General features: G+C 41.9%; 1 protein-coding gene across 5 annotated transcripts; it reads left to right on the top strand.

Moving 5' to 3' along the window:
- The first annotated feature begins 16492 nt into the window (after positions 1–16492).
- Positions 16493–59407, top strand: LOC139530697 (centrosomal protein kizuna-like). 5 transcript variants are annotated; one of them, XM_071327324.1, is made up of 16 exons: positions 16493–16695; positions 17441–17503; positions 18980–19142; positions 20621–20698; positions 22489–23098; positions 23302–23629; positions 26881–27000; positions 27662–27826; positions 29099–29249; positions 33229–33391; positions 33908–33970; positions 35270–35350; positions 35620–35689; positions 36219–36258; positions 50672–50718; positions 51082–59407. In XM_071327324.1, exons 1-15 carry the CDS (start codon positions 16631–16633, stop codon positions 50714–50716), a joined length of 2205 nt encoding a protein of 734 aa, XP_071183425.1. In that variant the 5' UTR covers positions 16493–16630; the 3' UTR covers positions 50717–50718; positions 51082–59407. The 5 variants fall into 5 exon arrangements, with proteins under 5 accessions (XP_071183425.1, XP_071183427.1, XP_071183424.1 ...); XM_071327323.1 differs by lacking the exon at positions 36219–36258 and having other exon boundaries at positions 16494–16695; XM_071327327.1 differs by lacking the exons at positions 16493–16695; positions 36219–36258 and adding an exon at positions 16830–16917.
- Positions 59408–72089: the final 12682 nt, after the last annotated feature.

Raw genomic sequence — 72089 nt, 5'->3', positions numbered from 1 at the left:
GAGACTGCTTTAAAACTCAATGGAGGAGTGTGTGTGTGTGTGTGTGTGTGTGTGTGTGTGTGTGTGTGTGTGTGTGTGTGTGTGTGTGTGTGTGTGTGTGTGTGTGTGTGTGTGTGTGTGTGTGTGTGTGTGTGTGTGTGTGTGTGTGTGTGTGTGTGTGTGCGCGTGCGTGTGCGTTTAAACACATGGGATTGTGGTAGGTCCTTCGACTTCCCCTCCCACCATGGCCCTGTGCACTGTTTTCATACGGCACTTGTAGTTTGGAGGTTAGAAGTACTTGACAGTGAGTATGGGAGTAGGAGGAAGCACCTATTGAGAGACATCAGCTTCAATAGGGAGTAGTGAAGCCCACACACTGTCTGTGTCACACACCGGCCATGAGGGCAACCAAAACAGACCCCATGACCACATACACACTAACAACCCACGCACGCACACTCTACATACACATACACGCACGCAATTCATGTACGCTCATGCATGCGCACGCACGCACGCACGCGCACACACACACACACACACACACACACACACACACACACACACACACACACACATAGTCATGGACCCAATATCAGAGAACCATACGGTTATTTTCATATTTATATTTACATGTATATGAGAGCCCCACATCCCAAGAATACATATATTTAAAATCTGGCAAAATCCGGGAAATAACAACCTCCAGAGAGAGCCCGGTATACTTATTTTGAGTGACATTGTCTAAATTGAAGTTTGACACTCTTCACCACTCTAGCCTTTATGCAAATGCAACAACATCTAAATGTGATGGACAGAATTCAATTAACTGAGATGACAGAAAATAATCTAGTGAACTGAATACATCAGCCATGTGAAAGGTAACATAATCATCCTGGTGGGGAAGGGTTCGGGGAGGGGTGGTTCAGTGGGTCTGGAGAGAGAGAGCATGAGGGAGAGAGATAGAGACGGGGGGGGGGGGGGGGGGAGAAAGAGGAGGGCACAGAGGAAGCAGATATAGAGCCCATTTCTAGCGTGTCTTATCTAATGGCACAAGCTCTATTTCTCCAAAGCGGAGTCTCCAGTCCAGTAAACCCCTGATCTCAAATGAGAGGCCTGAAACACTGTTGCTAAGCAATTAGGGGCCTATATTGAGCAGCTGATTCCCAGAATTCAGTGTCCATCATTACAATTTCTGCCTCACCTAATAGACTTCCATACTGTTGAACAGCAGCGCCTAACGACACACAATGAAATAGGCTCAGACCAGACTGCAAATTACAGAGCCTCAGCCTGGGTCTTTCTCCTAAAGCTACAGAGTCTGACTAAAACAACTGTTGCTGCCGTCTATGAGTGTTTAGGCACTATCTCTGGGTTGTCTTGTATGTGGGTGTGTGTCTGAGATGGGAGTGTATATTAGAAATATATTAGAAAATACATAAACATTGTGATAATTTACATAGACATACTTACATATTGTATCATCTGAGTTCTAATACCACAGATTAAACTATATAATTAACGTTTAGAGGTCAATATGAGAAGTCAGTGACATTCTTCAAGACCTGAGAAATAGACCAATGATCATGTTCTGATTTAACTTATATTTAGCTAGGCAAGTCAGTTAAGAACAAATTCTTATTTCCAATGACGGCCTAGGAACAGTGGGTTAACTGCCTTGTTCAGTGGCAGAACAACAGATTTTTACCTTGTCAGCTCGGGGATTCAATCTAGCAACCTTTCGGTTACTGGGCCAACACTCTAACCACTAGACTACCTGCCACTGATTAAATTATTATAATTCCCAAAAATATGTAATATTACTCTGAAAATAATATAATTCAAACCTAAAATTACAGTTCATTCTTCATCATAATCCTGATAGTAGTTGGATGTTAAGAGTGTTTCGAGAACACAATGGGTATGACTGCAGCCTCCCAGACAGAAATGCTGCCTGCCTCTGAGAACGTCAGGGACTCAATATACTAGTGGCCATGTGGGGGCACCCTTACCCAAGTTTTGAAACACTGGTCCACAGCATTAAGTTATTGGTCAGTGGTCACAGTGACATATGACAAGTATTGTTTTTGTCTTGGAGTATCATTGTTATAACAAACAGCACTGAGCTATATTCAATAGACAATCAAATACCATCACTGTCGTTAAACATGCTTGGTGCTTGTAGAACAGTGATGCGAGTGGGTAATATACCAATAGCTGCAACACTGCCTGGTTTGTTTGTAAAAGGTTGTAATTACATGTATAAAGAGGGAATCTTCGTTAATCCAGACACTTAGAGTGCATCCGTCTGTTTGTGTCCCCTCAGTGTTCAGTGTTCAGTGTGGAGGTGATGATTGGTGATGTTGCACACAGTGTGCAGTGCAGTAACTTCCAGTAGCTACTGACACTAGGTGGCTCTGCAGGGATGCCTTGCTCGGAGATGATGATGCTCACCCTTCAAGCGTTTCTATTATTTTCATACAACATATCTTTTCATGCTTTATTCTATCAAAACTAATAGTGAGCAATATTGTGTGACGAGGTTGTCTGTTATTTTATTTTATTTTAAACCACCCCAGTAAATGAAATAACCCATTGTGGTCCATGTGTTTTTATCCTCAGTGTATCAGCAACTTCATAATCACTCCGTCAATGTTCAACCCTCCACCCCCCCCAATTTCCTATATGATCATGTCTAGGCTACATTTTACATTTCTACTTTTATCCGTTACTAATTACATTACAAGCCTGATTTAATCGTGGCCATTTAAATGTGGTGAGTAAGAAAATAGTGTGGCTCAAAAACACAGCATAATGGATGGTTAAGTGACTCCTCGCCAGATCCCTTACATATAATGTAAATTCCATTAGCCTCAAAACTGGCTACTGTATGGCATTCAATTAAATATAGCCTTCAAAAGAAACCCATGTCAAGCAATTTAGAGTGTGGTACATTTGAAGCTTGCGTGAGGTTACTAGTGCTTTTAACCAATGCTCCCACTGCATAGACCATTAATTACCATATTTAGAATGAAGTAGATTTGCCATGCAATAATCATTCTCTAATTCACTAAGAACTATTGCTTTTCAAACACTGGACAGTAATCACTAATTATGTTTAGCTAAGGAAATATATAAATAAATGTATAAATTAGCAAAGGCCCATCAATATGATTGGCTATTAGCTTGGTCAGTGTGCTGTGAGGGATGCGTTAGCTGCAGTAGAATATAAATTCCTCTCAGACATGGACATGCTAACATATGCAGACGTACACGCATGTAGCCTCCACTCACACACATCCCAGAGGGTGTCATTAGTCCGTCAAATTCAAGACCTGAAGGAATCGCTACAGAATAGATTAAAGAAATAGATGTTTTAGTGTCACTTAAATGGGATAGGTGCAGTAAAATGTGTTGTTTTACAGTGTCAGCCATAGTAGTACGGCACCCCTGGAGAAAATTAGGGTTAAGTGCCTTGCTCAAGGGCACATCGACTGATCTTTCATCTTGTCGGCTCGGGTATTCAAACCAGCGACCTTTCGGTTACTGGCCCAACGCTCTGACCGCTAGGCTACCTGATGCCCTGTATAATTTTACTTTTGCTATTGACTTCAGTTTTGGAGAGATTGGTCTGTCAATCCAATTTACTTCGGATCAAGGAATGTAGACCACAACACCTCCAATTTATCATATATCAACCATAACAGATTGCAGTCCTTCCAGTCCTGGTGGCAGACAGTGATGGGACAGTCAGTTTGAGGGGGCCAAGCACCATGAGTGATGGTTTGCACCTCAGGTATAATGAGGAGTTCCTGCTCAGCCGCTGAGAGGGAGAGTGGCAGCACTCCAGCCCTGCCCTCGTCCTAATCCTGGGGATCCAGTCTCTGCTGACTGCAGGCTTATTCAGGGCTTTAGGGAGAAACACAGGGGCCATCCCGGCTCCTCTAGCTCCCCTCAGATCCTATCACTGCTCCTCCCACTGACCCACAGAGACGGCAGGCACCTGCCCATTCAGCAGGTCAAGCACGTCTCTCTCTCTATCTCTCTCTCTTTTGCTCTCTCTCTCTTACTTACTATTTATTTGCCTCTCTCTGTCTCACTATCTCTTTCTCTCTCTTTCTTTCTCTCTCAGACACTCGAAACTGACTTATGAGGATATGGATAGCAGGCGAGTCATTGGAGGAGAGGGGAAATTGGTTAATTTTGTAAGAGGAGAGGATTGGAGAACCAGTTGAAGTGAGAAACAATATCTTCACTGAAAATAAACTGTGACACACGCAGTATACGGTACACATACAGCATGAACACAATGTGTTCTATGCAGTATGTTTCTCTGCAGGCAGCTTGCCTACACCATATTATTCAGCATATTGCAGTGGTAATTTATCAGTCAGGTGGGAATGAACAATATCAAAAACCATATACTCTTCCCAATGCCATATAGGCTACCATTTCATATATGAAATTCTTCCACCTCATTTGAATTTCACACTGCAATATTCTCTGAGTCAAACCATGGAAGTTGTAAAGCAAATTACCCCCAAACTGTTTTCCTTCTGGACATCCACGATTCAGTTCAGTCCTGGGTTATGAGAAGGACATCAGAAACGAGGCCTCCACTGTAGCGAGCCACGTCACGTGACTGTGTACGATGTTTAAACGGCGTAAACAGAACCCGTCTCACAGTGGGGGCCATGCTGATTGCTGACCACGCACACAACAATGTCTCCTCTGAACCCACCCTTTCATGGCCGCCCCGGCTTTGATGCTCACTCTAATTGGTTGAGATGAACCGGAGCTCGAGCTGCTGTGGTGTTGTGGCCCCCAGCTCAGCTCCACTGTACGCTATGCCTGGCCACAGCAACACTGTCTGCTTTTAATTAGCTGGTTCCCTCTGCCTGTCTGTGTCAGAGATGGAGAGGGAAGAGAGGGAGATTGGGAAGACACAGGTGTACAGTAATCTAGGTCTATGTGTCCTACCCTTCTATTAAAGGGTTTGGCAGGTTAAACTGAATAGAGAAGGTAAGTAGAGGATGGACCAGGTGGGGAGGTGCTGTATCTAGGGGCTGGTCTGTAAAATGGTGAGTCGTACAGGGGACCACCTTGGTGTGTTTTCCCAGCACTTCAGAGTGGTGGTGAGAGAGAGGAGGTGGCGGGTTGTGACTGCGACGGGAGTAGAAGTGAAGGGTGTTCCGTAGCAGTTTGTTTTCCCAGCCCTTCACTTCTCAGCGTTTGGTGGTGGTTCCGGGCCCTGCTTCTGTTGCAGAGCCGCCGGGTGTGAGTGGCGCTTTGTTTGACTTCCTCTCAGTGCAGGAGACACCAGCAGGGCCCAGTAATGAGTCTGCAAACAAGACTTACAAGGAAAAGAACCGCGTTGCTCATGACTAATTGCCCTGAGTGACAGAAACAGAGAAACTAAGGTCTGAGAGTATCTGGAGTTTTAGCTATAGGGCTCTACTTGACCAAGTTGAAGGATGGTGCTTGAAACAGTTCTCCAATTGATTGATCTCCTTTACCGGGATGCATTTAAACAAGTTTTTGTAAACAAACAATAGCAGGCCCTAAAATGTAATGTCACCACTGAAAATGAGTGACAAAACAACGTCGGCCCACAATATTTATACAAGCCATATTTCGATGACGTTATAAACTATTTTCTTCCATACAATCGCAAACAAAGCAGAAAGTATCATGTCTCTGCAGCTTGTGTCGACTTCACAAAAGCACAATGATTGATTATGACAAATTACTAGCTTGTATGAGCAGCCGAGAATCCTCTACCTGCTGTAGCCCTGGAGCTGGGAAGCGAAATTGTTCCACCCAAGCACCATAAAAACAGATTGAAACCTCAGAGCTGTGAATTAGCCACACAGGAAGCCCTAAACCCTCTGTTTTATTCATGAGCATGAAGTCTATCTGAGCTAAGAAACCCCCGCGGTCTCTCTCGCCACATCAAGGTTGCTGCGCCGCATCAATTCCACATTCGGGAAGGTTGTGTTTTTGACATGCAACAATAATGGCACATTAAAAAGCAACAGGGATTAACCGACCAAGTCATTTGTGGATGTATAAACAAGTTGTTTATTATACTGTAAGACACAGAGGAAGTGACCATGGCCGCCATGTTGCAACTAGTTATAAATAGAGAAACATCATTCAGCTCATGGAATGCCTCTCAAAATGTCAGCCAAGTAAAATTTGGGGGGTTCGGGGGGGAGAGAGGGGGAGAAAGGAGGGTGGGAGAAGGGGAGAGAGAAAGTTTGCACATCTGCTGAGGAAATGCATTGTTGTTGATAATCCTTTGAAAATTGAAAGAGGGCGATGCAGCGTCTCCTAAGGGGAGGGCGATGCAGTGGACACACACAGCTTACCGCCAGGCTCCAGCGACTGAATGACAGAGAAGTTTGGTGATCACCACGGGGGGTTCTGAAGATTGTAGCCAAGTGGGAACAAGGTGAAGAGGCCACATCTCCAGAAATTGCGGTGGAATATACAGCAGAAAAATGTCCTTTCAAAAGTCCCCCTTCTCATAGCCTCTGTTAATTTCAGCAGAACTGCCATATGCTGCAAAGGCAGTCAGTTGTCGCTTCGGCTCCAGTAATTATGGCTATACTTTGATAATTGCACCAATTAAAAACATTAATTATGATCCTGAAATCTGTGCAATGTTTCATAACAGGTGTAAACAGTAAGTATAGTATCATGCTGGCAGGCATCAACACACACAAACATACACACTGAGATGAAGATGTTTAAAGCCTCACACTTAATAAGCTGAGAAACAAACACAAATTAGTCACTTTGCCAATGAGAGGAGAAATAATTGGTCTACTTCCCATTATGCTAATAAAGAAGCAATAATGACAAAGTTGCCACGCCGATAAGAACTACTCAGTAGGAGGCCATTTCATTATTATTTTTTTACTTCCCCTTCAAAGCAATTAGATGTATCTCACAATGTCAAATAACAACAACATACAGAATTCCGTGCGACACATCTGCATTTATTTGGGTTCTTTGGGTGCGGACTTTTCCTAATTGCCCTCTCTGAATTTAACAACTCGGGGCTGCTGTCATTATGGCTGCATTGAAGTCCTAATGAGTGGAATTGTTATCTAAAAGATGGACCCTATTTCCCCTGCTGTGAAACCATATTAGATCCAGACAGCTCATTTCTATTCCCCCTGTCATCTCTCTAGAAATGACGCGCAGTGCTTGAAACTGTTTATTTCCAAATTCAGACCTCCTCCGCGGCAGCCATCGGCTTCAATTACCAGTTTTCCTGAGCAGAACCATCAGGCAGTCTGACACTGAGGTCCAACCTAATTCCCACCTTCTCCAAAGTCAAGAGCATAATGTGCAGATAAAAAAGGTGGAAAATAGCCTGCCGCTCATTAGCATGCAGGGGCTGCCTGTTCATTTGCTTGCTGCGAATGAAAGTTCTGGCACTCAGCACCTCCTGCAATATGAGAATAGTCCTCTTCAGACCGCGCCGTGTCCTTACTGCAGCGGAAAGGTCATCCGCAGAGGCACACAGCAACCTGGCTAGCTGCTCTCCACTGGCCCTCCTGGGAGAGGGTGACGGGGGTATTGATTCTGGGAGCACCTCATTACCTGCTGAATCAACATATTATTGCCATGTTTCACCCACAGAATTGTTTACAAGTGTATTTACAACGGTGGCCAGGGCGCGACCACACTCATTAGTCCATGACCCGGCGATTATGTGTCATCTGATACGCTGCTATCTGACTTGGCTGTCTGACCAGGGCCACTGACCTGCATTGGCCCAGGCCCATTACCGCGCCCCTCTCTCCCTCTACCCTCTACTCTCTCTCTCTCTCTGCTCCCTATGAATGTATCCATTAGCCCGCCGATGTGTAAATTGTTTTCACCTGCACTGTGGGCAGATGGGGACCAGTGTCTCGGTCGTGATTTCCTATGCATGAGCTTTCTAATCAGTCGGAGAGTAACACGATTCCCCTGCTCCTCACAGGAAAAAGACAAACCACACACACACACATTCACCCACACACACACACTTTCACGCACACTTTCACGCAGACAATCACACACGCTAATACGTTCACACACTCACAATCTGCAATCAATATGCATGCTGTGTTGTAGGGATATTGGTGCAGTGGTAGCGGTGAAAGGGTTCATTATATGAGCTTATATCACTGTGATAGCTTAATACTGAGGAGAGCCAGGGCCTGGGCTCAGGGCTGATCCTTGCCTCCACTATTCCCAATTTCATTCCAACTTAAAGGATAATTTGACCTCTGAGACAAAACCCACATAAGCACAACATCCAGTGGCAGTGTCAATCGAGTGTGACCTTGAAAGTGGATTCGAGCGAGGGCTCCCTCACACAACAAATAAACGCTCACTAATGCTCTGACGTGGATGTGACATGTAACCTGGGCCTCTCTGCTAGAGGGGGCCAAACATCTCTTTCAATGTGAGTAGAGGTTTCCAGATAATGAGCAGTCAACGTCAAGGGATATGATGCTTTATTTCAGTATTGACAAAACCGTATTATCGCCATGGTTATATCACCATCACTGTATTACTAATATCGTATCATTATTTGCTATTGTCATACCTCCCCGGTCGAGAGAACATTTCAGCACCCCCACCCCAAAACATCTTCCCACGGCGATGCCAGAGAGACAGAGTAAGGAAACTGCAGTGAGCCCAGCACCAGCACAGCGTCTGTAACGGGATCACTCCAGATCTCTGACCCACCACATGACAGATGGTTTACCTGTCAGCTACAGACAGAGAGGTGGTAAACATGGAGGTGCATTTCCACATGCTGCAGCTTAAACGAGTTGACATAGACTTCTAACCTCATGTGAGGGCCCAGACAGGCCCTGGATGTCACACACGACCCTGACAACATGGTTCTCATCAACCAGCCAGCCAGCCAGCCTGCCACACACACTGCTGGCCTCATCCACTGCCCTCCACACTGACACTGATACTGCTGTCTGTCACTCAAACACCCGACTTACTGCCTCATGTCTGAGTGCATGACGATACTCTGCTTCCTCTCTCTCAGAGCCGGTGCCAAGGCTCCAGAGAAAGAGAATGGAGAATGAATCCACTCACCAACCTGTGACATCACAAGATCTACATAACCGAGCAACAAACAAACAGGAGAGTACCGTCCTCATCCACAAGGCTTTGTTTTACCAAAACTGTATCCATTGTACTCTCAGACAGCACTCTAGACTTTGCTGATGCTTATTCAAATCACCAACAAATGCAACATCATGGTCAATGTAATACCTCAAGTTGTCCATTGAACAATGAGATAAAAATGTGTATAGTAATCTGTAAATGGCCTACCTTTAATAATGATTTACGCTATTGCATTAATAATGGACACCTTTCACACTCTTTTCAAAGTTAGGTTACATCTCTGGTGACATCTCTTGGTTTTAACAGAGTACTTTCAATTCAGATCAATTTGGCACAATTAAACTGCTTTATATTCACTGGAGCATGCACTGTCCTTCCTAGTTAGCATGCACTGTCCTTCCTAGTTAGCATGCACTGTCCTTCCTAGTTAGCATGCACTGTGTTTCCTAGTTAGCATGCACTGTCCTTCCTAGTTAGCATGCACTGTCCTTCCTAGTTAGCATGCACTGTCCTTCCTAGTTAGCATGCACTGTCCTTCCTAGTTAGCATGCACTGTCCTTCCTAGTTAGCATGCACTGTCCTTCCTAGTTAGCATGCACTGTCCTTCCTAGTTAGCATGCACTGTCCTTCCTAGTTAGCCTGATGAGATGGCCATCCTACAGAATGCTTTGTTTTCAAATTAGCTTCAAACCACACCCATTCAGAGTATGTGTGGGAGGACTAATACTTACTGGAGACGTCTTCTGGATTAGTAGGACAATTATAGTCACTGGCAGCAATGATACAGCATCTTGACGTTCGTTTCTGAAACTCTCTGTGTCCAATTGCCTCTTAATCTTCACCCGTGAAGAAAAGCTTTCAGAGAAACTCTGTCTCATCGATCCCCACTCCATACTTTATTAACTTTGCTGGCCATACAATTAAAAATTGGGAATTTTTGCACCTTTTTATCCACTTGACAGCACTTAACTCATAATTGACTGTCTCACACATGAACATTAACAAACACACATAAATGTACATACCACACACACATCAACATGTTGCTGCTTTGTTTGGATCCACAATGAAATGTTGTATCAAATAGACCGAATTTGACGCCCATGTGACGATTGGCAATAATAAACAAACCTATTTTCTGTTTTATTATTTGTTGAAGGTGGACAGTTTCTCACAGACATAACTCATATCATTAGCTAGCCACATTTCAGCTTTAATATGACTCTGTGAAAATCAAAATATAGCTATGCCAACATCAAGTGCCCAATTGTTGAAACAATGATAAAAGCTTGTCAAATCTCATTTTCTGATGGCATAAGCCAATTATAGAAACAAGTGACCATTGAATTAGCTCATACCTAGAACTTGACAGCTTTCATATTCTGATCTAGAAGAAATTCTGTGGGGGGGGAAAAATCACCTTATTTGCAATTTCAGTGGGACTCATCTGAGCTCCAGTCAAACAATGGCCTACCCTTAGACACATTAGAAATGGGAGGTTTATTCCTATTGAGTACTAAATGCTATTTCTTCCATGGCTATTATTACCAGGAGAATATGTAGCTTTTTCTTGTATTTATTGTACATCACAATGTCTTCAATGTTTTGAATGAATATTAAATGCAGTTGTAGATCCTTTATATGTCGGCCACAATAGCCAACCTGTAAAATATTTGACTTAACTCTCACCGTCAGATTGACTGGGGGTTTGAATTAACCCCAAACACTGATCCAAAATCTAAATGATAGTGAAAAGAGTGAGCAAAAGCCATGAAGACCTAGGATATGGAAGAATAGCCACAAAACAGATACACCCAACATGTGCATTACAGAAAGCACAGCCTTAGCCAACTGTTCCAAGTTTGACACAAGAAAAAATCGGAGTCTTCAGAGAAGATCATTTGGGGGGCGTTTCTGTAAGCTGTTTATCAAATTATTAACCGTCCAGATGTTTCTGTCTGGTTAGCAGCTGAACCCGGGCTCTGCCAAGCAGGGAAACAAAGGTCTGAAGGAATAATTTGAGATGTGCACAGAATATCAATTTAATTTACTGCCGTTAATTCTCATGCAAATCAAGACCTCTGTTAAGGCATATCAATTACCCTACATACTGTATCTATTCTACAAGACGAGGCGCAGGAAGAAAAGGGCCAATAATTCTATATGGGAATACAATTGGAAAAGGACACATTTCTATTTTCCCATGCATATATTATAATTCAAATAATAAAGCCCCATTTTACCATTAAGCATCAACTGATAAAACATAGCATGCTGGCTTTTCCCCAATATGTATATGACTACTGCTGTTGGTGGATTAGCCTATTGTGCTGTTTATATTCCATACATACTCTCCCAGGGAAAACAGACATTTATGGTTTTATGTTGAATCATTTCTCAGTAAAACTGAAATGGGATTGAAGGCAGTGTATGTTTTGATGTATGGTATGGGTCTGGGGCCGTAAAAGTGGAATATGTAGGCTTACTTATCTCTTGAGACTGCCATGTAACTCAAGGTTCAAGAGTCAGATAAGAAAGTTAACCTACGTAAAGTGGAGACTGAATGTGTGTGTCAGTGGAAGGGATAAGTCAAGAAAAAAATAAACATTTGAATGTATTTGCTATGATGGATAACCCATAGGCAGGTTGTTGTTGGTATTCCACAAGTACATGCTAACTGACTGTAATTGTCAAAATTAGGGCTTCTACTACAGATTGTGTTTCAAGGTTGCTCATATGCAGATGACTGTAAATGAACAGAAACATCTAATGCATCCCATCATATGATACAGTGTTGTAACATTCAAATCTAATAGGAGGACTGATCACTTTCACCAACCTCGGCTGGGCCCCAGTAGAAAGAAGAGTGATTGCGAGTCTCACTCACTTCATCACCTCCAAAGTAATGGTTTTCAGCTCTGTGCAGCACAAACAAAGAGCCCCGCAACAATATCAATTATACATGCAGGAGGCAAACAAGGGGATTTATTCCACAACAAATAGCCTCACGGAGAGATGTTGAATAGGGGCGATTAACATATGAAAAGGACAGCAAAACTCCCCAGTTCAACAGCTAAATAGCAATTTGATGTGGCTGGAATTGGGGAAATTGCTTGATTAGGGGCTGCATTTGGAGGGGCTGACAATAACAGCACCTCGGCTGTGGGTGACGCGTCCGTAGCGAGACACAAAACCGATGTGCCGCTATTGTGGCATCAGTCAGAACGTGGCATGACATTAGAGAGCTGTCAACAATGAACTTCTGAAATGCAAAGCATGATCCGTGGGGATACTGGAGAAAAAAGGAAGCCTGCTGCATCAGGACCATGGACAGAGAACAGAGCCAGTTTATCTGTTCAGTAATAATGGTTTACATGTGCATCACTCATGCATTCGTTTAGGCTTCTCTTTAGCTATTTAGCAGCACACAGACCTTTAACAAAAACCTACAACAAGCTGTTGGTAATTTTGGAGGCACGTTCTGTAGGCCGAAGAGCCCACGGCTAAGAAAGCTTTCCCTAGTCATTTTAGTTTCTTTGAGTCTCCCTGATATTGATTGCGATCAGGGATAAGAGATGTATGGGGCTTACCATGCTTGCTGAAGCAGCCGCATCTTCTGACCACTTCTGTCCACGCATCTTCTGTCCACTTTTTTTGTGTCCACTCTGTCCGCATCTTCTGTCTACAGCCGAATCTTCTGTCCACTCAAGGCCTGCTATGTCAAGCCAGGCTACACTGTACATCACTTCGTATTTAAAAGGGAAGATTATCACAGAAAATTACTGAAATGATAGTAAAGAACATGAGTAGAATATTGCATTGTAGAAAATCTTGGCTTGCATAATGTGTCAATCCAAATATCCAATCGTTGCTGACCAATGCAAATCACTACATCAGCAGTACAAAAAAACCGTGTAAAAATGCCTCGATCTCTCCCTCATTTATTATTTTCCACGAGTCACGATGACAGTAGATTAGGTCAGAGATCATCAACGAGAGGCTATGTGTTCTATGGAAAACAATGAACGACGTGGAAGGTGTGTTCCACGACGCGCTAGTGGATTGGAATTTACCTTCCACGGAGTTGCATTATTTTCCAGAGAACACATAGAGTTGATTATTCATTTTATACTATGGCTATAATTTAACACATTTGCCACTACAAATGTGTTCATTTGCCGGTAGAAATATATTCAATATCCACTAAACAAGTAGCTAGCAAGTTTACTATATACAGTAGTTGCCGTGGTAACCAAACAAACAGACTTGCTAGTTTAGCTAACCAAACCATCAGTCCTTGCTTGCTATTATGAAAATCGAATTCAACAATACCAATACTGTTTTTAATTCGTCTTTTGCGTTCAAAAGCAACTCAAACAAAATATGTAAAAATGAACTATAGTAATTAAATTTTACCGTGCAAATATACTACACCGGCTCTGATGCTCGTCGGATGTGGCAGGGCCTACAAACCATTACAGACTACAAAGGGAAGCCGAGAGCTGAGAGCTGCCCAGTGACACGAGCCTACCAGACGAGCTAAACTACTTCTATGCTCGCTTCGAGGCAAATAACACTGAAACATGCATGGGAGCACCAACTGTTACGGAAGACTGTGTGATCACGCTTTCCACAGACGATGTGAGTAAGACCTTTAAACAGGTCAACATTCACAAGGCCGCAGGGCCAAATGAATTACCAGGACGTGTACTGTGATAATGTGCTGACCAACTGGCAAGTGTCTTCACTGACATTTTCAACCTCTCCCTGTCCGAGTCTGTAATACCAACATGTTTTAAGCAGACCACCACAGTCCCTGTGCCCAATAACACTATCGTAACCTGCCTAAACGACTACCAACCCGTAGTACTCACGTCTGTAGCCATGAAGTGCTTTGAAAGGCTGGTCATGGTCACATCAAAACCATCATCCCAGAAACCCTAGACCCACTCCAATTTGCATACCGCCCCAACAGATCCACAGATGATGCGATCTCCATTGCACTTCACACTGCCCTTTCCCACCTGGACAAAAGGAACACCTATGTGAGAATGCTGTTCATTGACTACAGCTCAGCGTTCAATACCATAGTGCCCTCAAAGCTCATCAAAAAGCTAAGGACCCTGGGACAAAACACCTCCCTCTGCAACTGGATCCTGGACTTCCTGACGGGCCGCACCCAGGTGGAAAGAGTAGGTAACAATACATCCGCCACGCTGATCCTCAACACAGGGGCCCCTCAGGGGTGCATGCTCAGTCGCCTCCTGTACTCCCTGTTCACTCACGACTGCACGGCCAAGCACAACTCCAACACCATCATTCAATTTGCTGATGACACAACAGTGGTAGGCCTAATCACCGACAACGATGAGACAGCCTATAGGGAGGAAGTCAGAGACCTGGCCGTGTTGTGGATGACACAAGTAATCAGAAGTTTACATACACTTATGTTTGAGTCATTAAAACTCGTTTTTCAACCACTCCACAAATTTCTTGTTAACAAACTATAGTTTTGGCAAGTCGGTTAGGACATCTACTTTGTGCATGACACAAGTAATGTTTCCAACAATTGTTTACAGACAGATTATTTCACTTATAATTCACTGTATCACAAATCCAGTGGGTCAGAAGTTTACATACACTAAGTTGACTGTGCCTTTAAACAGCTTGGAAAATTCCAGAAAAGGATGTCATGGCTTTAGAAGCTTCTGATAGGCTAATTGACATTATTTGAGTCAATTGGAGGTGTACCTGTGGATGTATTTCAAGGCCTACCTTCAAACCCAGTGCCTCTTTGCTTGACATCATGGGAAAATCAAAAGAAATCAGCCAAGACCTCAGAAAAACAATTGTAGACCTCCACAAGTCTGGTTCATCCTTGGGAGCAATTTCCAAATGCATGAAGGTACCACGTTCATCTGTACAAACAATAGTACGCAAGTATAAACACCATGGGACCATGCAGCCGTCATACCGCTCAGAAAGGAGACGCGTTCTGTCTCCTAGAGATTAACGTACTTTGGTGCGAAAAGTGCAAATCAATCCCAGAACAACAGCAAAGGACCTTGTGAAGATGCTGGAGGAAACAGGTGCAAAAGTATCTATATTCACAGTAAAACAAGTCCTATATCAACATAACATGAAAGGCCGCTCAGCAAGGAAGAAGCCACTGCTCCAAAACCGCCACAAAAAAGCCAGACTATGGTTTGCAACTGCACATGGGGACAAAGATCATACTTTTTGGAGAAATGTCCTCCGGTCTGATGAAACAAAAATAGAACTGTTTGGCCATAATGACCATTGTTATGTTTTGAGGAAAAGGGGGAGGCTTGCAAGTCGAAGAACACCATCCTAACCGTAAAGCACGGGGGTGGCAGCATCAGGAAGGAAAATTATGTGGATATATTGAAACAGCATCTCAAGACTTCAGTCAGGAAGTTAAAGCTTGGTCGCAAATGGGTCTTTCAAATGGACAATGACCCCAAGCATACTTCCAAAGTTGTGGCAAAGTGGCTTAAGGACAACAAAGTCAAGGTATTGGAGTGGCCATCACAAAGCCCTGACCTCAATCATATAGAACATTTGTGGGCATAACTGAAAAAGTGTATGCGATTAAGGTGACCTACAAACCTGACTCAGTTACACCAGCTCTGTCAGGAGGAATGGGCCAAAATTCACCCAACTTATTGTGGGAAGCTTGTGGTAGGCTACTCAAAACGTTTGACCCAAGTTAAACAATTTAAAGGCAATGCTACCAAATACTAATTGAGTGTATGTAAACTTCTGACCCACTGGGAATGTGAAATAAATTCTGTCTACTATTATTCTGACATTTCACATTCTTAAAATAAAGTGGTGATCCTAACTGACCTAAGACAGGGATGTTTTACTAGGATTAAATGTCAGGAATTGTGAAAAACTGAGTTTAAATGTATTTGTCTAAGGTGTATGTAAACTTTAAATGTACATACTACCTCAAATAACCGGTGCCCCCACACATTGACTCTGTATCAGTACCCCCCTGTATATAGTCTCACTATTGTTATTTCACTGCTGCTCTTTAACTACTTGTTACTTTTATCTCTTCTTATCCGTATTTTTTTTGAAACTGCATTGTTGGTTAGGGGCTCGTAAGTAAGCATTTCACTGTGGTCTACACCTGTTGTATTCGGCGCATGTGACTAATACAATTTGATTTGATTATAGGGAAATAATGCCCGTTCTCCCTGTATGTATGCAATAATTATTTTGATTCCAAATGCAGTTTCAAAAAAATGCATGAGTGTACCGTTCATATACAGTCATTGGTACAGTCTGAAAGCTGATCCTAGACCAGCACTAGGCGCAAATCACATCACTTCTCTACTTTCCCGCTCCTGTTGTTTACAAGAGGGGATCTCTGGGAAGTGGTGCTCATGGCAACCAGCATAAACACTTCTCAGTAGCTACGTTTTTGCTGCTTGTACAAAACGGTGCGCAAAGGGCAAGGAACGTTGTTATCATGGCGTTCTGTGAGGACCAATACTATGAAAGAATTGGATCCATTCAACAAAGCATGCACGAAAGGTAAGATTTTAACCCGTTTTCCTTTTGGCGCCAGGCCCCTTTGACACCACGAGTTTGAGTTGTGCACTCTCCCGACACTGCTGCTGCCTTTCACGCCATGTGTCACTGGATAAAGTGGCTAGCTAACTAACCATTAGCAACGGCTAACTAGCTAGCTGTGGGTCTATTTTACCGGTCAGCGGATTGACACGCTAGCAAGCACCTATGTCTTGAAAAAGACGTGTAAGTAACCTCAATGTATTATTTTAACAATAACTATTGCATATTTTCGTTACGCTAGCTAACTTTAGCTAACCAATTTAGTAGGGGGTTTACACCAACAGCAAACTAACGACGTTAGCTAGCTAGATAGGGCTAGCTTAGCGTTAAATAGCTACTGTTACTCATGTCACTGTGTATGCAATACCGGTTTCATACGAACTGGTAAAACATGTCATTCTTACCAGAACTGCAACAACGTTAGACAAGGCGACTAATCAGTAGTTTAATAATTAGCTAGCTACTGTAACGTTACTGTAGCTAGCCAACTATGATAATGTTGACGGTTACTGTACGTTTAGCTCCGTGCACGACCATCTGGACCTTTTTACTCACAGAACACCACTATTGTGGGCGTGCATGGGGCTGCTGAAGCTAGTATGTTATGGAGACACGTCTTTGTTTGTTGCCTGTAACAGTTTTTATTCGTACGATGCAAAGATAGAAAAAACGATGTAGCCAACATCTGTTTCATCTATTCCTGTAGGGAAAAGAGGAGACTTGAGTTGGAGAGGGAGTTGTTTGCTTACTACAGATCTGACAAGAGAGGGTAAGTGGGTCCCAACAATTAACAATGTAGCTCGTTAGCTAGCAGTTTAGCTTTATGTGCATTGTTTATCAAACCCTTAATCATAATAACAGTTCACTCATTAGCTATCCAGTTGTTACTTTTCATCCCAAATTGTTGTATTTCCTTTATGTGGGCACAGCACACGGTTTATTCCAGGGTAACGATGAGCAATAACCTGTGTAGGCATGACATTGTAGTGGTTATGTAAGTACAGACAGTTAGACTACATAGTACCAGTGTTATTAGGCTATACTAGTATGCTAGTTATTTCACTGGTAGTCACTCAGGTATGAATTATACAATGTAACGTTTTTTTTAACTGTACACTGAAGTTCTAAACTGTTCCGATACTAATGAGGAATGCCAGTGAAAACAAAACATAGAGATAGGCCTACTCCATAGTACAGTGTTTCCCCTAGGATATTTTTCAGTAGCAGTGTCAAAGGTAGCTGGGGAATATTTTTGGGGGGTGGAACGACTGTGGGAAGGTCACTTCTGGTGACTTTTTAAAAGGACATTCTACTCCAAAATGAATGAAAATGTAAGTATGTTGACATAATCTGAAATTACATTTTCCCTTTTAAAAGCATTATAACCTGTAGTCCAATTGATGCAGCATCGGGGCGTCAGGTAGCCTAGTGGTTATAGCGTTGGACTAGTAACCGGAAGGTTGCAAGATCGAATCCCAGAGCTGACAAGATAAAAATCTGTCATTCTGCCCCTGAAAAAGGCAGTTAACCCACTGTTCCTAGGCCATCATTGAAAATAAGAACTTGTTCTTAACTGACTTGCCTAGTTAAATAAAGGTAAAATAAATTAAAAAATTGTGGTGCTAGGTGATAAAAGAGGGGAAAAGGAGACTAGAGTGCAAATTTAAATAAATGGGCTGAAGTATGGGGTTGCCCATCTGCATTTACCTAATTGAAAACCCCCAAAATACTCTGAATGCATCAAATGCTACAAATATACTGTACATTGTAACTTGTCACTCTGATCTTAAAGGCATGTCTTGGCAGAAATATTTAAAGTTGGAGTCCTTAGTGGTGAAACTGCCACGTCCGTTTGCGAAATTACAACAACAAAGAAGTTACTGCAAACAATGAACACTGTTTTTTCCCTAAGACATCATTGTATGCTCGATAGAACAGCAGAACAACATACTGAAAATGTTTTTGTCACGCCGGGCGGCGTCTGCATTGTAAGAAAAAACTAAAACAATAGCGGCGGTGGCGGTGGCAGATAGTGGCACTTTTTCCTCTACTGCACATTCCATCTTAAAAATAATAATATTATAATCGGGGGGAGAGTGGCAGGATGCCGCAGCTAAATTAATATAGGGGAAACACTGCCGTAGTAACCATTTCTTTAGAATAATGTGTGGAGGAATAGTACTGCACATCTGGCTTTTATTTGCAAGAGTGTCCTTAAATAAATACATCTCTTTTTTGCCTTAAGTTCTCAGATAAAGTGTGCCACACTCTGTGGGTATCTCAAGGAAATCTGTGAGAGAGAAAAACAGGCGAAAATTCGAAACCTAGAGCTCCTGAGAGATGTGGAGTGCATTGAAATGAGCATGAAGGAGCACTGTCTTGACCGTAACCCTCTGGATAAACACAAGGTAAGACTGGGACACTGCAGTGCCAGTGTCTCATCTGTTCAGTGTGTAGGCACAGCTGCAGAGTTGATATTAGGCATTGTGAATTTAAAAGGTTTATGATTCTCTACAAACTGTACCACATTTTACATGATTGAGATGGAGAGCACACTTTATTAAAGATCATTGTACAGTAAACCTATGGTTGACGCTCATGCTCTATTGTCCCTTATGTACTGAAGAATAGTTCATGTGAGTGTGGGATCATGATTTACAAGGCCATTTCACAACACAAAAATGTTTTGGAATTTCAAAAATATGATGCATGCACTTCAATGACGTTCTTATTGTCAATTGCCTTAGTATCATGCTCTAATTGCCGTACACTGTAGGGATATTTACACTCATTTGCTTGATGTAACAATAGTAAACACTCGAATACTGCAGTTTATCACTGCAGGCAAATGAGCAAGAGAAAACAATGAAGGAGTCAGATTATCGCTTAACTCAACAACAGTGCTCTACAGCTTAATATCAAATTAACAAAATTGGTTAATTATGACTCGCTAAATTAATTGCCCAATATTGAGACAGTGAAGTGCTCCAGAGGTTTATTTTTCCCCCCTCAAGCAGTTGCTTTGTTTATTTTTTATGCTTTATGATTCATAAATGTTTGTAGTTGATTTTTATTAATAATTTTCTGTTGTCACATTGTTTCATTCATCTTCCTGTTACAAGTGTGCTATGACTTAATTGTCAAACAACTGTGAAAATGTACCTTTAACATTCAGGTGTAGATATTTTGTGGACTAAGTCACTATTAGTTTTTTTGTTTAGATATTTCAGCCTATTTCTCCAGTACAATACAGTACGACCACACACATACATACAAATGATGCTGACCGTAATCATAATCATTTGTGACTTCATTGTTGATATCAGTCGCTGTAGAATCAGTGCAAATAGATAACAAGTGTATTTAGTAATTTTGATAAACAGAAGTCGCTTTTTTTGTGTGCAATTGGTATTGTTTTGAAGAAAAGGCCTGGGATGTTGGAGTTAATCCCAGTGCCCTTAACTGCACCATTAGACTGTTTAATTGGAGTTGGGATTAGGGCAGTCAGTCTGGCTACTCAGATGATTAAGCGTGTTGCAGGCACCATGGAGGACACTCACTGGGGAATACCCGAGGTGACTAACTCTCATGTTTGTACACTTTGGATTTCACCAGCTCCTCTTGTCTATGTTTTTAAATGTGTTTGCAGAACATGTTTAACACGGTTTTATCACACTGAAGAAACATCCTATGTATACAATTACCGAGATAATGACATGTTCATTATGTAGATTTCTCTGATAAGGACAATGTCCAACGATGTATCCCTTTTTTTTTAGCCGCATTGAAAAACGGTACAATAGATATAGAATTATTGATCACTTTGAAAAGGGACATTTGCTAAATGAATTGTGCTCTACTTGACTATTTTTCCTGAATTTCTCAGGTTGAATGCTTGAATAGAATTTCCAGATTTATGGCAGCAAGGCAGAAGAAAGAAGAGCCAAATCTTAAAATAGACAAGGTAATAATAATAATTAAGAGTCTCTTGAAATTACAAAAAAAAGTAAATTAGAAGATAGATGTAAGCCTAACCTTTGATTAGAATAAATTAACACATTTTTCAAAGAACATACATGACTTGCAACTAAGCTACCGGTATGTTTCATTCTGGCTGTAGTAGTAGTCTGCTGTTTGTTAATGCAGGGTGCCCTATGTTTTGTACAATTCATTTTATATAAGGGTCATTTATATGATTAAAAAGTTATACAGTCTAAAATAGTCTTTGGGAAATGTGTACCATGTATTATGCAATTCATATATTTTAGAATTCCAGAAGATTTGGCCAAAAATATTTGACTTACACAGTATTCTCTTCTTATGGCAAATCTCTTTTTTTGTAAGGATAATGCAAATCTTAGCTCTATCAAACTGTGTTTTCAGCTTTGGAACAACAAAGAAAAGTAGACATTATGCAGAGCAAATCTGTAGAGCAGTATACATTTTAACTGTGTCTGTAATAATGCAGGTGTCTAATCCTGGCTGGTGCATCTGTACAAGCGATGTAGTTCAAGCCTATAGCTGCTTCTTCCTTCACTTAACGCAGTTAAAGCTCTTTTAGATGAAATGTCTAAGACATCTCATAATAACTTGGAGCATGCTGTCTAGAGCAGTCACTTGTGACTGTGTGCACAACCCCCCCCTCAGCTTGGCGATATTGTAATGAGCAAAATGGTACCGTCACTCCATTATGCATACAAGCCATTGCTGGCAGTGTGCATGTCCCTCAGGCTACAGCATTCATTAAGGGAAGCTTACCGGGCTGAAAGCTGGAGACAGATGATAACGGGATATGATTTTCATATTTAATACATTCCTTGGAAGAGCACGCGCGTGCCGCAGATTGATAGAAGAATCAATTGCTACTTTAGTGAAACACTTTCTACTTTGCCCTGCAGCTACCGATGGAATCACTCAGCCAAGAAATTAACTTTTCCTATTTTTTACCTACTTTGTGGATCTGCTGGGCAGAGCTGCATGGTTTACAGTGAATGTTATTAAGCAGCTAACTGTTTGGTATTTAAGACTCTTATCAGAAAAGAAACAGAAGCCATACTTTTTGTTATTATGTTTGGAGGAAGGTTTTTTAGCTTTCTCTCCGACCCCCTTGGTGCCATAGCAGACATGAATCACAACTTGTACAGAGGATTGCTTATACGATTAGAAGTTAGAAACATTGATCGTGTAACATTCTTCTGAAAGGGTTTGGAAATAAATATGACCTTGACCCAAATAAACAGCGTTTTTAACAGAAAAAGTGATACTTTTAAAACACTCCACTGTTTGATTTTGAAGAAAAAGCCCTTCTAACCTAATTTGCAAGTGTTGCATTTTTAGGAGAATAAACAGAATTATAGAAGCAGAAAATTGTAGGAGCAATATTATACCAACACCAACTTAAGATGTCTTTGCTGCTTGTGGCTGAAGGGTATCCTTGACCATTTCATGCTATTTTGCCAATCTTGTCTATGGTACGTCGTGTTATTATGATTATATATTAATTGAAGTACCATTTTATTTCGAATGTTCATTGCTCAAATTGGAATGTGGACTGTGACAAGAAAAAATGTTGCTCTTGGGGATATTATTTGAGCATAATGATATGAATTAGCAGTCAATTTAACTGGAGTTACACAATACACCTGCAACCCTAGATCTAATCTCCAAAATGCATTGCTTTTGATAAACATTTTGCTATTTGACATTGAGTAACCGTGAATGGGTTACCTTTTTTTATTGTTTCCTGTTTTTCAGGGAGATTTGTTGAATTGCCACCCTCAGGGTGAGTCCCCCTCACCACAGGCCAGGGCTTTACGCCAACCATCTGTAATCTTCATGGGTCGCCAGACCTCCAGAAGTTACGCGACTGAAGATGCCACCACAAGTATACACTTACGACAAGCGGAGCGTCATTCGCCAAATCATCTCTCGCATGCCTCGGAATGCCTGCAAAGTGGCCTTTTGAATGACTCCAAAGTTTCCAGAGAGGTCGTTGCCGACAGCGGAGCATCTTTATCAGTTGACATTTCAGGCTCAAAAGATTCCCCCGACGGCTGTAATTTGTGTGACAAACATGAAAGGACGGCGGCAGTGGTTCCATCTGTTCGTACCTTAACAGCGAGCGCCGGCGTGCCTTTTGGAGGTGATGAACAACTGACTTCACCTCGAGTGACCTTGACGAGGCCTGAGAAGAATAGCCCATCGCCCGACACTATCAGCCATATGTGGGACAGGAATTCACCTGCAGAATACACTCGGGGTAGAGGCTCTGGTCATCAGGAGAGCATAAAAGAAGATGTGGAGAGAGTTCTGCAAAGATCACCTCCTCAAACTGACTTGGGAAAAGAATCTCAAGATGTGCCAGGTTGGTGATCTTATTACTGAAAGATATTACATGCCAGAAGATATCCAGACTCTGTATGTTGTTTCACTGTACTAGCTAGTATTCTATTCCTTAGCAATTTGATTGAAACGTGTTCCTTTTAAGGAACTGCTGAAATGCATATATTTTTACTTATAATGCTACATATTCACACTGATTCAAATAGCCTGTTTGTGTGTTTTCAGAGAAGAGTGAAACCCTTAGTAGATCCAGTTCCAGTATGGAGCTGTCAGTGACCAGCAGTGGTAGTGACCTGTCCATCTCCCTGACTGAGTCTGACCTGGCTGAGCTACCAAAGGTGCCAGAGGGTGTAGTCCATGTAGCCAGCCACACCAGGAGCACAGCCAGCCACACCAGGAGGACAGACAGCCCACCACAGAGGAGTGCTATTCCACCCAGCGAGAGGGAGCTCCGCAGCGCCAGTGTTCACAGTCAATCACTGGACACTCCAGAGCCTAGGAACAGACCAGAATCACGTAGCGAATCCACGTCTCCAGAAATCCCATTGAAAAGGTAGGAGTTCGTTATGTACTTTACATTTCGGTCTCAGTGAAGTGTTGCACTGCACTGGAAAGAGCTGTCTATTCATTTGATGACATTCAATTAAACCCTTATGTCAGCCATCATAACAAACACAGTTCTTTTTAATTTTGTAAACATTTTCCTACATTTTCCTCCCAGACTATCTGTTTAATTCAGTTTTATTGTTGAGTAAATTAAACAGAGGGGCATGCTAAAGCAGCAAAGCTACAGCTCTACATGAGCATGTTCCAGAGTGGCCAAGCTGAACTGGGCTGCAGGATAACTAGGCTGCACTGGAGATTCTGCTCAAGACAGTTGACTTGCGCCACATCTGTAGCCGTCAGAGAGGATGGTGGGAGTCCCGCTCCACACGACCCACCGCACTCACTGCTTCTCAGCAGCAGCCGCTTTAGCCTCAGTGCACCTTATAGGGAGGGTTTATGACCCGTGACAAACATTATTGCCATAATCCAAGATAATGCTGTAACAGAGCAATTTTCTGCTTGGGAGACCTCAGGAAGTGTCAGTGGAGGAGGACATTTGTGGCTCCATAGAGTGTTCTGGAGGGTGGGCATGTGGACAGGCACTCACACTAAGAAATCCAGCGCTTGGTGTCCTCTGATTTTAAGGATTGCTTGTGATGGCTTGCACAGTGAAGGGAGAGACAATTTCTGTCCATCAATCCAGATCTTTACTGTCCTCTGAAAAACGTCAGATTGCAGGCTATAGACATAGCTGTAATACGCATCTTTCCTCTATGTGTTATGATAATTCTCAGTATATGTGTTGGTAGACAAGTAACTGTTTGGGGGTGAAACTCAAAGGTATTTCTTATAAATAACTGTAGCTTGTCTGTGATTTAGATGTTGCAATGCATGGGTGTATATTCCTCAATGCATAGGCCTCATCTTCCAGTTGTGCATGTGTATTGTACAAATGTTTTCCAAGGCCACAATAATACAGCATTTTCTTTTACAGTCCAAACTATTTTAACATTTGATCTGATACAATTTTTTTTTTAAATTGTTTGCTTGGTATCAGGGTTGAAGTTTGACATGGAATGAAAATAAAACAGACAAATTATTGTACTTAGAACCTGAACAATGAATGTTTTTGTTTAGATGTTGTGTACTCTATTTAAATGTTCCACTGTGCCCTTTAGAGAAGCTGTAGAGTGGTTGGTTGTGGCGGTGATGGGGAGGGGAGAATCTGAGCTCTCCATTGTTAACATGGAGCCCTGTGTATGAGGCGGGGAAAAACAAAGCTTTGATGTGAAGCTCAGAGCAGCCTGTCTCCAGTGCCACGTGGCCTCACTCAACGTCAAGGTTAGAGTTTATATCGCTTTTCCCATTCAGCTCCCAGGCAGGAAAACAAGCGTTGGCAATTCATTCCATTATTCCATTATATTTCCCCCTGGTGTGACCTGGGTGAGGGAGTAGAGAACAGAAACCCTCTTGGGTTTTCTTTAGTGCTCATCGTAATGGCTGGAGTCTTTCACAGGGATGCAGTGTTTATTTATTTAGGATCCCCATTAGCTTTTGCAGAATTAGCAACTATTCTTTCTTGGGTCCACACAAAACATGACAAGTAAAAAAAAAAAAGAAAAAAAAAAAAAAACACTGATACAGTGATAGTGAAATGCTTATCCGTAAGCTCTCTTTAGTGCAGTAAAATTATCTTAATATTAACAAATAAGTAATAAAAAGTAGTTACTTTTTTGTTGTTGTGGTGATGGAAATATGTACATAATTAGAAGATACTGTGTAATGTCTCTTGTGGTGACTGGGAATTACTTGTATTATGTTGTTGTTAAGACAACAACGTCATGGCTATGTCAGCTGTGAGATGTTTTTTTTCTAAAATCATGTGGAGAGTCTGTAGCTATATGAAGTGTCTGAGTACGAACCCCCTTAATCAAGGGCATTACTTAGAAAGGGTTCCAAACGGACAAAGGCTGTCTGGATTGTACTGGTTAGTCTGAATTGACTGGTTATTGTTTACTCTCACATACAACCGTTTAATAGTGAGAATTATTGTACAGTGTTATTTGTTTTACAACTATTAGTCTTTTCCAGCATTTTCCCTTTTCTTTGTGTGTGAAAATAATGCCCTGAAAGTGATCTGACACCAATCACTCATGTTGAGACCATTACATTTAGGAAATCATGGTGAAATCTCCACTGTACACAGTGTCAGTGTTATATCGCTCGCCAGAGGCTGACCCCCCTCCATCCCTACTAATAATACACTCCTGATGATGTCGAGACTCAGACACACACAGCAACACCAAACGTGTGGTATGAGACCTCGCGATGAAGCCCTCACAACAATACGGAGAGGTTTGGTGCATACAACTAATTCCCTTTTTTTAGTAAAAAGGTCCCTTTTTGAAGAGCACTGACAAATAAAATGTAGAGAAAGTTGATGACGATTTCAAGGCCCACGCTGACGGGAGGAAAAAAGGCAGAGCTTTTACCCATGCTACTTCAGCTGCATTGAAGAGGACTTAGCGCAGATGGATGGTGCACTACATGTCATGGATATAATTCAAGCTGCCAGCTTAATCAGGATGTTACCAGGAAACAACCTGCAAAAGGGAAGGAGCAATTGTTTGCTGACCTCTAACCCTGGAGCCCATTATAGATTGTCATACATTCTTTTTGCCCCTTTTATGTTGGGGGGCTCAGGATCTCGGCTGGGGTTTCTGGGGAATTCAATGAGGGCCACCCAGAGCTTAATGCTCAAGAAAGAGATGGATTCCCCAAATCCACATGCATTAGGCACCCATTTCTCATTTTACAGCCTCACATGGCCAGATTAAATTGTAAATCTTTCACCAAAAGAAATCATCTTGGGTTTTTTCTTGTTGGGAGGTTGGGCTATGTTAGCTGTCCGAATATGGATGAAATTAGTGTTTTTCTATAATAATTTCCAGGCCCCTGTTTATATTGAAATGAGACACAAGGACAGTTTTGTTCTATGCTCCTAATCCCTCAGTTTATTAGCTGTGTACCCAGTGCTGAGGCACTTTATTTTCCTGCCTGGTATTCACTCTGCATCAATTGACATTGAATTGAATGGTTGAAGGCCCATCTCTGACATGTCAATCAATACAAATGCTACCATAGTGCCTTGATCTCTTAAACCCACACAGAGAGAGGAAAAATCTGTACACACATATGGTTCAAATCCAGTCAGACATTTTGTTTCTGTGTCTTCATTTGATATATATGTTCTTTCAGACTGTCCATGGAGGGATTCTTCCATCTACTGGAGAGCATCGAAGAACGATTCCACAGAGGAGAAAGAAGTGTGTACTGTGTCTCGTCACTTGGCGATAGCAAACGCAATAAAGTGATCAGGTAAGCTCTTTCCGTATTTAGAAACGATTTTGGTCTTTGTCTTGAGTTTGTCTGCAATTATTTTCATTATCAACCAGTGTTCATGGATCTGGGGGAAATGTATTAGCCTGCCGCCAAGGGCTCTCACTTTAAATGAAGTGTCATCACTTGGCACCAACAATGCTCTTGCAGCACATCTTGGTTTCTAAGGGTTTTTCAAAGACACAGGATTGTCATAGTAACCTCACTTTGCTGCTGAATTATGGTCCTCCTGGCATTTGGGAGTCATTGAAATTCACTGGCTATGTGTCATTTGAAACGAAAGTGACCACTTTTTTCTAAATATATTACATTTTTGTACAAGAGGATAAAGATACAAATGTTTTATTATCAATAAGCGTTTGCAATAGAATAGCAGGGAAGGAAATAACATTCCCAACTTCTTGCCTTTTTGCCAGAATGATCAGAACTACTGTCACCTAGTTGTCAGACAGTGAATTGTGTCTGTTGTTCTCCTGCTGTGGCCTTTGCCATGTGTTTGGGGCTTGTGTGTGTTGGGGCTCATCCCTAACATGGGGTGTACTGAGAACAGCTGCTGTGCTCTATACTCCTGACCTGTGGGCTGCTGGACTGAGCCCCGGGTTCCATGGCGATGGCTCACTCCGCTCTATATCTTCGTCAGCCTTTGTAACGCCAGGGCAGGCTTGAATGGAGAGGACCTTGATGCATGTGGAGCAGTCGTCCTTCACCAGCTTCAGAGGTTGTCATGGACCATGTCAATGGGTTGCCTGTTACCCGAAGAGCTAGTTAGCTCCAACTGGTCCACCACCGAGGCCAGGAAAATAAGGTAAGGCTTCTTTGAACTCTGCACCAGATAAGTCTTTTTTTGTTTGTTGATGTCACTGTTTTGAAAATGGGATTTATCATTCGATGCATTTCTGTTCAATCGTATATAGAAGTGTGTGTTAGGTGAGGCAGTTAAAATGATCTTCAGGTTCATGCTGGTCAGTAATGTTATGACCCTTTGAAATTGAGCCTTCATGTACAGAATGTTTATTTTCTCCTTTGCGTCCTTTTTTTTCTTTCTAGAGAAAATTATTACTTGCTTTTGATATTATTTTTTGATAATTACTTGGTAATTATTTAAGACGGCATGTATGTGCTGTAGAAACCCAGGTAGAAAAATGTGTGTTGCTGCTTCAGGGTCCCTTACTATTATATTTGCTAAATATTCCATCAAGTCTGAGTGAGTCAAGACGGGAACATTTTCAACTCTGCTCCTGTAATAAATGTGAGCTATAATGGAGTCATTGAGCAGAGATATCAGTGCTCTAAAAGTGACCGAGTCCAATAGACAATCTCACCGTCCAAATGAAAAGTGAACCGATTCAAAGATGAATTCCACTTTTCAGACAAAGAGCAGATTAGTTCCTGTGCATTTTTCTTGAAGGTTTGATTGGAGTTCAGAGGAGAGGGGAAGCACGTATTTAGAACAGGTTGAGATTGAATTGAATGTCCGTGAACACATCTCCATCCTCCACAAATGTAAAGGTCATTTGTGTTACCTCAAGCAGTAACTCTGTGTGTGAATGTCATGAGCAAATGAAATGCCCTATCTGTGGCTGGTTTCTTTTGATAATGAGGAGCTCCATTTTGAACTATAGCTCCAAGCTCTGCTATGCCTGAATACCTTATTGTATTCAGGCAAAAAGAAAGTGTCTTGAGATACAGTATCTTTTATACCCTACTGTGGTCGCTTGACCTTTTCTCAGTATGTAGCCAACTTATGTGTCATTAGGTTAACTTCAATTCACAAATATAAAATAAGCCAACTTTGGTCAATATATCAAGATGTCAAACTACACTACCTTTTCTTTAGGTGTACCATGTGTGTTTCTTTCCATCTACAAATGTTGAGTTTTTTTTCTCACCATTACGTGCATGAATGACCCAACTCCATAATCATTTATATTTGAAGTGTTTACACTATATAGATGGACAGTATAAGTATAAAATGCATTCTCTCACTGTAATGAAGTATGTTTATGTTGTATCTTACTGTGGTAAGATACAAGCCTGTGATCTTCGCTCACGGTACTGCGTGTCCTCCACGCTGCAGCTCTCGTCTCCCCCCTGATGCTGCTCCTCTGTGGGATCGCTGGTTCAAGCACGCCCTTCTGCTGAAGGACCACCATGTCCTCACCCCCGAGCGCCTCGTCCAGCTGTTCACTCCACTGCTGCTGCCATACAATGCCTCCTATAGTGCCAAGGTATGCGTCTCACAATACACTTCAAAGTACAGTACCTTTTCCTACAGTACAAACTCTGTCATGCACATGTCATGCATTACAAGGATATACTTATTTCTTTATTTTATTATTATTTAGAATTATTTTAACCCCTTTTCTATTTTCGATCTTATGTCATCACTGCAAACTCCCCAACGGGCTCGGGAGGCGAAGTTTGAGTCATACGTTCTCCAAAACATGACCCGCCAAACCGCGCTTCTTAACACCCGCGCGCTTCACCTTGAAGCCAGCTGCACCAATGTGTCGGAGGAAACACCGTTTGCCTGACGATCAAGGTCAGCCTGCAGGCGCCCGGCCCGCCACAAGGATTTGCTAGAGCGCGATGAGCCAAGTAAAGCCCCTCCGGCCAAACCCTCCCCTAACCTGGACAACGGTGGGCCAATTGTGCGCTGCCCAATGGGACACCCGATCACGTCCGGTTGTGACCCGGGTCTGTAGTTCTGACTCTAGCACTGCGATGCAGAGTGCCTTAGACTGCTGCGCCACTCAGGAGACACGGATAAAACATCTGTACAGACTTACAGTACTACACCTCAGACAACAAGATGTCATAGCAAGGGATTTCATAAGTTAGTTGTCTTTTAAAGATAGTAACTAGCCATTGTGTGGACATTCGATGTTAAGAAGGCAATAGCACTTTGTGTGTGTGTGTGAAATGTAGTGCTTCCCGTTCATCAGATTGCTACACAGGGTGACCTTGACCAAAAGGAAACTCTGACCCATCCGCTAATCGCAAATAACAGGCTCTGCCCAGACTCCTTTCATCCTGTGGCTTATTGTCCTGAAAAACACAGGCCTTTAATTTGTTATTAGCTGAAGTATTGCTGTGGCCCAGGCCCACGTGAATGAGGCAGCCATTAGACCTTCTTCACAACAGAGGCGGGAGTCTTTGAAATTCCCTACTCATTGACCTTGCAGCAGAGCATGCCCAATTAAACCGGCCATGAAATGACACAGACTATTCACCAGGCCCACAGAGGCTGAAAGATTGAGATAAGAGTAAGGTACCATCATTGCTACTCATCTTCCTTCCTGAATCCTCTGTTGCTTTCTTTGTTTGTGTGCTCAGGGTTGTCATTGTAAATTTGACACATGTACAGTTGAAGTCGGAAGTTTACATACACCTTAGCCAAATACATTTAAACCCAGTTTTTCACAATTTCTGACATTTAATCCTCGTAAAAATTCCCTGTCTTAGGTCCGTTAGGATCACCACTTTATTTTAAAAATGTGAAATGTCAGAATATTAGTAGAGCGAATGTTTTATTTCTTTCATCGCATTCCCAGTGGGTCAGAAGTTTACATACACTCAATTAGTATTTGGTAGCATTGCCTTTAAATTGTTTAACTTGGGTCAAATGTTTTGAGTAGCCTTCCACACGCTTCCCACAATAAGTTGGGTGAATTTTGGCTCATTCCTCCTGACAGAGCTAGTGTAACTGAGTCAGGTTTGTAGGCCTCCTTGCTCGCACACGCTTTTTCAGTTCTGCCCACACATTTTCTATAGGATTGAGGTCAGGGCTTTGTGATGGCCACTCCAATACCTTGACTTTGTTTTCCTTAAGTCATTTTGCCACAACTTTGGAAGTATGCTTGGGGTCATTGTCCATTTGGAAGACCCATTTGCGACCAAGCTTTAACTTCTTGACTGATGTCTTGAGATGTTGCTTCAATATATCCACATAATTTTCCTACCTCATGATGCCATCTATTTTGTGAAGTGCACCAGTCCCTCCTACAGCAAAGCACCCCCACAACAGGATGATGCCACCCCCATGCTTCACGGTTGGGATGGTGTTCTTCGGCTTGCAAGCCTCCCCCTTTTTCCTCCAAACATAACAATGGTCATTATGGTCTATTTTTGTTTCATCAGACCAGAGGACATTTCTCCAAAAAGTACGATCTTTGTCCCAATGTGCAGTTGCTAACCGTAGTCTGACTTTTGTATGGCGGTTTTGGAGCAGTGGCTTCTTCCTTGCTGAGAGGCCTTTCAGGTTATGTCGATTATAGGACTGGTTTTTACTGTGGATATAGATACTTTTGTATCTGTTTCCTCCAGCATCTTCACAAAGTACTTTGCTGTTGTTCTGGGATTGATTTGCACTTTTCGCACCAAAGTATGTTCATCTCTAGGAGACAGAACGCGTCTCCTTCCTGAGCGGTATGACGGCTGCGTGGTCCCATGGTGTTTATACTTGCGTACTATTGTTTGTACAGATGAACGTGGTACCTTCAGGCGTTTGGAAATTGCTCCCAAGGATGAACCAGACTTGTGGCGGTCTACAATTGTTTTTCTGAGGTCTTGGCTGATTTCTTTTGATTTTCCCATGATGTCAAGCAAAGAGGCACTGAGTTTGAAGGTAGGCCTTGAAATATATCCACAGGTACACCTCCAATTGACTCAAATGATGTCAATTAGCCTATCAGAAGCTTCTAAAGCCATGACATCATTTTCCAAGCTGTTTAAAGGCACAGTCAACTTAGTGTATGTAAACTTCTGACCCACTGGAATTGTGATACAGTGAAATAATCTGTCTGTAAACAAGTGTTGGACAAATGACTTGTGTCATGCACAAAGTAGATGTCCTAACCGACTTGCCAAAACTATAGTTTGTTAACAAGAAATTTGTGGAGTGGTTGAAACACTTACGTTGGAGTCATTAAAACTAGTTTATGTAAACTTCTGACTGTAACTGTATCACAAATCAATGAGTAGGTCTGTACAGAATATCTTAACATTTGATTGAGTAGGGAATATTTGTTTATTTCTTTGTTCTTTTTTGAAACTGATTTATATTCAATCTTATTTGTGTCCAATCTCCTGAAAAGGCTGCTAGCATTTTAGCTCTGGTTCTTGCGAGGCTGTAGAGGCTCTTAAAAATATGAACTGACAAAGAGAAGAGAGGTTCCGCAATCCTGATCACCATGTCCAAGCGCATCAGGAAGAGCCTGAGTGTAAACCTCTCTCTCTCTCTCTCATTATCCCTCTCTCTCGCCCTCTCTCTCTCTCGCCCCTTCTCTCTCTCTTGCCCCCTCTCACAAACCCACACAACAGCTTATTCTCCTTCATTCTCACACACGAGCCCAAACAGAATTTCCATTCACGTCTTGCCACACAGCCTTCACCACTCTGTGACCAACGGGAGCATGCATCTCGCATGCACACTCAGAGACCCTTTGAATATTGAAGGGCCAACCGTTGCATTCATTGATATTTCAATTGCAGTGGTTTGTAAGAGCGCTCTCCACTACGTGGTGCATTTTGAATATATTTAAAAAGAGAAATATCACGAGGAGGGATCAGGACATTTTGGATTGTGAGTGTTGAGTAGGAAGAAAAGATCAGATTGGGTGTTTGTTCTCCTCTCAGGATTTGAAAGACTGTACGCGCTATCAGTCTCCCGATGACCTGCCGATCACAACTAATATTGTACAGGTTTGTCTGTTTCTAAATCCTCCTGATCTTCCCCTTCATATTAACGCTCATTAAAAGTTGTGAACAGCCGTCTGAGCCGAGAGGCAGGCTTTGAAGACAAGAGAGGGCCTATCGCTCAGATGATGATGATGATGGCTGGTTTGATACGGTGAATGGAATCACCGTGTCCATCTCCCTCCTCCTCCTCCTCCTCACATGGAGCAGCTCTTCTTAATTGTGTGTGTCCTCTTCTCCCGGGAGATAAATTGAGAGGAAGGAAGAGAGCAGTTTGTCTCAATCCTCTCCGCCAAGTGGAGATAACTTAACGCATTTCACGTTAACGCGAGGATGATTGCGTTCTTTAGGCACTTGTCTAATCTCATGGATGAGAGGAGTGTGTGTGTGTGTGTGAGAGTAGAAAGAGAGGGAGAGGATAATCTCTTTTGCTTAAACCAGAGAGAATTTCTAGTTATTTTCACAATGTGGGAGCAGTTAGAATGTGGTTTTAATTTGCCATGGTTGCAGGCCAAAGTGCTGCTGAGGACACTTCTGTCCCGGTCCAGTGAGGAGTGCCCTTCGGTGGAGAGTGAGTCTTCATCCTGTGGCCTTCCCTCGTTCCTCAACGACAGCGTTGCGGAGGTCCAACCAGCCAGACCTTCTCAGGAGCACCGCGCCTCAGGGATGCAAGGTCATTATCCCTCTCTCACCATTTATGTCTGGCCAGTTGGTAGCTAATGTGCTACTCCTTTGTAGTGATGCATCACTCTCCGGTTATGATAATGAACTGTATAACCAGCCTCAAGATTAAAACTAACAAGGGAAGTTTTGATTATGACCCTGTCCAATGATGCGAATGTTTTTAGACTATAATTCTTTCAATCAGAAGTAATTTGCACATACTGCAACTTAAGTTTACACAACATTTCAAACTGAGAAAAGTCAGTAATTGCCCAGTGAGACAGAGAGGTTGGGATGTGAGCGTTTGTAGAATGGTGCCATTTCTGTTAAGTATGAGCAATCGCTGCACTGAAAGGAAACTTCCCCCATATGACAAAGAATCACAACACTTTCACCATAGGCCTCTTTCTGAATCCCTGGCAGCCTCAGTCTTCATAGGGCCTTCTATTCAGACAAAGGGAAACCCAGAGTCCCAGCCTAGCCTCCCCCTGTCTCTGAGCTCTGTGTGGGCCTCCCTTTCTTACAGGACTACAAAGTGGTGAAGAGGACAGCCAAGACGAGAGCCCCGTGGAAAGTATTCCTATTAAAGGTAAAAAGGCAGTACCGAGCCCTGCATTCAGAGTTCTTGTGTGCCGTTTGTTTTCCTCCCACAGCAGCCGATAATGGGCTCTTTTTAAATGGATGGCTGTGGTAGGATGATCAAGGTGAATCTGGGGTCAAAGTCCCACCTGAAGAGCTGTGCAGTTCCTCTAATTATATTGGAGAAACAGTGCGTGTTTTCAGCCGGCCAGAGCAGAGGCGAGGCCAAATTGATAATTTGCGCCCCGCATAATGCAGCTGTTTAATTGTCAGGACACCGGGGTGTAGCCAAAGATCTGTCATTGGTTCTCATTATCTTATAAACAATGCTGTGCAGCAGCAGACTTGAAAAGATGGGATCTGAAAGCGGCCTGTGTACTAGTCCACAGCCAGAATCTCAGAAATTTAAAATGATTTCTTATTACACTAGGCTATGGGATTTCCTACTGGGTGTTTCATGTATGGAACACCCCCAAGGACGCAGGACCACAGAACTAGTCCAGTTTCAACTCTCAACTAATTAAAAGCAAAATATTGTTTTGAAAAGAAACATTTCCAGTCCAGTTTCATGGCTGGAGGCACTGCTGGGCAACCAAAGGTAATGAGTTAATATAGTGTGGCTGTACATGCTCAAAGTGACATGCACTTGTTAGTCCGAGCAAACGATTTGACAGACAACTACAATGGACAGATACTTAGATATATTTGGCATACAAATGTTCTATTGTTTCATCATTTCTGGAAGGCCAAACATACATTTGTTGCCCACAGAGTTCAAAGGATTCTTGCCTATGGATAGCACGCTTGGATGCGTAAACTCGACCCCTGGCCTGAACTTGGATTAAAACGACCATATATAACGCTTTTATGTTTCGATTTACCGTAGTGTGTTAGTGTCATCAACTTGAGACAATTGGCCATTTATGACATACAGCTAGCTGCTCTATAGATTGTAAAGCCTGTGTAGTTCTCAAATATCAGACCTAATCCACTGTATATGGAAGTAGTTAGTGTTTTATTGAAAGAAAATCTCTCTTCCGAGTTGGGGTGCCTGCCAACCTGATGCAAAGATAAGGTGGAGGGTGGTTATGGTGTCGTGGAAACTGTTACTCCCCTTGGCGTGTGTATGCACACTGCTTAAATACACAGCTTAGTCGGCCCTGCGCTGTGTTTTGACACACTGTTCATCAGAAGGCCCAAAGAGCCAGCCATCGGAGCGTGTTGTCTCATCAAACACACAGCATCTGAAAGTTGGAAACCTGGGCCTTGAGTCAATATTTAACTCCGACATTTTGTGTTTTTGGAACAGAGACAAAAGCATATCAGCTGCTTAAACAGTCTGCCACGCAGGCAAGGCAGCAGAGCTCTGGAGACGAGGAGGATCTGTCAGGTAAGGGGAAACAGCGCCTGCACCACCCCATCCCTCCAGTGAGCCACCGTGGCCTAATCATCAGTCAACACTGACCATATGTCTCACTGTTCTATAAAGAATTGGCACAAGTGTTGTATAAAGAATACCACCATGTGTACAGGTTTTATTTTGTCAGTCTTCTGTGCTTTTCCTCTCCGTCTATTTACCTACATGTCAATACACAACATAGATTATCGTGTAATTAGATGCACGTCAAAATGTTTGATCTGTCTTGTTTGCTCTTTAAGGAATAAATGATGGCCATGAAGAGAATACTGTGAGGGTTGAGCGCTCCTCTCATCAAGACCCTTACCCTTGGTAAGGACATTGTTCTTCTTCACTCCCTTTATGGAAATAGGCCACCAGACACCAAAGTGAATGATGTACATCTGCATGTAGCGCTCATAATTCCCTGTTAATTTCCATTAGATCAAGGGGGCGCCACCCATTAACTTGTGCATGATAACAAAAGGCCAGACTGTTATCAAGCCTAATGCCTGCTCTCACTATTTATTGGGTTTTTGTTTTAGGAGGCTAGCTATAAAACCAGACCGTTGCCAACTAAACTAGTTTGGAAAATCCAATCCGACCCCAAATGGTTTGTACTATGTGTACAAACTGTGTTTCAACAAATAGAAAATCAGAAACAACTGTTTTGAAAAGAAGACTTACAAGGAGGAGTTTTAAGATGACACATCCCTTCATTTCCAGAGCTTCCCCACGTCCTGAATTGCATTTAGGCTGCTCAAATCAAAGTGTTGAGTGGTAGGAAAAGAACGTCTGAATAGCTGCATGTTTTTCACACATTTGAATATCAACACGACTTCATCAAAATCTGCAATTGTAGGTCCTCAGAGCGACTCTTCACCGGGAGCCCATTTGGGAAGGTAATGGCTGGGTAAACGTTATGAGGAATAATCTTCTCTGATTTCATGTGATTACTGGGCACCACGCTGACACAAGGGCCCAAAGTGTGCGTCTCCCTGGCCAGGCCAGCGGGTCTCTCAGTCTACCTATTAGCAGAGGGAAGGGCATAATGGCCCAGTTCTATTGAGGCGCTACTGTCTGCCAGTGCCAGCCCAATGACTATACCTCTTTAATAAACATGAGCCAATTTCAGACTCCAGACCCTCTGATCGCTCTGTCTCCACTGTCATTAAGGAGCATGGGAAGGCGATAAAACGCATGTAAATGTCGAGGAAATGGAGAGAATCACACCACTCTGATTGGCCACTGTGGCCGTGTTGGTCCTGTGCATAAATTATTGAAATGAGACTAATGACTAGTTTTGCATGCTTGACACCTAATCTGGTCAGGGGAGGAGTGATCTGTTGTAGAGCGACAGCTAAGAGCGGTCACCATCGCACCTCTTTCCTGCTCCTCTGTGATTCCCCACCCCCGGATGCTTCCGTTTTAAGCATTCCACTTACCACAGTCACTTCTTGTGCTTTATTGCTTCTACAAGTGGTCTGGAAACCCTGCACTTGAACAGAAGCATAACACTGCAGCATGCTCTGCCATGTCTTTCTCTATCTCAATGTCTCTCTCCCCATCTCTTTCCCCCTTTCTCTTCCCCTTTCTCTATTCCTCTCTCTCACCCTGTCCTTATGTATTTTCCTCTCTTCCCCTCTACTTCATCCTTTTTTTAAATGATTTGCTTCATTTTGTCAGTGAGCTGATGAGTGACATCAAACGACTCTGTGGCTGGACTCAAAAAATGGCTTCCTCTCTGTTGTCTTAGACAATAATTATGATTTTCCAGTTAAGCCTAGACTACAGCTGAGGGATTGTAGTTTAAAGCAGAGGCTTTGGTGCAAAAAAATGCATTTATAGGCCTTTGTGTGGCTCCTCATTATGTGTGGGCCCAATTCATTAAGTAATTGGTTTGCAGTTGTTTACATGAGTATTACAGTCCTCTATTCAGGAGCCTTTGAGAGATGCATTGTGCAAATGTTGCATGTTATGAATGCAGAATGAGAGGCGGGGGGGGCAGTCCTATTGGCCAAACACTACACTCAGCTGAAAAGCGGAAAAGCGCTGGGTGCCTCTTTGCATAGCAATGACTCTGCCTTTAATAAGCTTTACAGATTAAATACACGCAGTCGATACAAGATGCAAAGAAATACTCTTAACACATTTATATGTGCTCATTTCACTATTATGGCATTGGAGAGAATCAAGGTCTTTCATATTCAGTATTTTTCTCTCCTCCACACAGTGTTTTTCAGAGAGTATAGAATGTGCTGTTTATTGTATTATAAGTCACGGCCAAGCAGACTGAGCTGCAACAACAGTTTATTAAGGATTCATCCATTAGAAATCTTTTGCTGCCATTGTGAGTGGTAAAGCAAAATCACTTTGTGGTTGAGTGGGGATGAAAGGAATAATGCAAGGAGTGAGACTTAATAAGCAGCTGCACTCCATGTAAAGACTACTTGTTCCGCTTTGTCTGGGGGTGCATGCCACTGCTTCCTGTTGTGCAAGATTCATTGTGCTGTTTTTCTTTGTTTTACTGTAGGCATTTCAGATGTTCCATTTCCTTTCTTGTTTTTATATTTTCTTCGCTTTTTTTCCCTTTTTTTGTTGTTGTCCTGGCCTTGATCTAAGAAAAGATTCTCACACTGAAAAAGAAAACATAGGTGATCTCTCCCTCTCCAGTAATCAGTGAGTGATGTGTTTGTAATGCCTTCTTCCTGCTTGACAAAAACCTTGACAATTAGTGTGGAGCGTTCCCTTGGACAACAGGATGTGCACAGGCATTCGCCCCCCCAATCACTCAGACAGACAAAGTGTCATAATCAGAAGTTAGCCCTCTGGAGGAGAGGCAGGAGGAAGCGATGTGTGTGGCATCTCTCACAGAACACTGGGAGGGAGGGAGAGGAAGGGAGAGCGAGAGGGAGGAAAAACCGAGATCAGGCACCAGAAGGTGCCAGGTAGAGAGACCAACGAACAGGTAGAGAGACCAACGAACATGCAGACAAACTAACAGAGCCTGATTTAGAACACAGCTGACAGAAATGTGTTCAGAGACTTTCGGCAGAGAAATAATATGGTGACAATTTTTCCCCCGTTGTGAATTCATGGCAAAGGCAGACACATGCCCAGTCTAAAAACAAATGCTTGCTCCTACCCCTAGACACTTGATGGCCCTTCATTTGTAGATCTGAAAGCATTGTAATTGTGTAAGCAATATGGGTGTAACTCCATATAGCCCACTGTGAGTTGATTTGGGACTGGGCAAGAGAAACAGACAGCATTGAGGTGATACTGTCAGAGGAGGTCCTCTCCTCCTCCCACAGTCAATCACACCATATCTAACAGTATTCATATAGTGTATACATCTGTCTAATAGGTTAAAGCAGACGTTTTTACGGGTAGCAATTAAGTACCATACTGTGATTGTCTTCAATTAAAATGGTTAAAAAAAGAACTAAAATTAGCTTCTTAGCAAATAGCAATTTCTCAAGCAAGAATTATACTAGGGCTGTCTGGGAGTGGTTTGAGTGGAAAACTGAAAATTTGCTGTTATTGGCAGAGCGGTTTAGCACTCTCATATTTGTTTATCGACTAATTTACCGCATGGGGATGTCACCATGCAAGGCCAAAACTCCCTCCCACAAAAACAGGCTGAATTTCAGGTGGTCTTTTCAAACAGCCCCCCCGACCCCACCCTTTTGTCCTCAGAATTGTTCGTAGAGCTCCGAGACAGGATTGTGTCGCGGCACAGATCTGGGGAAGAGTACCAAAACATTTCTGAAGCATTGAAGGTCTCCAAGAACACAGTGGCCTCCATCATTCTTAAATGGAAGATGTTTGGAACCACCAAGACTCTTCCTAGAGCTGGCAGCCCGGCCAAACTGAGCAATCGGGGGAGAAGGGCCTTGGTCAGGGAGGTGACCAAATACCCACTGGTTGCTCTGATAAAGCTCCAGAGTTCCTCTGTGGAGATGAGCGAACCTTCCAAAAGGACAACCATCTCTGCAGCACTCCACCAATCAGGCCTTTATGATAGAGTGGCCAGATGGAAGCCACTTCTCAGTAAAAGGCACATGACAGCCCACTTGGAGTTAGCCTAAAGGCACCTAAAGATTCTCAGACCATGAGAAGCAAGATTCGCTGGTGTGATGAAACCAAGATTGAACTCTTTGGCCTGAATGCGAAGCGTCATATCTAGAGGAAACGTGGCACCATCCCTACGGTGAATCATGGTGATGGCAGCATCATGGTGTGGAGATATTTGTCACTGGCAGGAACTGGGAGACTAGTCAGGATAGAGGGAAAGATGAACCCGAGCAAAGTACAGAGAGATCCTTGATGAAAACCTGCTCCACAGCGCTCAGGACCTCGTGCGTAGGTTCACCTTCCAACAGGACAATGACCCTAAGCACACAGCCAAGACAACGCAGGCGTGGCTTCGGGTCAAGTCTCTGAATGTCCTTGAGTGGCCCAGCCAGAGCCTGGACTTGAACCTGATCTCTGGAGAGACTTGAAAATAGCTGTGTAGTGACGCTCCCCATCCAACCTGATAGAGCTTGAGAGGATCTGCAGAGAAGAATGGGAGAAATTTCACAATACAGGTGTGCCAAGCTTGTAGTGTCATACTCAAGAAGACTCGAGGCTTCAATCGCTCCCAAAGGTGCTTCAACAAAGTACTGCGTAAAGGGTCTGAATATTTATATAAATGTGATATTTCAGTTTTTTAAATAAATTTGCAAACATTTCTAAAAACCTGTTTTTGCTTTGTCATTATGGGGTATTGTGTGTAGATTGATGAGAGGGGGGGGGGGGACTAACCGATTTTTAGAATAAGGCTGTAACGTAACAAAATGTGGAAAAAGTTAAGGGGTCTGAATACTTTCTGATTGCACTCTGAATGGCACACATGCACAATCCATGTCTTAATTGTTTCAAGGCTTAAAAATCCTTCTTTAACCTGTCTGCTCCCCTTCATCTACGCTGATTTGAAGTGGATTTAACAGCTGACATCAATAAGGGATCATAGACTAACAAGGTGAATCCCGGTCTAAGCTATGTCATGGAAAGAGCATAATATTTTGTATACTCAATGTATATACAACACAGGAAAATCTACTTTTTGACTGCACTGGGCTTTTAATCACACAATGTAAAGTGTTTTCATTTCTATTCATGACAAAAGTAAGTAGAAAATGGAATAAGAAAATGTGTCACATTCCAATAAGTAAGTTGTCTAACTTAGGTAGTTAAAACAATTTGTACACTGAACAAACATATAATGCTACATGTAAAGTATTTGTCCCATGTTTCATGCGCTGAAATAAAATATCCCAGAAATGTTCCATATGCACAAAAAATGTATTTCTCTCAAATGTTTTGCACAAATTTGTTTACATCCCTGTTATTGTGCATTTCTCATTTGCCAAGATATTCCATCCACCTGACAGGTGTGGCATATCAAGAAGCTGATTAATCATTACACAGGTGCAACATGTGCTGTGGACAATAAAAGGCCAATCAGTTTTGTCACACAACACAATGCCACAGATGTCTCAAGTTTTGAAAGCGTGTGCAATTGGGGTGCTGACTGCAGGAATGTCCACCAGAGCTGTTGCCAGAGAATTGGATGTTCATTTCTCTACCATAAGCGTTGTTTTAGAGAATTTTGCTTAATGTCCAACTGGCCTCACAACCGCAGACCACGTGTAACCATGCCAGCCCAGGACCTCCACATTGAATTTCTTCAGCTGTGGGATCATCTGAGGGGAGTGCTGCCTGTAATAAAGCCATTTAGTGTGGAAAAACTCATTTTGATTGCCTGGGCTTGGCTCCACAGTGGGTGGGCCTATGCCCTCCCAGGCTCACCCATGGCTGTGCCCTTGCCCAGTCATGTGAAATCCATAGATTAGGGCCAAATGGCGCCGGAGAAGAAGGCTGACATTTTTACGTGTTTTTTTTGTTTGTTTGTTTGCGTTGTTTGTAACTTTTTTATTTTCTAACATATTTTGTACATAATGTTGCTGCTACCATCTCTTATGACCGAAAATAACTTCTGGACATCAGGACTGTGATTAACTCACCACGAACTGGCAGAATCCTTTTGTTACTTTAACTAGTCCGACGAGCCCGAGGTGAATGACGTACTGCTTTCCCGGGAACAGGCCCAGATCCCCGTCATTTGTGTGAAGAGAAGGCGGAGAAAAAAGGTCCGGAGGGAATTCGAAGGCAATCGAATAAACCCCCAATGTGCAATCTTTGGAAAATAAAATCGATGACCTACGCGGAAGATTGACCTACCAACGGGACATTCAAAACTGTAATATCTTATGCTTCACGGAGTCGTGGCTGACCGACAACATTATCAACATACAGCTGGCTGGTTATACGCTGTATCGGCAGGATAGAACGGCGGCGTCTGATAAGATAAGGGGTGGCGGACTATGTATTTTTGTAAATAACAGCTGGTGCACTATATCTAAGGAAGTCTCAAGGTTTTTCTCCTAGTGGCTGTGGACTTTAATGCAGGGAAACTTAAATTGGTCTTACCACATTTCTATCAGCATGTTAAATGTGCAACCAGAGGGAAAAGAACTCTGGACCACCTTTACTCCACACATAGAGACGCATACAAAGCTCTCCCTCGCCCTCCATTTGGCAAATCTGACCATAATTCTATTCTCCTGATTCCTGCTTACAAGCAAAAATTAAAGCAGGAAGCACCAGTGACTAGATCAATAAAAAGTGGTCAGTTGAAGCAGATGCTAAGCTACAGGACTGTTTTGCTAGCACAGACTGGAATATGTTCCTGGATTCCTCCGATGGCATTGAGGAGTACACCACATCAGTCATTGGTTTCCATCAATAAGTGTATCGATGACTTCATCCAAACAGTGACCGTGCGTACATTCCCCAACCAGAACCCATGAATTACAAGCAACATCCGCACTGAGCTAAAGGCTAGAGCTGCCGCTTTCAAGGAGCGGGACTCTAACCCGGAAGCTTATAAGAAATCTTGCTATGCCCTTCGACAAACCATCAAACAGGCAAAATGTCAATACAGGACTAAGATTGAATCGTACTACACCGGTTTTGACGCACGTCAGGTGTGGCAGGGCCTACAAACCATTACAAACTACAAAGGGAAGCACAGCCGAGAGCTGCTCAATGACACGAGTACCAGACGAGCTAAACTACTTCTATGCTTGCTTCGAGGCAAATAACACTAAAACATGCATGCAAGCACCAGCTGTTCCGGAAGACTGTGTGATCATGCTCTCCACTGACGATGTGAGTAAGACCTTTTTAAACAGGTCAACATTCACAAGGCCGCAGGGCCAGACGGATTACCATAACGTGTACTGGAGCATGCGCTGACCAACCAACATTTTCAACCTCTCCCTGTCCGGGTCTAATACCAACATGTTTTAAGCAGACCACCATAGTCCCTGTGCCCAAGGACACTAAGGTAACCTGCCTAAACGACTACCGACCCGTAGCACTCACGTCTGTAGCGATGAAGTGCTTTGAAAGGCTGGTCATGGCTTACATCAACACCAGCATCCCAGAAACCCTAGACCCACTCCAATTTGCATACCGCCCCAACAGATCCACAGATGATGCGATCTCCATTGCACTTCACACTGCCCTTTCCCACATGGACAAAAGGAACACCTATGTGAGAATGCTATACATTGACTACAGCTCAGCGTTCTATACCATAGTGCCCTCAAAGCTCATCAATAAGCTAAGGACCCTGGGACTAAACACCTACCTCTGCAACTGGATCCTGGACTTCCTGACGGGCCACCCCCGGGTGGTAAGGGTAGGTAACAACACATCCGCCACGCTGATCCTCAACACAGGGGCCCCTCAGGGGTGCGTGCTCAGTCCCCTCCTGTACTCCCTGTTCACTTATGAATGCACGGCCAGGCACGACTCCAACACCATGAAGTTTGCCGATGACACAACAGTGGTAGGCCTGATCACCGACAACGACGAGACAGCCTATAGGGAGGAGGTCAGAGACCTGACCGTGTGGTGCCAGGACAACAACCTCTCCCTCAATGTGATCAAGACAAAGGACATGATTGTGGACTACAGGAAAAAGAGGACCGAGCACGCCCACATTCTCATCGACAGGGCTGTAGTGGAGCAGGTTGAGAGCTTCAAGTTCCTTGGTGTCCACATCACCAACAAACTACCACGGTCCATGCACACCAAGACAGTCGTGAAGAGGCCACGACAAAACCTAGTCCCCCTCAGGAGACTGAAAAGATTTGGCATGGGTCCTCAGATCTTCAAAAGGTTCTACACCTGCACCACCGAGAGCATCCTGACTGGTTGCATCACTGCCTGGTATGGCAACTGCTCGGCCTCCGACCGCAAGGCACTACAGAGGGTATTGCGTACGGCCCAGTACATCAAGGGGCAAAGCTTCCTGTCATCCAGGACCTCTATACAGGCGGTGCCAGAGGAAGGCCCTAAAAATTGTCAAAGACTCCAACCAACCAAGTCATAGACTGTTCTCTCTGCTACTGCACGGCAAGCGGTATTGGAGCGCCAAGTCTAGGTCCAAGAGGCTTCTAAACAGCTTCTACCCCAAGCCATGAAACTCCCGAACATCTAATCAAATGGCTACCCAGACTATTTGCATCCCCCCCCCCCCTTACACTGCTGCTACTCTCTGTTGTTATCATCTATGCATAGTCACTTTAATAACTCTACCTTCATGTACATATTACCTCGACTAACTGGTACCCCCGCACATTGACTCTGTACTGGTACCCCCCTGTATATAGTCTCGCTATTGTTGTTTTACTGCTGCTCATTAATTACATGTTACTTTTATCTCTTATTAGTTTTTTATTTCTTTTTTAACTGCATTGTTGGTTAGGGGCTCGTAAGTAAGGTCTACACCTGTTGTATTCGGCGCATGTGACTAATAGAATTTGAACTGAATTTTTATTCAAATTAACCTTTTTTTTTATTTATTTTTTTATAATCTTTGACATTTTAGCACGTTGTATTTTATATTTTTGTTCAGTATATCATTTATTGTAAACTTGTGACTAATTTCACTGGTCTAGAATTTAATTGAATAAAAATATTCCATTTTATTCCTGTCAGTCATTATGTTCTGTTCTGTCAAGCAGCTGTGATTCCAATGAAGGAGCCACCTACTATCAATGAATGTACCCGAGTGTGAATCTGTGGCACTATTTCCAGCGCTGCAGTTTTCCTTTATGGCCAGCAGAGAGCACTCACACATTAGAGAGCACAGAGTGGAATCGGTGAATCCCCTGAGTGCTCCATCCTACTATAATCCTCTGCTTTTTTCAACATCTAAACAATTTAACTGTGGGTCATAGCTGGGAAGGGAGTAGGAGTTGATGGGAGTGATGGGGTGATGGGTCTCCCTCTTTTTTCCCTTTACCTTTAGACAAACGCTGTGCTAGAGTGCCTGTGCTATTAGCATTTCTGTGTGGGTGTTAGGAGCTTAAAAAAGACAGGGTAAATAGAGGCAGCATTCTCTACCAGGCTGTGCTGACAGTATATGAAATGCCAGGTAAGCATTATTTTTCCAGACAGAATCCACCACCCTCTATAGCTTTTCCATTATGGAAGCACATCATCAAATTACCTTCATTCCAATGAACTCATTACAAAAACATTCACAATCATTATATAGTGCGGTTTGAAAGGATAGCATATGAGAAGCGAAGGAGGTAGTCATAGGCCTAGGTCTCCTTTACTTAGACGCTAGCAATAAGTATGTCTAATTGGGGGAAAATAAAGTCTGCTTTTTGAAATGCAGTAGGATAATATGAATTTGTAATTGTGGAATTGTTTTATAAGGGCTATGACATGATTGGTTATATTGATATTTCCTTTCTTTGTATCATTTGTACAAAATGTATCATAACATTTCTTAATTCTGCAAGGCCTATAACCTAATGATAGACAATAATCAAATTTTAGGGAAAAAAGCATGAAGTTGTGAATGAAAGATGCCAGTCCTCCTGCTCACAAAACTTATTGTAATGTAGATATAACATAAGGTAAACAGTAATATGTAACAATCACAAAAACCAGGAAGGAGACTACAAAAAGGAGGCATTTCAATGGTAGCTATAATTTGCAGCATTTTTCAAATTACGTTCACCTCTGTCTACCAGAGTGCAAAACAGTGGCCAGCCCGGTCTGTCTTACATATTCAGATCATTGCCTCAATTAAGGGAAACTCAGCACAATATGAACTGGCATAAATGTTTATGGAAATGTAATATTAGATTGAAGGGGTCATTGGCGTACTGGGCTCTCTATGGTAATGGCCCAGTCTTGAAAATCAGTCCGGTCCCTGTCTGAAGTGGAGCAGCTGACGGATCATTCCCATGCTGCCTGCGGAAGTTATAAAAGAATAGTCCAATTTATTCCCCGGAAACATGTATTTATTACCGTCATTACAGTGGCGGGGAGAAGAAGTAACATGTTGCTGTAAATGGCTTGAGATTTAAAAAAGGAATGTGAATATATATACATACATATTGATTATGTCTGTGTTTTCATATGTAATAGCCTAGGATGCAATGCCGTAACAGCTGATGTATAATTTTGTAAAATACGTCCCTATCCAAAATAAGAGGGACTGTGTTTGACAAGCTATGTTAGTGTAGCAGCCGGCTAAATGGGAAGTAGCAGACCAGACTTCCTTGTCTTTTATTTTTTTATTTAACTAGGCAAGTCAGTTAAGAACAAATTCTTATTTACAATGACGGCCTACCAAAAGGCAAAAGGCCTCCTGCAGGGACGAGGGCTGGTATTAAAATAAAAATATAGGACAAAACACACATCACGACGAGACACTCTTTGCTATTCCACATTCACTTCAATTGCTAATTTTCTGAAAAGTACAGACCGTTTTTAAAAACATTTAATTTGAAGCTCACCTTGCACTAAGACTTCATGAATGCTCTTATGGAAAAACTGTAGTCAGGACTATAAGGTTGCACTTCCCAACATTATGACTTGACCATGTAACTATTGATGTGTGTGTGTGCGTTTTGTGTAATTACAGATTTATCTGTCTGGTATTCCCTAAATCAAACAATCTCTCAATGAAAAGCAAAGAATGTTACAGGAGTGTCTGACACTTAATCTAAACTTGTGGATGTTGACATTCTCGTAAGAATTGCTCCTACTTAAAGGAGACTTGAACATGACATAAAAAATACAGATTTTTATGCTGGGTATAATGGCTGCTAAGAAGACAATCTTACAAAGTGATTTTGAACATGGAATGAAGTCTAAAATGTGTTCATATGTCCACTGCAAGGTTGCAAACAGCTTCCTCTGTAACTTTGACAAATTGGATCAGGGCTGTGAGTCAAATTTTATAGCTGAGGTATTTTTGTATTTTGTAGGTAAGTACAATTCGTTAAAGTTGACTTACAGTGCCTTCAGAAAGTATTACTTATTGTCCTGCTAAAAGGTGAATTGGTCTCCCAGTGTCTGGTGGAAAGCAGACTGAACCAGGTTTTCCTCTAGGATTTTGCCTGTGCTTAGCTCCATTCCGCTTATTTTTTCATCCTGAAAAACTCCCCAGTCCTTAACGATTATAAGCATACCCATAACATGATGCAGCCACCACTAAGCTTGAAAATATAGAGAGTGGTACTCGGTAATGTGTTGTATTGGATTTTCCCCAAGTTAATTGCTTTGCCACATTTCTTGCAGTATTACTTTAGTGCCTTGTTGCAAACAGGATGCATGTTTTGGAATATTTTTATTCAGTAAATGCTTCTTTTTCATTATGTCCATTAGGTTAGTATTGTGGAGTAACTACAGTGGGGAGAACAAGTATTTGATACACTGCCGATTTTGCAGGTTTTCCTACTTACAAAGCATGTAGAGGTCTGTAATTTTTATCATAGGTACACTTCAACTGTGAGAGACGGAATCTAAAACAAAAATCCAGAAAATCACATTGTATGATTTTTAAGTGATTAATTTGCTTTTTATTGCCTCTTTGCTTGACATCATGGGAAAATCAAAAGAAATCAGCCAAGACCTCAGAAAAATAATTTGTAGACCTCCACAAGTCTGGTTCATCCTTGGGAGCAATTTCCAAACGCCTGAAGGTACCACGTTCATCTGTACAAACAATAGTATGCAAGTATAAACACCATGGGACCACGTAGCCATCATACCACTCAGGAAGGAGACGCGTTCTGTCTCCTAGAGATGAACGTACTTTGGTGCGAAAAGTGCAAATCAATCCCAGAACAACAGCAAAGGATCCTGTGAAGATGCTGGAGGAAACAGGTACAAAAGTATCTATATCCACAGTAAAACAAGTCCTATATCGATATAACCTGAAAGGCCGCTCAGCAAGGAAGAAGCCACTGCTCCAAAACCGCCATAAAAAAGCCTGACTACGGTTAGCAAATGCACATTGGGACAAAGATCGTACTTTTTGGAGAAATGTCCTCTGGTCTGATGAAACAAAAATATAATTGTTTGGCCATAATGACCATCGTTATGTTTGGAGGTAAAAGGGGGAGGCTTGCAAGTCGAAGAACACCATCCCAACCGTGAAGCACGGGGGTGGCAGCATCATGTTGTGGGGGTGCTTTGCTGTAGGAGGGACTGGTGCACTTCACAAAATAGATTGCATCATGAGGTAGGAAAATTATGTGGATATATTGAAGCAACATTTCAAGACATCAGTCAGGAAGTTAAAGATTGGTCGCAAATGGGTCTTCCAAATGGACAATGACCCCAAGCATACTTCCGAAGTTGTGGCAAAATGGCTTAAGGACAACAAAGTCAAGGTATTGGAGTGGCCATCACAAAGCCCTGACCTCAATCCCATAGACAATTTGTGGGCAGAACTGAAAAAGCGTGTGCGAGCAAGGAGGCTTACTAACCTGACTCAGTTACACCAGCTCTGTCAGGAGGAATGGGCCAAAATGCAACCAACTTATTGTGGGAAGCTTGTGGAAGGCTACTCAAAACATTTGACCCACGTTAAACAATTTAAAGGCAATGCTACCAAATACTCATTGAGTGTATGTAAACTTCTGACCCACTAGGAATGTGATGAAAGAAATAAAAGCTGAAATAAATAATTCTCTACCATTATTCTGACATTTCATATTCTTAAAATAAAGTGGTGATCCTAACTGACCTAAGACAGGGAATCTTTACTAGGATTACATTTCAGGAATTGTGAAAGCCAAATAAGTTTAAACTCTGTTTAAGGTGTATGTAAACTTCCGACTTCAACTGTAATCGTGTGCGTGGGGTACAGAGATAAGGTAGTGAGTCACAAATCATGTTAAACACTATAAATTGCACACAGAGTGAGTCCATGCAACTTATTATGTGACTTGTTCAGCAAATTTGTACTCCTGAACTTATTTAGTCTTGCCATAACAAAGGGGAGGAATACATATTGACTCAGGACATTTCAGCTTTTCATTTTGAATTCATTTGTAAAAATGTCCAAAAACACAATTACACTTTGACATTATGGTGTGTGGGCCAGTGACACAAAATCTCAATTGAATCCATTTTAAATTCAGGCTGTAATACAAGAAAATCTGGAAAAAGTCAAGGGGTGTGAATACTTTCTGAAGGCACTGTATATTTGTCTAGTCTGTATAAATGAATGTTAAATATAGCCATTTTCTTGCATAAAGAATATCTAATTGAATCATATCTGAATCTGTACCTTTTTGAACAAAAAAGGTGTAATCTAAAAGGCTTAAGGCCCCCAACAAAAGCCTTGCTCTGGGTTTCAGAAGGACATACTGTATATAAGGTGCCCTTTTAAGATGCAGACAGGCTAATCATTTGTTATTGCGTCCTTGCCTCATCCCACACATCTACTTTCTTGACCTTGGTTTTTTGACTGGCTCTATTTTGATTTGCCTGCTCGGAGTGCCAAAGGTTTTCAGAGTTATTCTCTTTTTCTCTTGCCTTGAGGTAGACATCATCCAAATATCTGCCAGGAAGCTTATTGATATGTGAATGTGATGGTTGCACCGTAATGGTTATGCCGGCTACATAATTGAATGCATTGTATTGGAAAGCAATCTTCTCGCTGTTAGAAATGGGGAGTTGGGAGGATTAAAAAAATATATATATACCTGTTTGGGTGGTGTGGCAAAAGCAGAAACATATAGTTTGTAAGATGGAGTGGCTTTAAATAGGATCAGAGCCAACATAATTGAGTTCATATACTCGATGTACAGCAGTCACATTTGGCTCTGCCAAGGCTGTGCTTGGGGAGAAGGGGGTAATTGTGAGGATGGCAATCAAAGGGGTCATGCGTTTCAATTGAGGGACACATGGATGCAGATGAATCAACACAACCTGTGTGTGTGTGTGTGTGTGTGTGTGTGTGTGTGTGTGTGTGTGTGTGTGTGTGTGTGTGTGTGTGTGTGTGTGTGTGTGTGTGTGTGTGTGTGTGTGTGAGCCACCTCTGCCCTATTTTTGTTCCATCTCAAAAGACTTTCACCGTAGGACATAAAAATATAAACAACTGGCCATATGGATATACGATAACCCGAAAGATGATTGGGATGTATTGTGGTGGTTGTGAATAGGCCCTGTGATGATGTAAATTGAAGAGGCCTTTAAAAGTGGAACGGCCTACTGCATATGCATCGTGGCACATCAAAGCCTTTTCAGGGGTCCTACATTTACATAGCGATATCACTGATGCTATGGGAACCCAGCAACCCTGTCTTTCGACCACTTCTGAATAAAGAGGGGGCTTGTGGAAGTCCTTCAGCACGATTAGAACAGGAGTCAAGGAAGTTCCCTTTGGTTTTCCTTTCCTTTAAAACGGGCTTAGGCTTGGAAATTTGGCTCCTCGACGTTTGGATAGGCATCCTTGTAACGTGTGTGTTAGATACACATTTTGGTAAGGGCACTGGTACAAGAAACGAGGTATTTGTTGGTGTTGTTGAGTTGTGCGTTTGATTGATGAGACATGTACTGAGCTTTATTGCTGTTTTTTCTAGGATTTCACTGACTGTGGCAACGATATAATTTTTTTATCCTTGAAGGCTATTTATCTGTTATGTGCTTGACTTGTGTGAATTCTGAACCAATGTTTCTTGTATGAGATTATAAAAGGTTTGTGTGTCTTTTGACACAACTGGTGAGGTTTTCCTTATTGGACACAACTGCCATACACATGTGAAATCTTAAGTGCTCTCAATGTGAAAGACCACCGTCACATTTAGCTATTGCTTCTTGAAATGATGCTCTATCAACAAAACACAGGGCTATTGACTGTTTTCTTTGTCTTTTCAGGAGAGAAACGACAAAAATGAAAACCTACTCTGCTGTACAGTCTAAAGGTGAGTTTAGAATGCATTACAAAGCCATCCTAAATAATGCTGTCTATCTTTGTCATATCTCCAAGCAGGCTAGCTAGTTGTTAGCAATAAGTTAGCAATATTGTGAACCACGTGAGATGTTAAGTTATGCTAATGTCAGAATCATCCATCTATGTATGGATCACAAATGGGTGTGAAAAGGGCACATGGACAATTATTCAAGATCTTACTCTCTGTAATAGCCATGTTACATGTGTAATTAGTATGCATTTCACAATGACTATCGGTTCTTATTTGCATTTGAATTACACCCCATCTCTGCTTTTATGAATTTCATGATTCAGTTTCAGGCGTCAAATGTTGGGTCTGTTATTTATTTTGTAGCTTTTTGGGGAGAATCAGACGACAGCAACTCCGAGATAGAAGCAGCTCTGCGTCCTCAATACAATACGAACAATGACAACTCTGAGGATTTTTAGGGCTGACTACCTGAGAAAAGGGATTCTTAACAGACGCTGCTGAGAGAAAGCGCTTTAGAGAACATCTGCATACTGTTTATTTTTCTTCCATTCGTTACCCGACTAAATTCTATCTACGTTGTAAATTGTATGCATACTGTATCATAAAAAATGTATAATGATAAACCTGATACCTCTTACTGTGGTTAAAGTATGTGAAGAGTTTTCAAACACACCGATGTTAACCCTGCTTCAGTCTCTTTATCTGGATGACTCTTACAACTCATAATAACAGCTTGAAATAGATTAAACGGGTCTTTTGAAGCGATTTGTTTGCACTAGGCTGGAAATCATGCATTTTGAATGCTGCAAGCATCTCCGAGTGGTGTGCATCTAGCATGCTTGAGTGTAGTGACGTTAGTCACCTGTGAAATGACAAAGAACAATGGCCACTCTGGATGTTACCAAACGACCTGCGGACCTGTTGAAGTGGCCTATCGCCCAGGACAAGATGTACCGTCGTGTTAACAGATCCACAATGATCACAATGTATGTTTTTGAAACTGTTTAGTGAAGTTGAACTTATACAAAGATTATATCAGACCTGTATTCGTTTTCCTTTTTCATTTCCCATGTGCCTTTTCATTTGCTATGACATTTCAAACTCACAAACTTTTTATTGCTCAGAAGAAGTACAATCATGTTTTCATGTTCTATTTTTGTATAATGCTTTGTGATCAAATTATGTGTCGAGTAGACATACAGTACTCAAAGACATAATAGTTAATTTTGTGGGAAAAAAACATGCAGTTTGTTAAACCCATCAACCTCCCTCCTCCCATCCACCCATTTCCTTTTCACCCTTCAAGTAGGAGTGCATGTCAATGACAATGACTATTCATTACATTAGTTAAAATGCCTTGGAAATCAAATCACCTGAACCATGCAGCATCTCCACTGGCCCTCAGCCTGTTTTCCAGTTCTGTAAATAACCTGTTACTCCTATCTTGTGAGAGGTCGCCTTTCTGAATCGTACATGAAAGTTAATCTGTATCATGTCTATAGAATATTGAACATTTGCAAAGCCATGTTATGTTGTAATATTGTAAAAGCCCCTGACGTTCAGTACATCAGTAGGATTCCATTAGTCAGCTTTTAGGTGACTTTATATGCCTGAACCTTCTAAAGTAGGACTCCACACTCATTACCAGTAATGGCTTCAGCCAGCCCTGCACCTCACGCAGAAAGGGAATGTGTCGGAATAATTTGGAGTTTGCTAAAAGGCTCCCTAACATAATATCCGTGTTAAGGAGCAGGTCAACAGATACTTGGTGCGGCAGATAACTCTGTGAGAGGAGATATATTGTACAAAATACACGGCGTATACCAAACATTAGGAACACCTTCCTATTAAGTTGCACCCCCCCCCACACACACACACCCTTTTTCCCTCAGAACAGCCTCAAATCGTCGGGGGATGGACTACAAGGTGTCAAGCGTTCCACAGGGATGCTGGTCCTGGTTGACTCCAATGCTTCCCACAGTTGTGTCAAGTTGGCTGGATGTCCTTTGGGTTGTGGACCATTCTTAATACACACGGGAAACTGTTGAGCGTGAAAAACCCAGCAGTGTTGCAGTTCTTGTTACAAACCGGTGCGCCTGGCACCTACTACCATACCCTGTTCAAAGGCACTTCAATCTTTTGTCTTGCCCATTCACCCTCTGAATGGCCCACATACACAATCTCATGCCTCAAGGTTTAAAAATCTGTCTTTAACCTGTCTCCTCTTCATCTACACTGATTGAAGTGGATATAACAAGTGACATCAATAAGGGATCATGGCTTTCACCTGGTCAGTCTGTCATGGAAAGAGCAGGTGTTCTTAATGTTTTGTATACTCGGTGTATAACAACACAATAAATAGCTTGGAAGATAACTTTTCCTGATTGACACTGCGGTGAGAGGCAGTGCCTGTATTCCACTTTTAGCTCTTAGCTTTTAACACGGTGGTAGCAGGCTGCAAATAATTATTTATTTATTTAATTAACCTTTATTTAACTAGGCAAGTCAGTTAAGAACAAATTCTTATTTACAATGACGGCCTATCAAAAGGCAAAAGGCCTACTTTGATATGTGCTGAGAGCTGGACAATGCGCAATCTAGCCATACTACCAAGTACTTGTATGAGGTGACTATCTCAAGCTTAACCCTCTGAGGTAGTAATCACACCTGTGGGGAGAGGGGCATTCTTCTTACCAAACCACATTACCTTTGTTTTTGAGGTGTTTAGAACAAGGTTAAGGGTAGGGAAAGCTTGTTGGACACTAAGAAAGCTTTGTTGTAGAGCATTTAACACACAATTCAGGGAGGGGCCAGCTGAGTATAAGACTATCATCTGCATATAAATGGATGAGAGAGCTTCCTACTGCTTGAGCTATGTTATTGATGTAAATTGAGAAGAGCGTGGGGCCTAGGATCGAGCCTTGTGGTACTCTCTTGGTGACAGGCAGTGACTGAGACAGCAGATGTTCTGACTTTATACACTGCACTCTTTGAGAGAGGTACAGTAGTTAACAAACCAGGCCAAAGACCCCTCAGAGACACAAATACTCCTTAGCTGGCCCACAAGAATGGAATGGTCTACTGCTGGTATTCCCAAACACTCAATGCCGTCAGGGGTACGCAAAATAAAAATGTGATTCACATATTTATTTTAATTTTAAATTACAATTTTTTAAATTACAATTTTTCTTCACATTTTCAAACAGCTCATTTATATTTTCCAACTGGGCTATACATTGGGTGAGTTTTTTTGTCTCGCTTGAGTAGCCTCATTTCACTGCCAAAAATAGAAAATTAAACCATCTGGTGTTGAGCAAAATAACAACACAGTGTCAAATACAGGTAGTCTAGTCAAATAATTAACATCCAATCACCAACCAATCACACCGTTACTCTCACGCAGGAAACCTTCACTCTTGCGCAGACATTTAGAAACTAAACTTGACAATTTAAAAAAAATACGCCAACTGGGTTTTTGGAGCAATAATAAAGATGACTTTCGAGTAGTAAGACATGTATAAAAGCAACAGATACCATTAGTAAGAAGGGGCTAGAAGCGTCTTATATGGTGAGCTACCGAGTGGCTAGGACAGGCAAGCCCAATACAGTTGTGGAGGACTTAAATCTGCTGCCGCGGATGTGGCTGGGGTAATGCTCGGGGAAAAGGCCAAAAAAACTATACAGACAATGCCTTCATCAAACAACACTGTTTCACGACACATCAATGACATGGCAGGAGATGTTTTGAAACAATTATTGCTTTGCATACAAGCCAGTGAAATATATGCGTTACAGCTGGATGAGTCAACAGACGTGGCGGACCTGGTACAGCTCCTGGTATATGTCCGTTATGTTTATGGGGGGTCAATTAAGGAAGACATCCTCTTCTGCGAACCACTGGAAACCAGGACAATATGAGAGGATGATTGTAAAGTACCGGACAGCTTTGTGATATCAAATGGACTTTGATGGTCAAGATGTGTATCTGTACTGATGGCGCAAAAGCCATGACAGGGAGACATAGTGGAGTAGTAACGCGTGTGCAAGCAGTCGCTGCCGACGCCACTTGGGTACACTGCAGCATCCACCGAGAGGCTTTTGCTGCCAAGGGAATGCCTGACAACTTCAAAGACGTTTTGGACACTACAGTGAAAATGGTTAACTTTGTTAAAACTAGGCCCCTGGAATCTCGTGTATTTTCTGCATTATGCAATGATATGGGCAGCGACCATGTAACGCATTTACATGGTTATCAAGGGGCAAAGTATTGACACATTTTTTTGAATTGAGAGACGAGCTTAAAGATTTCTTTACTGACCATAATTTTCACTTGTCTGATTTTCACACGACTGGCCTATCTGGGTTTTTTCTCGCCTGAATGATCTGAATCTAGGATTACAGGGACTCTCCGCAACTATATTCAATGTGCGGAACAAAATGAGGCTAGGATTAAGAAGTTGGAGATCTTTTCTGTCTGCATTAACAAGGACAACACACAGGTCTTTCCATCATATGATTTTTTGTGTGCAAATGACCTCAAGCTTACGGAAAATGTCAGATGTGATATAGCAAAGCACCTGAGTGAGCTGGGTGCGCAATTACGCAGGTACTTTCCCGAAATGGATGACACAAACAACTGGATTCATTATCCCTTTCATGCCTTGCCTACAGTCCAGTTACCGATATCTGAACACGAGCCTCATCGAAATTGCAACAAGCAGTTCTGTGAAAATTGAATTTAATCAGAAGCCACTGCCAGATTTCTGGATAGGGCTGCGCTCAGAGTTTCTTGCCTTGGAAAATCGCGCTGTTAAGACACTGATGCCCTTTGCAACCACGTACCGATGTGAGAGTGGATTCTCGGCCCTCACTAGCATGAAAACTAAATACAGGCACAGACTGTGTGTGGAAAATTATTTAAGACGGAGACTCTCTCCAATACAACCCAACATTGCAGAGTTATGTGCATCCTTTCAAGCACACTCTTCTCATTAACCTGTAGTGAGTTATTCACAATTTTTGATGAACAAATAAGGTTTCATATGTAAGATGGCTAAATAAAGAGCAAAATTATTATTATTATATTATTATTTGTGCCTTGGTCCTATAAGAGCTCTTTGTCACTTCCCACGAGCCAGGTTGTGACAAAAACTCACACTCATTCTTATGTTTAATAAATGTATCGTATAGTGTGTGTGGCAGGCTTACAATGATGGCAAAAAACAACATTTGAGAGTGCGCTGACACTGGTGCTAGAGGGGGTACGCAGCTGGAGGTTGAATGTTTGAAGGGGTACTGAACTATAAAACGTTTGGGAACCACTGGTCTACCGTATCAAAAGCTTTGGCCAAGTCAATAAAAATACCAGCACAACATTGCTTAGATACAAGGGCAATGGTGACATCATTTAGGACCTTTAAGGTTGCAGTGACACATCCATAACCTGAGCGGAAACCAGATTGCATACCAGAGAGAATACTACAGACATCAAGAAAGCCAGTCAGTTGATTATTGACAAGTTTTTCCAACACTTTTGATAAACAGGGCAAAATAGAAATAGGCCTATAACAGTTAGGATCAGCTTGATCTCCCCCTTTAAATAAAGGACGAACCGTGGCTGCCTTCCAAGCAATGGGAACCTCCCCAGAGAGGAGAAACAGGTTAAAACTTCTTGCCGCACGAATCCCTTTAGCGGGATCATTTTCGTAAACAACCGCTGAATTGCAGAGCGCCAAATTAAAAAAATATATATATATATATTTATAATCATGAAAACACAAGTGAAATATACCAAAACACAGCTTAGCTTGTTGTTAATCCACCTATCGTGTCAGATTGTGAAAATATGCTTTACCGCGATAGCAATCCAAGCGTTTGTGAGTTTATCAATCACTAGACAAAACAGTAAGAACAGCTAGCCTCAAATTAGCTTGGTCACGAAAGTCAGAAAAGCAATAAAATGAATCGCTTACCTTTGATAATCTTCGGATGTTTGCACTCACGAGACTCCCAGTTACACAATAAATGTTATTTTTGTTCGATAAAGATTAGTTTTATAACCAAAAACCGCCATTTGGTTTGCGCGTTATGTTCAGAAAACCACAGGCTCGTTCCGGTCCTGAAAGGCAGACGAAAATTCCAAAAAGTATCCGTAATGTTCGCAGAAACATGTCAAACGTTTTTTATAATCAATCCTCAGGTTGTTTTTAACATACATAATCGATAATATTTCAACCGGACGGTAACCTATTCAATATTACAGAGAAAGAAAATGTTGAGCTACATCTCTCGCGCGCAGGAACTAATCAAAGGACACCTGACGCGTTTTGAAAAATCTCGCTCATTTTTCAAAATAAAAGCTTGAAACTATGTCTAAAGCCTGGTCACAGCCTGAGGAAGCCATTGGAAAAGGAATCTGGTTGATACCCCTTTAAAAGGCACTTCCGGGTTGGATTTCCTCAGGTTTTTGTCTGCAAAATCAGTTCTGTTATACTCACAGACAATATTTTGACAGTTTTGGAAACTTTAGAGTATTTTCTATCCTAATCTGTCAATTATATGCATATTCTAGCATCTGGACCTGAGAAATAGTCTGTTTACCTTGGGAACGTTATTTTTCCAAACATAAAAATTCTGCCCCCTAGCTGAAAGAGGTTAAAACGGTGATTGTGTTAGCTGTGTTGTTGGCTATCTCCTCTGAACAACAGTGTCCTCACTAGAGAGCACATTTTCTTGACTTCATCTCGGGCTTAACACCCGTGCCAATATATCCTCCAAACACCTGCTTCTCAGACATTATCACTTAAATAAATTCTGCCTTCTTGTATACTTATGCTAAAATGTTTATTTTATTCTACTGAGCCATTTACTTTATGATCGTATTCTTTTATTTTTTTATTTCTTGATGTTGTTGCATTGTCGTGAAGGAACCTGCAAGTAAGCATTTTGTTGGATGGTGTATACCATGTGTGCAGTGGTGATTTTAGCATGTCAATCGTGGGGCAAACTCACTACACTACACGACACAACACTAAACAATACATTAATTGGACTATAACAGTGACAAACGGTGCCCACAAACTGTTAGGGCCTACATAAAGCTGTCCCAACAGCAGAGTCCCAACAGCAGTCCCAACACCTTACCACTGCTACACCTGGCTATCAGCGGAGCCTTGTCTGACAGCAAAACTGTTCTAAAATGTGCGCCGCACATGTGAGCGGTTTCATGGACAGAGCTGGAAATATCCATTATAAATTTAGAAAGAGGGGGGTTTAAATATGCAACTATCATGGTTTGCTAATATGATTTGGCTGCTAGACAATGAAAGAAAGTTGAAAGAAAACCAATAGAACAAGAGAAAGCCTATGAGTGAGTCTTTATAAAAAACAATTGCCTCCACATTTCTATGGTGGGATTTTGGCTATAGGCTACTTTCAAGTAAGGTAAGGCATGTATCATACTATGAAGTAAAACATCTAGGTTTCAAACAATTAAGGAATATTAAAAAATATAGACATGCTAATGATAGGCCTAACCATCTTCTAGTCGATGGGAAGGCTTTCCCAAATTAAATGTTAACTATAGTAGCTACAAAGTAGCCTAAGCCTACCTGTCAGAATGATATCATGATTATTTGCATCAATCTGAAAACCTGTGCATTTTTTAAAAAGTGAATCTGTTTCAATGGTAGGCCTACTATTAGCCTACTTGCACAGTACAGCTTGGGTTTGCCTGACTGTGAAAGCCCAATACGGGATTCATAATTTTTTATTATTCAGAGTGTAGGCCTATGTCACTGTTTCTCATAGTCAACATACTAGAACTAACGCATTAGTAAACCCGCTACAGTCATGCCGTACAGTGTACAGTCAGAAAGCAGTTTAGCAGTTACACCGGTGGGCCCCGCTGGCAATACATTTATAAAATCTAAATCATACCTTGACTTGGAAGAGTTCCAGTGTTGGATAGCCATAGCCAGCTAGCTAAAATAGCATCCCACTCTGTTTGAGCCGGGTGTTTGGGTAGGCTAAACTAGGCAGCTGCATTCGCTAGCTAAATGAAAGTTTAAAAAACACAACCAAATATTGCTAGGTCTCTCTCTCTCTCTCTTGCTTCTTTTTAATTTTGGAAGAACTTAATTTGTACAAAACTGTTCAACTATTGTCTCTCTCTCTCTTTGAGTTAACTACTCAACTACTAGCGGTGCTAGCTAGTTGTAGCTTATGCTTTCAAAACTAGATTCATTGACTGATCATTTGATTGGGTGGACAACATGTCAGTTCATGCTGCAAGAGCTCTGATAGGTTGGAGGACGTCCTCCGGAAGTTGTCATAATTACTGTGTAAGTCTATGGAAGTGGGTAAGAACCATGCGCCTCCTATGTTTTGTAAGGAAGTCAATGTACCCAGAGGAGGACAGAAGCTAGCTGGTGCTACACCATGGTGCTACCCTACAGAGGTCTTCTGAGGATACTGTAAACCTTCATTGCAATACCGTGTATTTTAATCAGTTATTTGGTGACGTGAATATATTTAGTATAGTTTTATCTAAAAAGTATAACTTTAATGTTTCACTATTTTATTTTTTATGAAATTCACTGAGGAGGATGGTCCTCCCTTTCCGCCTCTGAGGAGCCTCTATTGATGTGTATCCTCTACCTACAACTAATAAAACCTTGAAATGGAATGACTAGATTGTTGTGTCTTGCAATTCTATGGGCAACACCCTGTAGGGCAGGCCTATGTTCATGTTTAAAATGCCCCGAAATGTCTTTGAGGCATCCGAAAGTGCTGTAGAAATGAAAGATTCACTCTCCATCAAATCTCCAAAGAGTTCCCTCTTGGAGCAGAGAATGCCTAATATAAAGGAGCTCTATGCCTTTTTGTACCCTGTAAGATGAATTCCTTTCCACTGGAAGGCAACTATTTATTTTACCTGTATATTTCTTGCATACAGTATCTCAAGGACACATGAAGGACATGCTTTTAGTTTGTCACTTTGGTAAATGCTCCAGTCTAAAGTGCTCCCACAAAGCCTTTTCATGGCTCCAAACAAGGTAAAGAGCTACAAGAAACACCAACATAAAGTGTCTTAATAGGGCGTCGGGCCGCCATGAGCCGCCAGAACAGTTTCAATGAGCCTTGGCATAGATTCTACAAGTGTCTGGAACTCTATTGGAGGGATGCAACTCCATTATTCCGAGAAAGATTCCATCAGTTGGTGTCTTGTTGATTGTGGTGGAAAATGCTATCTCAGGCGCCGCTCCAGAATCTCCCATAAGTGTTCAATTGAGCTGAGATTTGGTGACTGACACACACACACGTAAACCCCCTATGCTCCTTTGAGACCCCTCTTTCAAAGTTACTGAGATCTCTTCTTTTAGCCATGGTAGCCAAAATAATGGGCAACTGGGCATTTGTATACATGACCCTAAGCATGATGGGATGTTAATTGCTTCAAATACTGAGGAACCACACCTGTGTGGAAGCACCTACTTTCAATATACTTTGTATCTGTCACGATCGTCTAAATAACATTCGGACCAAGGCGCAGCGTGATTAAAGTTCCACATATTTATTTACGCGAAACTTCCAAACAAAAAAGAAACAAACAACAAACCGTGACATCAGAGGTGCCACATGCACTAACTCAAAACAAGATCCCACAAAAAAACAGTGGGGAAATGGCTGCCTAAATATGATCCCCAATCAGAGACAACGCTAAACAGCTGCCTCTGATTGGGAACCATACCAGGCCAGCATAGAAATAAAACAACCTAGATTACCCACCCTAGTCACACCCCGACCTAACCAAAATAGAGAATAAAAAGGCTCTCTATGGTCAGGGCGTGACAGTATCCCTCATTTACTGAACGGTTTCCTTTATTTTAGCAGTAACCTATACATGTATAGGTGTTGAATCCACTGATAGTATTCTGTCCACCAGGCAAAGCTGTAGGGGACGACGCTGGAGAAGGGAGGCAGGTACGGGGAGTCAACATTTAATTTGGAACGGACATGCAACAGGACAGGAACAGTGTCAGAACTGGGAAACACAAAGACAGACGACAATCAATGCAGAAGCAGGGAACAGAGCGGGGAACCAGACAGATATAGGGAAGGTAATGAAAGAGGGGATTGAGTCCAGGTGAGTCCAATAATCGCTGATGCGCGTGACGGGGGGAAGGCAGGTGTGTGTAATGATGATGGCAGGAGTGCGCAATGCTGGGGAGCCTGGCGCCCTCGAGCGCCATGGTGGAAGTGCGGGAGCAGTCGTGACAGAAAGCACTGTATCTGCACCTCAGCACAGAATTAAATAGTTGTTTTGTCTGTTACAGTGCCTTCAGAAAGTATTCATACCCTTTAAATTATTCCACATTTGGTTGTGTTACAGCCTGAACTCAAAATGTATTTAAATATAATTTTTTTCTCACCCACACACAATAGCCAATGATGAAAAAGTGAAAACATGTTTTGGGAATTCTTGCAAATGTATTCAAAATGAAATACAGAAATGTCTCATTTACATACAGTTGAAGTCGGAAGTTAACATGCACTTAGGTTGGAGTCATTAAAACTCGTTTTTCAACCACAAAAATGTCAGCCTTTTTATTTTTACCCATCCATCAATAGGTGCCTTTCTTTGCGAGACATTGGTTAACCTCCCTGGTCTTTGTGGTTGAATCTGTGTTTGAAATTCACTGCTTGACTTTAGGGACCTTACAGATACAGTTGAAGTCGGAAGTTTACATGCACTTACGATGGAGTCATTAAAACTCGTTTTTCAACCACTCCACAAATTTCTTGTTAACAAACTATAGTTTTGGCAAGTTGGTTAGGACATCTACTTTATGCATGACACAAGTAATTTTTCCCAAAAATGTTTTGGGATTATTTCACTTATAGTTCACTGTATCCAGTGGGTCAGAAGTTTGCATACACTAAGTTGACTGTGCCTTTAAACAGCTTGGAAAATTCCAGAAAATGATGTCATGGCTTTAGAAGCTTCTGATAGGCTAATTGACATCAATTCAGTCAATTGGAGGTGTACATGTGGATGTATTTCAAGGCCTACCTTCAAACGCAGTGCCTCTTTGCTTGACATCATGGGAAAATCAAAAGAAATCAGCCAAGACCTCAGAAAAAGAATTGTAGACCTCCACAAGTCTGGTTCATCCTTGGGAGCAATTTCCAAACGCTTGAAGGTACCATGTTCATCTGTACAAACAATAGTACGCAAGTATAAACACCATGGGTCCATGCAGCCGTCATACTGCTCAGGAAGGAGACGCGGCCTGTCTCCTAGAGATGAACGTACTTTGGTGCGAAAGGAAGTAGAAGCCACTGGTCCAAAACCGCCATACAAAAGTCAGACTATGGTTAGCAACTGCACATGGGGACAAAGATTGTACTTTTTGGAGAAATGTCATATGGTCTGATGAAACAAAAATAGAACTGTTTGGCTATAATGACCATTGTTATGTTTGGAGGAAAAAGGGGGAGGCTTGCAAGCCGAAGGACACCATCCCATCCGTGAAGCACGGGGGTGGCAGCATCATGTTGTGGGGGTGCTTTGCTGTAGGAGGGACTGGTGCACTTCACAAAATAGATGGCATCATGAGGTAGGAAAATTATGTGGATATATTGAATCAACATCTCAAGACATCAGTCAGGAAGTTAAAGCTTGGTCCCAAAATGGGTCTTCCAAGTGGACAATGACCCCAAGCATACTTCCAAAGTTGTGGCAAAATGGCTTAAGGACAGCAAAGTCAAGGTATTGGAGTGGCCATTACAAAGCCCTGACCTCAATCCTATAGACAATTTGTGGGCAGAACTGAAAAGTGTGTGCGAGCAAGGAGGCCTACAAACCTGACTCAGTTACACCAGTTCTGTCAGGAGGAATGGGCCAAAATTCACCCAACTTATTGTGGGAAGCTTGTGGAAGGCTACCCGAAACGTTTGACCTAAGTTAAACAATGTAAAGGCAATGCTACCAAATACTAATTGAGTGTATGTAAACTTCTGACCCACTGCGAATGTGATGAAAGAAATTAAAGCTGAAATATATCCTTCTCTCTACTATTATTCTGACATTTCACATTCTTAAAATAAAGTGGTGATCCTAACTGACCTTAAACAGGGAGTTTTTACTCTGATCAAATGTCAGGATTTTTGAAAAACTGAGTTTAAATGTATTTGACTAAGGTGTATGTAGACTTCTGACTTCATTTGTACAGTGGGGCAAAAAAGTATTTAGTCAGACACCAATTGTGCAAGTTCTCCCACTTAAAAAGATGAGAGAGGCCTGTAATTTTCATCATAGGTACACTTCAACTATGACAGACAAAATTAGAAAAAAAAATCCAGAAAATCACATTGTAGGATTTTTTATGAATTTATTTGCAAATTATGGTGGAAAATAAGTATTTGGTCAATAACAAAAGTTTATCTCAATAGTTTGTTATATACCCTTTGTTGGCAATGACAGAGGTCAAACGTTTTCTGTAAGTCTTCACAAGGTTTTCACACACTGTTGCTGTTATTTTGGCCCATTCCTCCATGCAGATCTCCTCTAGAGCAGTGATGTTTTGGGGCTGTTGCTGGGCAACACGGACTTTCAACTCCCTCCAAAGATTTTCTATGGGGTTGAGATCTGGAGACTGGCTAGGCCACTCCAGGACCTTGAAATGCTTCTTACGAAGCCACTCCTTCGTTGTCCGGGCGGTGTGTTTGGGATCATTGTCATGCTGAAAGACTCAACCACGTTTCATCTTCAATGCCGTTGCTGATGGAAGGAGGTTTTCACTCAAAATCTCACGATACATGGCCCCATTCATTCTTTCCTTTACATGGATCAGTCGTCCTGGTCCCTTTGCAGAAAAACAGCCCCAAAGCATGATGTTTCCACCCCCATGCTTCACAGTAGGTATGGTGTTCTTTGGATGCAACTCAGCATTCTTTGTCCTCCAAACACGACGAGTTGAGTTTTTACCAAAAAGTTATATTTTGGTTTCATCTGACCATATGACATTCTCCCAATCTTCTTCTGGATCATCCAAATGCTCTCTAGCAAACTTCAGACGGGCCTGGACATGTACTGACTTAAGCAGGGGGACACGTCTGGCACTGCAGGATTTGAGTCCCTGGCGGCGTAGTGTGTTACTGATGGTAGGCTTTGTTACTTTGGTCCCAGCTCTCTGCAGGTCATTCACTAGGTCCCCCCGTGTGGTTCTGGGATTTTTGCTCACCGTTCTTGTGATCATTTTGACCCCACGGGGTGAGATCTTGCGTGGAGCCCCAGACCGAGGGAGATTATCAGTGGTCTTGTATGTCTTCCATTTCCTAATAATTGCTCCCACAGTTGATTTCTTCAAACCAAGCTGCTTACCTATTGCAGATTCAGTCTTCCCAGCCTGGTGCAGGTCTACAATTTTGTTTCTGGTTTCCTTTGACAGCTCTTTGGTCTTGGCCATAGTGGAGTTTGGAGTGTGACTGTTTGAGGTTGTGGACAGGTGTCTTTTATACTGATAACAAGTTCAAACAGGTGCCATTAATACAGGTAACGAGTGGAGGACAGAGGAGCCTCTTAAAGAAGAAGTTACAGGTCTGTGAGAGCCAGAAATCTTGCTTGTTTGTAGGTGACCAAATACTTATTTTCCACCATAATTTGCAAAATAAATTCATTAAAAATCCTACAATGTGATTTTCTGGATTTTTTTTTCTCATTTTGTCTGTCATAGTTGAAGTGTACCTATGATGAAAATTACAGGCCTCTCTCATCTTTTTAAGTGGGAGAACTTGCACAATTGGTGGCTGACTAAATACTTTTTTGCCCCACTGTAAGTATTCACACCTGCTATGACATTTCAAACTTAAGCTCAGGTGCATCCACTTTCCTTTGATCATCCTTGAGATGTCACTACAACTTAAATGGAGTCCACATGTGGCCAATTCAGTTGTTTGGACATGATTTAGAAATAAACTCATCTGTCTATATAAGGTGCACAGTTGACAGTGTCAGAGCAGAAAATAAACCATGAAGTCCAAGGAACTGTCCGTAGATCTCCAAGATAGAATTGTGATGAGGCGTATATCTGGGGAAGGGTATCAAACAATTTCTCGGGTGTTGAACGATTCCAAGAGCACAGTGGTCTCCATCATTGGAGATTGAACAATATTGAGCTACCCAGACTCTGCCTAGAGCTGGCCGTCTGACCAAACTGAACAACTGGGCAAGATGGACGTTGGTCAAGGAGGTGACCAAGAAACCAATAACCACTCTGACAGAACTACAGAGTTATTTGGCTGAGATGGGAGAACCTGTCAGAAGGACAACAGTCTCTACAGCACTTCACCAATCTGGGCTTTATGGGCGAGTGGCCAGATGGAAGCCACTTCTGAGAAAAAGGCTAATTGTTTTCTTTACTGAAGTAGAGGTTTATTATTATTATTATTGCTAAAGGTACTGCATAGGTGTTAACATCATTTTTTTGCAAGAGATAGCACCTGTATAGCCTAAGAAAGTAGCAGAATAGGACAGAAAGTAGTTTTGAATGCATTTTATTGAAGGGAAACAATAACATTCTTGAACTTTGTTGGCAACATAGTGATATATTCTTATATACTGTACAATGAAGAATTCAACTACAAAATACTAGTCTTCTCCCATTTTTTAAATCATTGCCCCCACCCACAAGGTGTATAAACAACAACAATAAATAAGAATGAAATAAGATAATAGATACGAAACAAAAACGTGAAGAACAAAAATCAATCAACTCTAATTAGCACATGTAGGACAGTATGCAAGTGTGTGTGCATGGACTTTGCAGATGTATTTCTCACATGTGCAGCACATAGTATTTGTTTTACAGTCCTTCTTGCTGGGCATATACTGCCGGAAAGGACAGCGACCTATTGACAAAAGAGATTACTATCAGTAATTAGTATCAGTGTCACAGAAAACTATCACATAAATCAATGATATTACAGTAATACATAATAAAATTAACAGTGAATATCACTTACATTACAGATATGAAAATAAAAATGTTCCTCTGAATGGAACCAGTTGCTCATCCACTGTTACTTCAGGCCCAGGGTTGTAGAGGTACGGCAGACACTCCACCCACTTCTCCCAGACCTCTCTTATGGCCGCCAGTTTGTCTCTCACACGTCTTGCAGGTCTTGACTCACGGTTATCAAATCGTAGCATTCTGGAGAAAGTGTGAACGACTTTCAGTGGCATCGTGGCACGGAATATCGCCCTCCACTCTCTGCATCCCAGACACCACATGTAGCCTCGCCTCGGGACCTATACACACCCGCTAAGATTAGCAGCACTATGTAAGCACGCAGGTCAATCTCATCCATCCTTTTCCAGTTGTCTCCATATTTACGGAAACACTCCAAATTTGCCATCTCCATGTCACGTTCCTGACCTTATTTCCTTTGTTCAGTATTGTTTAGTTGGTCAGGACGTGAGCTGGGTGGGCATTCTATGTTATGTGTTTCTATGTTGGGTTCATTGTCAACTAGCCTGATATGGTTCTCAATCAGGGGCAGGTGTTTTACGTTTCCTTTGATTGGGAATCATATTAAGGTAGGCTGTTTTCACTGGTTGTTTGTGGGTGATTGTTGCCGTGTCTGTGTTTGTTCGCCACACGGTACTGTTTTCGTTCGTTTGTTCACGTCGTTTATTTGTTTTGTATTTTTGTCAAGTGTTTTTCGTCTTCGTTTATATTAATTAAAAGTATGTATTCAAACTGCGCTTTGGTCCGATCCTTGCTCCTCCTCAGACGAGGAGGAAGACGAGTGTTACACTCCAGTATGATTTTTTCGATAGCTGGTGTGATGAACATGTTGAATGTTGAGGCAATGTCCTGGGCATGGGCAACTGTATGTTTTGTGGGCCCTGGGATCATCCTTATGACATTTTGTGCTGCCATCCTGCCCTGGTTGTCGTATGGTGACAAGGACCATGTTATTTTGCTGTTCTTTGACAAAAATTTCTCTCTTTCAGCTTTGGGGATTTCTTCTTCATCTGAAGATGATGCATTGTGCTCTGGGTTGTATTCTTCCCCATCTTCTTCTTCAGATACGTCCTCCTCTTCTAAATCATTGTTCTCTAGTTCCTCCTGGACATCTGAAAAAATCTGATCTACGACCTGTTGGGCACTGAAAGTGCACTCATGCCTTCAGCAAAGAGAGAACTGGGGGGACTGTCATCTGCAGTACCTTTATAGACTCTGACTGCATTCCCCATTAGTAAACAATGCTTTCAACAAATTTTTATTTTGTCTGTGAAGTCATGTGTGGGGTCCTGGAGGGGAGATGCTGCACATGCACAAGAAAGTTTAAGTTTTGTCTGAGTTCAATCTGTAGCACACAATCTCAATTTTCCATTGTGTGTGTGTGTGTGTGTGTGTGTTTGTGGTGTGTAAATGATTTTATAACCGCCGGGTCAAAAATGACTCTTAGACAATCTTTGTACCCTGGTGGTGTACAGCTTTCAAGGAAATATGAACAAAGGCGATGTTTGTCACGCCCTGACCGTAGAGAGCTTTTTATGTCTCTATTTTGGTTTGGTCAGGGTGTGATTTGGGTGGGCATTCTATGTTCATTTTCTAGGTTTTGTATTTCTTTGTGTATGGCCGGGTGTGGTTCTCAATCAGAGGCAGCTGTCTATCATTGTCTCTGATTGAGAACCATACTTAGGTAGCTTTTTCCCACATGGTTTTTGTGGGTAGTTTTCTGTTTTGTGTTTCTGCACCTGACAGGACTGTTGCGGTTTTGTTCATTCTCTTTGTTATTTAGTGTTCAGTTGAAATAAAAACTTACCACGCTGCGCTTTGGTCCGATTTCTGTTCTTCAGATGACGAAAACCGTTAAAATGTTTCACTTTTTCTAATGTTGGGGTCATTCTAGGAAAAGTCATCAAATTTCAAGTTGAAAAAATATCATTTAGGGGGTTTTCTCTACTGCTAAAGATAGGGGCGCGTCATTTTTGACACTTAAGACAACACAAGGGTTAAATTGTCCCCCATTCAATTGAGGCAACAATCCACCTTTTTTTATCATCACTGTTGGCTGGCATTTCTTACACACAACCTAGAATAATCCACATTTTTGTCAAGATGTATTTTACCTGAAGAAATTTTCAAATTTTAATACAATGTTCAGTCACACTTTTTGGATTGTCCTGATAATCCATCTGTAGATGCTCTACATGCTATCAACAGACTATCTGTTGATAAGCAACTGCTTCCTAAGGTTAGTTAGGTTTAGAATAAGGGTTAGAGTAAGGTTTAAGGTTAGGGATAGGGATAGGGATAGGGTAGGGGTTAAGTTTAAGGTTAGGATAAGGGTTAAGGTTAGGACTAGGGGTAGTAGATAGTGTGGCGAGTGGCGCAGCGGTCTAAGGTGCTGCATCTCAGTGCTAGAGGCGTCATTGCAGACCCTGGTGATTGGGAGTCCCATAGGGCAGCGCCCAGGTTTGTCTGTTTGGCTTGGGTAGTCCATCATTGTAAATAAGAATTTGTTCTTAACTGACTTGCCTAGTTAAGTTTAAATAAAAAATGTTAGTTGAAATGTTACTGATCTACAAATAGACTATCCAAATAAAGTGTTACCCAATGTTCTTCACAATACTGAATGTGTTGTGTATAATTTGCAGTCCTCTGAGGACTGAAGTATGCGTATTCAGCCAGACACGGGTTTGTTGCAGGCACATTATGTAGTTTACTAGACAGAGGACAGTGTCAATATAAAAGGCATCACGGTTGCCCGCTTTTTGGTTAAATAGTTGAGCACCAATGATGCGAGAAGGCAGAATCTTGACCGTACTGTTAGGAGTATAGATCATAACAACAATACATGAGTAACGAGTTTCAATCTCACTTTGACTAACAATATGATGCCATTTCTAGGTTGTTTTTCGAGGATTTCAAAAAAATCTCATTATTGAATGAAACACTCCTGCTGGGTTGAAAAGGATTCCCATTTTTTGCCTGCTCCTCAACTATACACACTCATTTACACCACAGTTTGGATGCAGTGTTACAACTTCAAAAGCGTGTTTGTCTCAATTTATTGTTTTTTGTCTTGAGAGGAATTTAGAATCGTCAATGAAAGGAAGAAGATCCACATGAAAGCAAGTGGCAAAGTTAAACCCTCACCAACAATAATATGGTTGCAGTATGTTATTTGCATACTGGGTCTTTGTGTAATGTATTCTCGCTCGCTGGACAAGTTTCGAGTGTGCACCTTCCGTTCTCCCATTCTCCCCTACTCCACTTTTAAAAAATTATCAGAGAAGAATAATTTAAAGCAAGGTCATTTGATCCTCTGTCTCAATAGGCCTCAATTAAACAGTCATTCATTCTGTGGTCTCTTTGACAGCTTCTCTGGGTATGTGTGTTGAGGAGACAAAGGCTGTGCTTCTGAATAAACAAGCTTGGGCTGTTTCAAAGACATCAGGAACCATTATGGTGAGTTAAACAGCCTTTTTTCTGATCAACACATTTAGTGAAACAGTATCTTTGCTTTAGCCAAGATTTGAGTTTTTGGCCTCTGATGCTGAAACCAAAGCAGTGTGTCATTTAATCAACCAGAACCCCTATAGATGAAGTTGATTGTGTTTATATGTTGCTCCATACATTACCTAGATTTTATACCAGAGTCAATTTTGCTTGGGGGTCTATGCTCCTGATTCACTATGGCTGAATATGTATCTGTCATGATGCATCAATCTTCTTGAATTCAAATGGGACTCAATGCAATATGGCTCGTATGAGTGCATGAGTGCATCTTGTACCTGGCTAAAGTGACAAACAAATCCATCTGAGCAGCCCTGATTTAGCCTTATTACCACTTTATATGTCAAAGTTAGCATATTTTTGACGTATGGTAGGCCCTGGGAATCGAACCCACAATCCGGGCATTGCAAGAGCCATGCTGTACCAACTGAGCCATACAGAACCACCACTTTCCACTAAACAAAAATATCTTGAGCCCCACCATTACAGTATTGCTTGATTCAGCAAGTATCTGACAGCGCAAGCTAGGGACAATGGGCTGCGGGGTGATTTGCACATGAATGATGTCTGTGAATGAGAGCGTGGGTTACAGAGGAAGGCCTTCTGCACAGGCAGGGGAGCCGGGCGTGCGGGCGTACACAGAGGTCCGCTTAGCTCGCTCTCTAAAGCCCAGGTGAGATTCTCAGACACAAAAGGCCAAATGAAATCTGATCAACATGGCCAAGGAAGATGTATGAGAGGATTTGAATGGGATTCATAAAAGTATGATATTTTTGCACAACCAATGGATACCTCATTGTCAAATGGCGAGTTGTCATGGGTTCCATAAATGTCACTGAACACAAAGAAGGCTATAATGCCATAAAGCAGTACAACTGAAACGGAAAATTGTACACCACATCCACATGGGACTTTTTGTACACCAGTCTATCCCAAAAATAATGTTAGATTAAAAGGAGCACTCTTTGATTGAACTTGGTTTAGCTCAGTGGTATGTTCTAGTCCGACTATTGGCCTCTCTCTCTCTCTCTCTCTCTCTCTCTCTCTCTCTCTCTCTCTCTCTCTCTCTCTCTCTCTCTCTCTCTCTCTCTCTCTCTCTCTCTCTCTCTCTCTCTCTCTCTCTCTCTCTGTCTCCTCTCTCTTTCTCTGTCTCCCCCCTCTGTCTCTCTCTCTCTGTCTCCCCCCTCTGTCTCTCTCTCTCTGTCTCTCTCTTCATCCCTTCCTTTCCTAAAAACCATTAGAAGGCCATCTATTGCCCTGGTGTAGAGTGGGCATGAAGGGCTCTGGGATTTAGTCCCTGAACCACAGCTCCAGGCCACCAGATTCTGGCTTGAAATGTTAAAAATCACATTATAATTAACTGTATTTAAGACGGCGCAGAGTCCGTGCTTATAGGTATTCCCGTGATCCCCACTCTCTCTCGCGCTCTCTCTCCCTCCCCCTCTCTCTGTCCCTATTTTCAGATGGGGTAATTAATATGGAAAAGCATCATATTCTGCAAATTCCTATGAGATGGGCTCGCCAAAGCTGTTAAAGCCAAGTAGGCTAATTAGTATTCATGCAGGTTTTCCTGTTACAAGTCAGTTTTCGCTGTGGGACCAAGTAGTAGCTTGGGTAGACAGGCAGTGCTTATCCTTGATTATGTGAGCAGAATACCACTGCTGAGCCAGAGCACAGCAAAAAAAATTAAAACATTCCTTATGCAGCAAATCAATTTTGGTGACCTGCTAAATGGAACTGACCACAGAGTCATTCTTTAACCCTGTATATCAGGAGAAAACATATTCTGAGGGGGAATGATTGCTGGCTATTACACAAATACATGGTTTCTGTACCAGTTAATAACCATTTATGGCAAAATTATACATACGCTATGATTCAGTGGCAATAAACAATTGCTTTAATTCACTAGTCATGTCTTTGTTTAGTCAATTAAAAAAAGTCTTGGAAACCCCCTATTATTCCAAATGGAAAATGCTTTAGTAAAGAGTTTTTGCTTTTAGATGCATAAAAATTGGTATGTAAATGGCAAATTTAATATTCTGGGTTGTAATAAGTAATATCTATGGCACATATCTATGGAACCACATAGCAAAGGATGGCCTTTGATGCTATGTGGTTCCATAGATATGTGCCATTGAGTTGCTGGGTACATTTCGGCTCTGAAATGATTTATGCATAATTTTTACTAACCCAGCATATAGAATATTGTCCCAAATAAAGATGTTCAGAAATCCAGTGAACAACAATCTATTGTTAAACCCTCCATGTGAAGGCTACAGTGCATATATCTTTGTGCTGACTGGTTCTCAATAGATTATTGGAATACAACAGGCAAATGTTCAATGCTGTCACGCCCTGACCTTAGTTCCTTTTTTATGTCTCTATTTTGGTTTGGTCAGGGTGTGAGTTGGGGTGGGCATTCTATGTTTTGTGTTCTATGTTTTCTATTTCTGTGTGTTTGGCCGGGTGTGGTTCTCAATCAGAGGCAGCTGTCTATCGTTGTCTCTGATTGAGAACCATACTTAGGTAACCTTTTCCCACCTGTGTTTTGTGGGCAGTTGTTTTCTGTCTTTGTGTCTGTACCAGACAGGACTGTTTCGTTTCGTTCATTCTCTTTGTTATTTAGTTTAGTGTTCTGTTTTAATAAATTAACATGAACACTTACGACGCTGCGTTTTGGTCCGATGAGTCCTCATCTTCAGACGACGAATGTTACAAATGCAAGATTGCTGTTGTTAATGTGTTTTAAGGGTTATAACGTACATGTAATTGCTTAAAGGACTTTTGAGGTCCCAAGGCTTACTTTGTGGACCGCTTTTTTTGTTGCCAGAA

Source organism: Salvelinus alpinus, chromosome 9 (assembly GCF_045679555.1).
Source record: "Salvelinus alpinus chromosome 9, SLU_Salpinus.1, whole genome shotgun sequence".
Lineage (NCBI taxonomy): Eukaryota > Metazoa > Chordata > Actinopteri > Salmoniformes > Salmonidae > Salvelinus > Salvelinus alpinus.
Note: the sequence above shows the minus strand (reverse complement) of the source record. Positions and strands in the feature narration are given on the sequence as shown.

Bases quoted from the DNA above. Each gene is read 5' to 3' on its own strand.
- LOC139530697 (XM_071327323.1), top strand. From the start codon at position 16,631: ATGGCGTTCTGTGAGGACCAATACTATGAAAGAATTGGATCCATTCAA. The intron at 35,690-50,671 runs GTAAGGACATTG...TTGTCTTTTCAG, and splicing joins CATCAAGACCCTTACCCTTG to GAGAGAAACGACAAAAATGA. The intron at 50,719-51,081 runs GTGAGTTTAGAA...TTTATTTTGTAG, and splicing joins CTCTGCTGTACAGTCTAAAG to CTTTTTGGGGAGAATCAGAC.